The sequence below is a fragment of the Cervus canadensis genome, chromosome 18 (genome assembly GCF_019320065.1).
Source record: "Cervus canadensis isolate Bull #8, Minnesota chromosome 18, ASM1932006v1, whole genome shotgun sequence".
NCBI lineage: Eukaryota > Metazoa > Chordata > Mammalia > Artiodactyla > Cervidae > Cervus > Cervus canadensis.
In genome coordinates this window covers 18,549,672-18,620,489 of record NC_057403.1, presented here as the reverse complement: position 1 = coordinate 18,620,489, position 70,818 = coordinate 18,549,672, and the positions used below count along the sequence as shown (strand labels likewise).

General features: G+C 48.7%; 4 protein-coding genes and 1 non-coding gene across 5 annotated transcripts; 2 read left to right on the top strand and 3 right to left on the bottom strand.

The window, feature by feature from the left end:
- The first annotated feature begins 5,981 nt into the window (after nucleotides 1-5,981).
- On the top strand, nucleotides 5,982-6,053 carry TRNAA-AGC. Its single transcript has one exon. It is a non-coding gene; the product is annotated as a tRNA-Ala (tRNA).
- Nucleotides 6,054-24,866: 18,813 nt separating this feature from the next.
- On the top strand, nucleotides 24,867-27,216 carry PNMA8B (PNMA family member 8B). Its single transcript, XM_043437127.1, is given in 11 exon segments — nucleotides 24,867-25,023; nucleotides 25,261-25,587; nucleotides 25,590-25,690; nucleotides 25,692-26,050; nucleotides 26,197-26,388; nucleotides 26,390-26,458; nucleotides 26,460-26,619; nucleotides 26,622-26,699; nucleotides 26,701-26,913; nucleotides 26,915-27,116; nucleotides 27,119-27,216. Coding segments are annotated over 11 exon segments (1,944 nt in total). The 3' UTR covers nucleotides 27,205-27,216.
- Nucleotides 27,217-28,217: 1,001 nt separating this feature from the next.
- Nucleotides 28,218-48,611, bottom strand: PNMA8C (PNMA family member 8C). Its single transcript, XM_043436216.1, is given in 4 exon segments — nucleotides 28,218-28,548; nucleotides 47,504-47,713; nucleotides 47,716-47,955; nucleotides 47,958-48,611. Coding segments are annotated over 3 exon segments (672 nt in total). The 5' UTR covers nucleotides 48,181-48,611; the 3' UTR covers nucleotides 28,218-28,548; nucleotide 47,504.
- Nucleotides 30,147-33,239, bottom strand: CCDC8 (coiled-coil domain containing 8). Its single transcript, XM_043436215.1, has one exon. It carries the CDS (start codon nucleotides 32,284-32,286, stop codon nucleotides 30,730-30,732), a length of 1,557 nt encoding a protein of 518 aa, XP_043292150.1. The 5' UTR covers nucleotides 32,287-33,239; the 3' UTR covers nucleotides 30,147-30,729.
- A 4,687-nt stretch (nucleotides 48,612-53,298) lies between the features above and the next one.
- Nucleotides 53,299-53,835, bottom strand: LOC122421212 (actin-related protein 2/3 complex subunit 3-like). Its single transcript, XM_043437083.1, has one exon. It carries the CDS (start codon nucleotides 53,833-53,835, stop codon nucleotides 53,299-53,301), a length of 537 nt encoding a protein of 178 aa, XP_043293018.1.
- Nucleotides 53,836-70,818: the final 16,983 nt, after the last annotated feature.

Sequence of the window (70,818 nt, the reverse complement as noted above, 5' to 3'; positions counted from 1 at the left end):
TATGCAGAGAGCCAATGACATCTGCAGGTTGACTGCTGCCTGACTAACATTTGTTGAAGAGGAGGTTTCCATTCAGACAGGTTATAATGAGCAACTGAGAATCAGTATTATTCACAGATACATTTATGTACATATTTTCTGGATCATTTGATAATAAGCTGCAGACCTCATGTCAGATTACCTCTAGATGCTTAAATGTGAATTTCCTAAGAACAAAGACATTTGCTTATGCAATCATAGTTTGTATGTGTTAGTTGCTTAGTCGTGTCCGACTTTACAACCCCATAGACTGCAGCCCACCAGGCCCCTCCGTCCATGGGATTCTCCAGGCAAGAACACTGGAGTGGTTTGCCATTTCCTTCTCCAAAAGGAACTATAGAAAGAAAAAAAGTGAAGTTGCTCAGTTGTGTCCAACGCTTTGCGACCCCATGGACTGCAGCCTACCAGGCTCCTCCATCCATGGGATTTTCCAGGCAAGAGTACTGGAGTGGGTTGCCATTTCCTTCTCCACCAGGGATACATAGATAGTGGCAAAGCTTGGGTTTGGACATGGCCTGCCTGGCCCCAAAGGCTGGGATCTTGTTGTTGTTCAGCCACTAAGTCATGTCCGACTCTTTGAGACCCCATGGGCTGCAGCACACCAAGCTTCCCTGTCCCTCACCATCTCCCTGAGTTTGCTCAAACTCAGGTCCATTGAGTCAGTGATGCCATCCAACCATCTCATCCTCTGTTGCCCCTTTCTCCTCTTGCCCTCAATCTTTCCCAGCATCAGGGTCTTTTCCAGGATCTTGACCTTGGTGCTATTCTGCCTCTGGAATTATCCATGGAGTTATCTGGAGGTCTTTGATAAACTATTGAATAAAAGGCAGATCCAGCCCATGAATCCTTAAATATTCTCCCAAAGAGATACCCTCTCCCCAAATGACACCTTTTGTCCTCAAAACAATTTTTAAGTTATTGGATTCTTAGGGTTTCAAGACCAAGGCTAGGCAGAATCTTCAGCCTCCCATCTTCCCCCCAGTAAAATGTCCCCTCCTCCTAGAGAGGGAGCAAGGAGAGATGCAGGGGGAGATTTCACTCTGCCCTAGGCTGCCTTCAAGAGTATGGCAGATCTTCTTTTCTGGAAATGGCTGCAAAAACCATCTATGGCTGCAACAAGGCTTCTAGAACCTTGTTACTCCTGCATCAAGAGTGGAGTCTGTGTCTGCTTCCTCGGGAACTGAGAGAGCCTTGGTGACTGCCTTGACTAATAAAGTGGAAGTGATGTTATGTAATTCCAAAGCTAGCTCACTTCCGAGTTGTTCTCTTGGGACACTTGCTCTTGGACTCCAACTGCCATACTGTAAGGAAGCTCAAGTAGCCAGAGGAAGAGGAGCAAATGAAGCCTCAAGCCCTCAGTTCCAGCTGAACTTCTCACATGAGTGTGAGGACACACTCATGTGAGTGTGCCATTTTTTTTTTTAATTTTGGCCATGCTACACAGCATGTGGGATCTTAGTTCCCCAACCAGGGATCTAACCTGTATCCCCTACATTGCAAGTGCAATCTTAACCGCTGGATGGCCAGGGAAGTCCCCCAAAGTGTGCCATCCTGAAAGCAGGTGATGCCGTGTGGAGCAGAGTACTGTCATTACCTTCCCTGAATTGCAGTTTTGTGAGCAAAATGAATAGCTATTGTTTTAAGCCAGCAGGTATTGGGGGTGATTTGTTATGCAGCAATAGATAACTGTGACACACACACAAAACCAAGTAGCTACCAGTTGTCTCTCCGTCTCCACAAGGGATTGGTTCCAGGATCTTGCCCCCGACTCTCCCATTAGATGCCAAAATCCTGAGATGCTCAAGTCCCTTACATAACATGGAATAGTATGTGTGTATAGGCCATGGATGTTCTCACATTGACTTTAAATCATCTCTAGATTACTTATAATGCCTAATACAGTGTATTTGCTATGTACATAGTTGTTGGAGCAACTATTTACAAACTCAAGCTTTGCCTTTTGGAGCATTCTGGAATTCTTTCAAATATTTTTGATCTGAGGTTGGTTGAAGCCATGGGTAGGGAACCCATGGATACAGAGGGGCTGTAATCAGAAAATGGCATAGCTGTCGCCTAGGTCCAGAAAACACTTTTTGCATCAAGTCAGGGCCACGCTCTCATCCAAATCCTTCAGAAGAGCAGAACCCTTGGAGTCGGGCAGACACGAGTTATCAATCAGGAGAATTTAGTAAGATTATGTATCTCAAGTGCTTAGCCAAGAATATAGCATGTAACAGGTGCTCAATAACTGTTAGTCACAATTTACTAGGACTGTTCTATGGATGGATGTTGAAAGTCTCTTGCTGGATATTCTCTCTCAAAGGTAAACTGGGAGGCTTCTGAATCCCACCACACTTCCTTTGGGCTGAATTTCTCTGCCTAGAGTCAGAGAGCTTGCATGCTCACTCAGTCATGGCCGACTCTGTGAAACCATGGACTGCACCCCGCGGACTGTAATGGAATTTTCCAGGCAAGAATAGTGGAGTGGGTTTCCATTTGCTACTCCAGGGGATCTTCTAGACCCGGGAATCGAACCTGCGCCTTGTGTGCCTCCTGCATTGGTAGGCGGAGTGTTTGCCACTGAGCCACCTGGGAAGCCCAGAGTCAGAGAGATCTGGGTTTAACTAACTTGTGGCTCCTCCAGTTTCTGGCTGTGTGACTTTGTGCAAGAGACTTAACCTCTCTGTTTTTGAAGTCCACATCTGCAGAAAGTCAAGAGGTCATATTCCCTCCTTAAGGGGTTGCAATGAGATTGGCTAGTGTGGAAGGCTTAACACAATGCCTGGCATACAGTAGGTGTCCATACTGTGTGCTGAGAGACGAGGGGGTATTCCCTCCACCCTCTGCAGACTCTCCAGGGATCTCCGTCCTCGCTCAGTCCTCCACCGCGAGTCTGACCAGGTAGGTGGTGGCGGTGTGAGGTCCAGAAAGGAAAGGAGGGGAGGGGTTCTTCTAGCCGGGTCAGCCCTGTTGTTCTCTCATTTCCCACCAGCAGGCGCTCTGATGAAGTTAGGATTACAGCTCATCGCCATTGCGGTGACCATAGCTAGACCCGTCTGTGCAGATCTGACTGCACGCGGCTGAGTGCATTGGCTGTCTTAAATGAGACACGATTCTCAATGTCTTTCTTAAAATTAAGAAATCTGGCAGAGTCACGGGCTTTTATATTCACTATATTTGTGGAAGAAAAATGCCAACCATCCTCTTCTGATGGAGAGAGAAAACCGACATGTATTTATTCCTTTTAATAATAGAGATGATGTTATCACCATGGCAACAAATGATCAAGGAAGACAACCAATCAGAACTGCAGGTTTCTCCCGGAGGTTATTTTTCTCAAGACATGGCAACAATTTTTAGGAGACTCTCAACGACTCTTTTGTTCAACTTATCCTTCAAGGACAGTCTTAAATGAACAGACCAGGTTGGTGACCTCCAGGTTGCACAGAAAAACCAGATGGGTGTTCTCAGTTTGCTTCCTTATGCGATGGATTCTTTAGATGTTTTATTATGCAAAACAGCATCTCTGTATGTAGCTAGCTGCAGGGAGAAAGAACATCTTTACCTCTTTTTTACGTTTTAAACATTATTTTTATTAAAAATTCCAAATCACTTTTTCACACTCCCTTGGTTAATAGCTGGGGACTTGCATGTTAAAGAGCTGGTTCTGAATCTCTTGGGTTGACATCACAGAAAAAAGCAGCGCCTTATCTTGGACTTCTCAGCCTCCAGAAGTGTGAGAAAATATACGTCCGTTGTTAAAGCCACCCAGCTGGGGTCTTTTGTTATGGAAGCCTAAGCAGACGAAAACATTGAGTTCCCTTCTTCTGCCATGGTCTCAGTGGCCCACAGACTAACACACACCTCTCTTTCCCCTCTGTCCCCTAAGCACTCCTGAACAAGGGGTTTTGTCCCAGATGAGCCTGAGTGGGTAGAGGTTGAGAAAAAGTTCTGTTTTCCTAGAGTTCTTCTCTGGTTGAGGCATTGTCATAACAACCACTCTTCATCTTCCTCCCTTTCCAGCTATGTTGTGTGCACAATAAAAATACAGAAATTGAGCTCTGCAGAGCTGCAGCTTCTCAACAGAAGCTACTCTAAGTATTTTGAGCAGAGAAAATTTAATGCAAGAGATTTACTAGAAAGGTGTCCATAGGATCAGAAAAGCGAGAGCCAGAAAGGATGGTGGGGGCAAAAAGAAGTAGCATGTATCAGTCCTTCGTTCCTTTTTATGGCTGAATAATAGTCCCTTGTAGGGCTTTCCTGGTGGCTCAGTGGTAAAGAATCTGCCTGCAATGCAGGATACAGTCTTGGTGTCATGAAGAGTCGGACACGACTTAGCGACTAAATAACAGCATTCCATTCTATGGATATGCTGTACTTTGGATTTTTTAAAAAATATTTATTTATTTGTGGAGAAGGAAATGGCAACCCACTCCAGAACTCTTGCCTGGAAAATTCCATGGACTGAGGAGCCTTGTAGGCTACAGTCCATGGGGTCACAAAGAATCGGATACAACTGAGCGACTTCACTTCACTCACATGCTGTGTGCTGTTTTGGATCTGTCAGGAATCTTCTGGTCCTTATTAATTCCTGAATGTTCAGGAATTAAGAAGAGAGGCACGCCTTTCCCTGGGCATTTCCTTCGTTAGTTTTTCAATATGGTGATAAGTACCCTCTTCCTTCTTATGAACCATATGGTAAAAAGTGATTGTTCACAACTCTCTCTTTAATAGGGATCACCTTATGTTTTGTGAGTCTGGAATTTTAATCTTTATCTTTGCTGAGAATAACTACCTTGTAAGACAGTATATATGCCCACACCATGTTGATTAAAACACCTTTGCTCCATCAAAAAAAAAATTATTTATTTGGCTGCACCTGGCCTTAGTTGTGGCATATAGGATCTTTTAGCATGTGGGATCTAGTTCCCACATGGATGGAACCATGGGAACCACCAGGGATGGAACCCAGGTCCCCTGCTTTGGGAGCCCAGAGTCTTAGCCACTGGACCACCAGGGAAGTCTCCTGCCATACTTTATTTATTTCATCTGTTGATGGCCATTTGAGCTGTTACTACCTTTTGGCTGTCATGAATAAGGCTATAATGAACATAGATATACACGTTTTTGTTTGAATACTTCAACATTTCTGTTCTCGGGTGATGAAAAATGCTCTAAAATTGATGGTGTTGACGGTTGTGCAGCTCAGGGGATAAACCCCAAGCCACTGACTAGTACACTTTAAAAGGGTGAGTTTTATGGTATGTGAATTATATACCAATTAAGCTCTTACAAAAACCCTGAAAACGCTCAAACTTAATTTGACAATTACCCACATAAATTTATGATGGGAGGCAAAGCACACAAATTCTTCCTTCACAGGTCTGGACCTTTCATCCTCCAGGGCTTTGTCCCAGCAGGATGCCCTGTGTGAGTTCGGTCGTGTCTGACCCTCTGTGACCCCGCGGGCCGTAGCCGGCCAGGCTCCTCTGTCCCTGGGATTTCCTAGGCAAGAACACTCGAGAGGATTGCCATTTTCTTCTCCAGGACGTCTTCCCCACCCAGATTCCCCACTCAGGCTGCATCCTGCATTGCAGGCAGATTCTTGACCACTAGCGCCACCTGGGAAGTTCTTATGGTAGTTGCTTTTCTTACATGGCGGCTCAAGTCTCCAAGAGATCAAGATGGAACTGCTTGTCCTCTGAAAATCTCGGTCCTGGACTGGCATAATGCCACTTCTGTCATATTCTGTTGGTCAAAGCAGCCAGGTATTCTGGCCCAATCAGTCTAAGATTACCAGGAAAGAGTCTGTTGTATTATTCGTTAGGACTACCACAACAGTGTCTACAGCAACTTAAGTAAATTCAATCCTGCTGTTCTCTCACTGACCACCAGATAGCGCACTGGATTTAATATTAATACTTGCCACTGGGGAAATAGGCGGGGGTATAGCTCAGTGGTAGAGCGCATGCTTAGCATGCATGAGGCCCTGGGTTCAATCCCCAGTACCTCCATCTTCATGTTTTGTGCTTCCCTAGTGGCTCAGACGGTAAAGAATCTGCCTGCAATGCGGGAGACCCAGATTTCATTAGATCCCTGGGTTGGGAAGATCCCCTGGAGAAGGGAATGGCTACACACTCCAGTATTCTTGCCTGGAAAATTCCAGGACAGGGAAGCCTGGCGGGTTACAGTCCACTGGGTCGCAGAGTCGGACACGACTGAGCGATTAACACAGCAGGTAGAAGAGCAGACACTGCTAAATGCTTTTGTTAATTTAGTTGAGATGAGACTTCTGATTTCTTTCTTTTAAAAAATTTATTTATTTTTAATATATTTATTTAAATATATTTTTATTTTTAATAAATAATTTAATAAAATAATTTATTAAATTTAAAAATATGTTTATGTCTTTGTATAATTATTATTTAATATATTTAATAATATAATTTATTTATTTAATATAAATTTATTAAATAAATAAATAAATGTATTTATTTTTGGCTGCACTGGGTCTTCATTGCTGTGCTCGGGCTTTCTCTAATTGTGGCGAGACTGCTCTAGAGTGTAAGCTCTGTAGTTGTGGTATGTAGGATCCTTCCAGATCAGGGATGGAACCCATTTCCCCTGCATTGGCCGACTGATTTTTTTTTTTTTTTTCAGTGGGTTTTGTCATACATTGACATGAATCAGCAATAGATTTACACGTATTCCCCATCCCGATCCCCCCTCCCACCTCCCTCTCCACCCGATTCCTCTGGGTCTTCCCAGTGCACCAGGCCCGAGCACTTGTCTCATGCATCCCACCTGGGCTGGTGACCTGTTTCACCATAGATAGTATACATGCTGTTCTTTTGAAACATCCCACCCTCACCTTCTCCCACAGAGTTCAAAAAGTCTGTTCTGTACTTCTGTGTCTCTTTTTCTGTTTTGCATATAGGGTTATCGTTACCATCTTTCTAAATTCCATATATATGTGTTAGTATGCTGTAATGTTCTTTATCTTTCTGGCTTACTTCACTCTGTATAAGGGGCTCCAGTTTCATCCATCTCATTAGGACTGGTTCAAATGAATTCTTTTTAATGGCTGAGTAATATTCCATGGTGTATATGTACCACAGCTTCCTTATCCATTCATCTGCTGATGGGCATCTAGGTTGCTTCCATGTCCTGGCTATTATAAACAGTGCTGCGATGAACATTGGGGTGCACGTGTCTCTTTCAGATCTGGTTTCCTCAGTGTGTATGCCCAGAAGTGGGATTGCTGGGTCATATGGCAGTTCTATTTCCAGTTTTTTAAGAAATCTCCACACTGTTCTCCATAGCGGCTGTACTAGTTTGCATTCCCACCAACAGTGTAAGAGGGTTCCCTTTTCTCCACACCCTCTCCAGCATTTATTGCTTGTAGACTTTTGGATAGCAGCCATCCTGACTGGTGTGTAATGGTACCTCATTGTGGTTTTGATTTGCATTTCTCTGATAATGAGTGATGTTGAGCATCTTTTCATGTGTTTGTTAGCCATCTGTATGTCTTCTTTGGAGAAATGTCTGTTTAGTTCTTTGGCCCATTTTTTGATTGGGTCATTTATTTTTCTGGAATTGAGCTTCAAGAGTTGCTTGTATATTTTTGAGATTAATCCTTTGTCTGTTTCTTCATTTGCTATTATTTTCTCCCAATCTGAGGGCTGGCCAACTGATTCTTAACCACTGGACCACCAGGGAAGTCTGAGTCTTTCCATTTCTTTATCTAAAAGCAAGTCTATAAAAGACTTGGGCCTTTATTTTGTAATGTTTGTGTAAAGATAGAAATAATCTTTTCCTGATTTGATAGAGAAGACCTACAATTATTTATTCTTTAAAAAAAATACACAAAGGCTATTTAGTCTTGCTATCACCATGGCAACAAATAATCAAGGAAGACAGCCAATCAGAAACCTAGGCTTCTTTGAGAGGTTATTTTTCTTTGGAAATTGCAACAATTTCTAAGAGAATCTCCCAGACTCCTGTTCAAAATCTCTTTCCCAGGACAGGCTTCAGTGAACAGAGAACAGAAGAGTTTGGCAACAGAAAAATTCACTCAAGCCTTCTGGTTGTAAAGGAAAATAAGATGGATGTTTTGGGATTATTCTCAGTCTGTCGATTTATCAAAGCTGATTTGATTTATTGATTGATTGATTGTCTTTTGGCTGCTCCAGGTGGCTTGTGGGGATATTGGTTCCATGACCAGTGTCCTTGACAGTGAAAGCACAGAATCCTAACCACTGGACTGCCAGGAGTTCCCTTGTCTGAAGTTGATTCTTTAGAAGGATTTATGATGAAAAATAGAATCCCTCTCATTGAAAGTGCAGGAGAGAAGGGACATCTTTATCCATCTCTCTTTCTTTTACTGTTTAGAAATTATTTTGGCACTGTGCATGAATTCACCTCAGTCATTAATAATGTTGATTGGATAATCTGACAATCACTTCCAACCTCTTCCCATGTATTGTTATGATACTATAATAGGTGATGGACAAGGAGGCCTGGTGTGCTGCAGTCCATGGGGTCGCAGAGTCAGACACAACTGAGCAGCTGAACTGAACTGATAATAGCTAAAAAGGTCAGCTCCACTGTTTTCCAGACCTACTTGCAGCTACCGGTATGTGGTAACCTAGTTCTGGGCAATGAGTGTGCTGGAAGCTTTGGGGAATTATTTTTGCTGCTGGATAAAAGAGGAGAGGCATGAGAGGAAAAGATGCTGTCATCACACCTACCTCCCTGCTTTTTTGCTTGTTGTATGAGAAGGTGATGTCTGGAGCTTGGCAGCCATTTTGTAACCATAAGGCAACAAGGTGGAAGGCAAAAGCCAACAAGCAGAGGAATAGATTCTTGGTTCTCAGTAACATGCTTGATTAATTAAATCCAAAATCCTCTTTCCTCCAAAATTTTAATTAAAAAGCTGAGAAACGTCCTTATTGTTTATGTCTGCTGTCAGTTTGGTTATCTGTAACTTGTAGCCAAGACACACCAGGCTGATCCATGTTCCTTCCCAGATTATGCTAGAGCAGGGCTCCCAAGCTCAAATATCCACAGAGACCAGGTAGCTGATGTGAAAATGAAGCTGTTATAACCTTATTTTCCTTTTATTTGCATAAACTTATAAAAGGAGAAAAAAAGCACACATCCATTTCTTAATGCCAGGAGACTCCCCACTTTCTGGACAAAGTGAGTTAATTATAACAGGATCAGTGATGTTTTCTACAGGGAGTTAAATATTTGCAGCTAGAGCAATGAGCTTTACTTCCTATTTTAAAAACATGCAATGGATAAATAAAATTTCCCACCCCCAACATTTAGAACATACTTTGTAGGAATTATGACTACAGGGTGAAGAGTTACATTCCAGAAGAGATCAACCCCAAACCAGTGGGGTTAAAGTGGCCTCTGATAGGCAATCTTCTCATTCATTCATTCATTTATTCATTCATTCAACTAACCCTTAGCTTCTCCTCTGTGCCACACACAGTTCAAGGCGATGGGGACATAGCAGTGAACAATCGGGCACTGGTTCCTGTTTGTTTGGATCTTACATTCTTGAAACCCAATCGGAACATTCCCCCACCTGTCTGGGAAATATTTGTGTCAACAGTCTCTCCAGGGGACTTCCCTGGTTGTCCGGTGGTTAAGACTCTGTGCTTCCAACACAGGGGGTGTGGGTTCAGTCCCTGGTTGGAGAACTAAGATCCCTTATGCCTCATGGTATGCACCCCCCACCACCAAAAATAAAACCACAACAGTCTCTCCAGGCCCAAGTTTCTTATTGTTATGTGCTGACTTGTGTCATTCCCCAAATTCATATGTTGAAATCCTAACCCCAGCACCTCAGAATGTGACTGTATTTGGAGATAGGATGCTTAGAGAGGCGATTATGTTGAAATGAGCTTAAATTGGATTACCAGGTCCTAATCCGATAGGACTGGTGGTATAAGAACAGGAAATTAGGACACGGACACATACACAGGGCGCAGCTTATGAGGACCAAGGCAAGGCAAGGAGAGCTGCCTCAGAAGAAACCAGCCCCCGTTGACAGCTCGATCTCAGATTCCTGGCCTTCAGAATTGTGAGAAAAATTAATTTCTGTTGTTTCAGCCACTTAGGCTGTGGTGCTTTGTTCTGGCAGCCCAAGCAAATAAATACACCCATCAGCACTTCTAAAAATTTTTTAATTTTAATTTATTTATTTAGTTGCCTTGGGTCTTAATACAGGGTGTAGGCTTACTCGCCTCGAGGCATGTGGAATCTTGGTTTCTGCACCAGTGATCCAACACACGTCCCGCGCATTGGAAGGTGGATTCTTAACCACTGGACCACCAGGTAAGTCCCCCCATCAGCACCTTTGAAACTTGCGGCCAATGGTTTCAATCCTAGTTGTAATCGATTCAGAATCTAAGTACTCGAGACTTATTTTTTTTAATTTCCAGGAATACCCTGACGATCCAGTGGTTAGGATTCTGCACTTCCACTGCAGGGGGCATGGGTTTGATTCCTAGTCGGAGAACTAAAATCCTACATGCTATGGTGCTGTCCAAAAAAAAAAAAAAACACCCTGGATTAAAAAAAATTCCATGAAAAGATGAGTCATTCATCACATGCATAGCACCCAAGTTTTCTGTCGACTGTTCTATGGATTGTCTGAACATGCTTCCTATTTATCCTGAGAAGTCCTTCCCTGAACTGTTCCCAAAAGGCTTCAGATTTGTTCACTTTCCTGGGGGCATAGTAAACCCAAATCACAAATATGTAGTATTTGATTGGGCTTCCCAGGTGGCGCTAAAAGTAAAGAACCCACCTGCCAATGAAGGAGACGGCAGGTTCAATCCCTGGGTCAGGAAGATCCCCTGGAGGGGGGCATGGCAACCCACTCCAATATTCTTGCCTGGAGAATCCCATGGACAGTGGAGTCTGGCAGGCTGCAGTCCATGGGGTTGCAAAGAGTCGCACATGACTGCAGTGACGTAGCACGCGGCAGTATTTGATTCTTTCAGCCATTAGATCTAAATCTTCTGCTACAAGAGATCTGTTCTGGGTGGGATTTTTTACCCTCCATCAAATGGTATAGTGTAGATAAGGGGTGTCCAAACGCTCAGTGCTTCATCTGCGATGGTCAGCTGCAGCATCTGCCCACGACCTCTCCATGTGGCTGAGGCTTCCCAAAACTTAGCAGTGGGTTTTCCAAGACGCTTTCCCAAGAGCGAGTGTTCCAAGAGCAGAAGCTGGCAGCCTCAATGTCACCATCACTTCCTTCTTAATAAACTCCATCTCCAGATGGGGAGGCCACCAGATAAGGAATTTGCACTTACCTTTAGTTCATCACATTAATCTAGTAATTTTATATGCATTAGCTCAATCAGTTCTCAAATAACCTCTTCACCGTGTTGGCATCACCATTCCATCATTTTTAAAGAGGTTCTGAGATGGGGAGTGGTCCCTGGTCTGGGCAGCCCTGCTGTTGTGTCATCATATTCCAGCAGAGGGCGCTCCACACAGAGTCCCCATCCTATTCCTCTGGCTCCTAACAGCCACAAAGCCAAGGCTTATGTTTACCTCCTGCCTGTGAAAAAGTGAAAGTGTCAGTCACTCAGTCGCGTCCGACTCTTTGCCCACCAGTCTCCTCTGTCCATGGAATACTTCGCACCTGGGGCTGTACCAGATATTTTTCTTGAACGATCACAGCTAAACTTCGTAAGAACATCTGAGGTTGAATTTTACAGATGAGGACGTTGAGGCTCAAGGAGATAAGGGCCAAGGCCCATAGTCAGTGGCAGTTGAGGGGCTCAGCTGAGGACAGCCCGATCCCCAAACTTGCTGTCCCAGGAAGGTTCAGCCAGAGGGGTCCCATCTCCCAGCACGACCCAAACAGCAACTCCCAAGTTGGCTTCTGTCCCTGGGTATCCAAGGAGGGGCTCGGACAGTCCAGCTGGGCTGTGGGGACACACCCAGGCCTTTGTGCCTCCCTCAAGATATGCAGGGGTGGGGGCTGCCTCCTGACCTCCTGGGGATGGGGTCTTGGTCACAGATACACAGATGGCTCCAGGACGAGAGGACCTGGAAGAGCAGAGATGGAGATGGTGATTCAGGGAAAACATTGCTCTGGGCAGTGGGGGCTGGTGCCTATGTCACTACAGGGATGCTTCTTCCAACCCAGAAGCATCTGCACTTGAGACAGTGTGTGCTGGTGCTCTGCAGAGCCAGGCCGGGTTACCTGGGTGGACTCTAGGGCCAGGCTGCGACTCCCTCCTGGGGACATTTCCTCCTCTCCTAAAGACGGGCCCTGGGGCAGCTTCAACACTGGCCCAGAACCAGCCTCAGCCCCTCACAAGTCCCTGCTAAGGGTCCCTTCTGGCATTTAATTCACCCAGATGCTGAACTGGGGAAACCTATCACCTTAAATTGTCATCTTAAGTCAGGGGCTACAAGATCAGTGCTGGGGGTGGTGGTGCAGTGGACAGCCAGCCGAGGGACCCACAGACCTGTGGGAAGGGTGATGCCCATCATTGCTACTGAGAAAACCTGGAAATCTTGATTTTCTGTGAACTGCTCTGAATTGAAAATCTTTGCAAATAATTAGGATTTCTGTTAAACACTAGGCAGGTCGAGTCTCAGATTCAGCCTGTGGACACCAGCAGGAGGCCTTGGCCCTGAGAAGCTGGTGCGTTTGTACCAGCTGCACTTCAGTTGGGCAGGGTCTTTCCCTCTCCTCCTTCTCCTTCTTCCCTGCTCCTGGTCCCCTGGTCCCCACCCCTCCCTTCCCCTCCCCCCTCCCCCACCTCTTCTCCCCTCCCCCAGGAGCACACCCCCCTGCCTCTCAGGCTTCTCTTCCTGGAATCCTCTCCTCCCCCAGCAGGAGGTTCAGCCTCCTGGCTCAGCTGCACCCTGACACCCCCCTCGCCCGGCTGGAACCTCCATCACACAGGCCAGCCCCCATCAGACTGGGGTGGCGGACGCTGGCCAGAAGCGTGAGTCTGGAACGAACCAGGACTCCAGGGAGATATGGAAGAACGCCCCGGCACTGCTGGCCTCCCCCGGTGCCCGGTGTCCGCGGACACACTCGCCCCTGTGCTGAGCCGGGAGACCCAAAGCCAAGCCGCCTGGGTGGGCCCTGAGACCGTCCCGTCACCTGGGGCTGCTGCCTCCGCGGGCGCTCATTACACGTTACATTCTTCTTGCATCAGCATCGCTCGCGCCGCCTGCAAAGCAGGGACTGAAAGCACCAGAGAGCGAGCGGGGGGCGGCGCGCAGAGAAGAGCCGGGAGCGCACGGTTCGACCGCAGTCGCCTCCGCGGCGAGGAGGGCGCGGGGCGCGCGGAGCTGGGGCCGCACCGGCAGCTGCAGCCTCGCCCCCTCGGGGCGGCCCTAGCTGCACATGGGGTGCAGCCTCCTGCCCCAACCCGTCTTCTTCCCACGCGCCGACTTGGAGCCCGCGGGCGGCTGAGCCCTGGGCCGGCCTCGGCCTGCGTCCCGGCTCCCGCGCGCTCCTTCCTGCTCTTGCTTCCCGCCGCTTCCTCCTGGGTTTTCGTCTCGGGAGGGCGCCCCTCCAGCCTCGGCCGCCGCTCCCCTCCTCTCGGGCTTTGCGGGTCCCTGACGGGGCGGGAGCTGACGCCGCCTGCTCGACCCAGGGCCCTGCAGGCCGTGCGGGCCCGCTTGGGCCAGGGGCTTCCTGGCCGCCGGGTCCTCGGACTAGGACTCCTCGCTCTCCACGCCCTCCGACGCCTCCTCCGAGCCTGTGTCCTAAGCCCCCTCCGACGCCTCCTCCGACTACCGGTTCCCGCGGGCGGCCTGCAGCGCCAAGACCTCCCCCAGGTGGCCTTTGGAGAATATCAACCTCCTGCCCTCCCAGGCCTTTTCCTTTTTTCCCCTCCATCACCTCAGCCACGTCCTAGGTCTCCGGGAGAGCCGCGAGCTCCAGGAGCCCCTCCCCCATCTTCCTCCTCATCCCCCCAGCTCCCCAGCGGGCCCCAGGGAGCCTTCTTGCCCTTGGAGGAGGTCTGGGGCTCAGCCCTGGTGGAAGTGCCTTCCAGCAGGGTTCCCTAACATTTCAGGCATTCCTCAGGACCACGGAGGCCACCTGGCGGCCTGCCTCCTCCACCTTCATGCGATTCCGAGGTGTCCTCGGCCATGAGGACAGGACCTGGAGCAGGACCTCTTGTCTTCCTTGTCCTTCAGCCCAGCGACTCCATCACAGAAACCATTTTCAACATCTCCCTGCGAGTTTTGGTGTCTGATGAAATCCCATGGGCCAAGATGGCTAGAGCTTGGGGTCCTCCACATCCTTCTGGGTGACCTGGCCGTCTCACTTCTAGGACCAACCTCCAGAAGAGTCACTGCCCTCGAGCAGCTCATCAGGTGTGTCCCTCTTGACCACAAGAACCACCAGGTCAGGATGTCGCTCTTGGCTCCTCTGACGGACAGGCTCATCAAACCAAAGGGCTCTTTCTCTGTCACCTCCTTCTTGGTTTTGTCCAAAAGAGTCACATGGCCAAGAACTCCATGGGGACCCTCTGCCTCATTCATGTCTCTGCAGGCCTTCCTTGCAGCCCGTCTGGAGTGTTGTGTGCGGCACAACACTCGGGGACTGTCCTTGTCATTTGTCCCCACCCAAGTCTTCCTCTTCCACCTCTGCCATCCTGATGCAGGCTCTGAGGGAAGAAGGGTCCTTTGAATCACTTTCTGCAGAGGTACATGGCTGCCCTCCATGGCCCCTTTTTTGGCCTCTGGCTCTATTTCTGTGACCCTCAGCTTACTACCGTGCTAGCCTTGCTGGCTGCTCCAGAAAGGGGGACCGGGTCTCCTAATTAGGAGGGGTGTCCCCAGGGGCTCTGGCCTCTGTAGCTTGTGGGGCCTTCCAACCAGCAGCTATCGTTTCATCTGCCTCAGGGCACTCATGTCCTCGGAGCGATCCTTGTACAGAATCCTCCAGATGCCGTCCTTGTCCGGAATCTCCTTGGGAGGGGTGTGGTTAATGTCCTCCACAAGCTCTACCAGGGCGCCCTTGGGCTTCTTGTCCCTCGCGGCTCTCATGTTCTGGGCAGGAAGACCAGCTGCAGGACAGCTTTGATAGCTGCCTGCTCCAGGTCCTCTCGGGGGCCCCCTGCACTAGTTGGGGCCTCCTGGATGACGAACTACAACTCTCCCTCCTGCTCCAGCCAAGTGTGACCCACGCAGCCCCTCCCAATCCTGCTAGTTTCTTTGGTCAGCATCAGAACTGGCAGCAGGCTTTGGCTCCCGGGGCCCTGGCACCCCCCTCCTCCCATTGGCTACCTCCGGTTCCATGGCAACCGCTTTTAGGCTGTTGCCAGCGTCTGAGCATTTGTTTTGAGAAACCCAGTGAAAATGGGAACGTGTGTTTTGTTGGTTCACTGGACGGGTCTCACACCGAGAACTCCATTCCACTTACTCGGAGACCAAGTCTGTGGGGACCCAGCCTTAATGTGGGGAGGTGATCAGTCCTCACTCGGGATAATCTGGGTCTGGAGTGAGTTTAATGGTGAGGGCCAGGAGGCGGGGTGTGGACTGAAGCCGAGGCTGGGGTGGGCATGCAAGTGGGAAGTCTGGGTCCCGGCAGGACTAAGGGCCCTGAAGGTGGCCGGGTGAGACGGAGGCTGAGTCGGGGTCTAGCAGCGGCCCGGGCTTGGGGCAGAGGTACGGTTGCTGTCCGGGTTTTACAGCCCTCTGGGCTGGGGTGGGACCTTCTCTGTAGAGCGGAGCAGGTGGGGGGCGGGGCCTCAGGCCAGCCCAGATCATCTTATGATAGTGACCCTCAGGAGGCTGCTTAATGATATATCAATATCTGCCCCACTGACACCCCAAGGGCTCCCCAGTATGATCGAGACTGCACCCCATGACACCTCCGAACTGCCCCTTCAAACCCTAGGGCCTGCCGTCCCTCCTCCCCTCCCCACACTGCGGTGGTGACCCAGGCCCCAGGCTTCAGGATGGGCCCCAGGTAACGACATTCATCCCCTCCTTCCATCTGGGCAGAATATTAGAGATAAAATCAGCGATTCCTTTCTCCCCAGCCCAGCTGGTGGCCAAACTGTAGGTGTGCGCAAGTGCGTTCCCACCTGCAAGCCCAGACGGAGAACTTTCTTGCCACTGGTTCTGCTTGGGGGCAGCAAGACGGCCTTTCCTGCCGCCCTGTTGGCATGAGACCTGGGTCCCCAGGAATGAGGGGCAAGAAGCCTCAGGAACCTACGGCAAGTGAGAGTACCGGGTCTGAGAAATCAGGAAGACCCTTTCCGAGTCCCCTCAAGTCCTGCCCCAGCCCTTGGAGCAGAGGTAATGGCTGGCAGGGCCCTGAGAGGCCCCTATGCCCCGTCCTCTTGGGACGCTTGGAGAATGCTGTAGGGAAGCTGATGACACAAAACACTGGGTTTCAAGTAAAGAAACCAAATATGTCCTGGGATATGCTGAAAAGGGACTTCAGTGGCTCATGTCACTACAAAGTCCAGGCTGAATTAGCTTCACGTCTGGCTGGTTCCAGGGCCTCTACTTGCATTTATTCAGCAGAAGACTCATGACCAGCTCCCATTGGATCGGCCGGGCCACGTGCCTGCCTCTGCACCAATCGCAGTGACTGGAGAGGGACTGGGAGCTTTGATTGGCCAGGTTTCAGTGAATGACGGTTCGTGATCCCCACAGGAACCACCTGGATCACTCCAGGTGAGGGAGAGGATGCCACAAAGAGAAATGGACATGAATCACTTAGGAGATGGGGGTTGGGGGTGTTAGGGCGATGTGTTTGGACACTGGGCTGGAAAGCAGGAGATTCTGTCCCAGTGGGATGAGGGGCAGTAGTGAGACTCAGTACCTGGATTGGGGAGGGCCTGAAAGGGAGTACGGGATCTTTTCTTTGGCTGTGGGTATTTGTTGGAGAATCTCTGGAGTCCTGATGGGGAGAAGAGCATTCACCCATTTAGCTGCTCACTGATCATTCCCGCCTGGAGACTTCATTCATTCATTCAGCGTTCCTCTAGTGTCTCTTCTAGGACCCACCTGTACAGGTCACTGGGAACAGTGATGATTAAGATGGTCTCTGTCTCCTGGAGCTCAGAGCCTCCGTGGTCACATACGGAAGTGAGTGCTAGAAACGAAAAGGCTGGATCCTCAGGGGAGAAGGGTCGAAATAGCTGGAGCTGATCCTGGATCGGGACCCACTTCCCAAAATAGGTGACATTGACCTGAGTCTGAAGGGAGGAGGTGACCCTCTGTGAAGTAGGGACAGGGAAACAGTGCTTTTGAAGGGGTTGGTGTACAAAAACCTCGGCGGCAGCATGAGAACAGGAAACCGGAAGAGCTGATGGAGTGAGGTGTGACTGAGTGGGGAAAGCTGCAAGGCCAAGTCCACCGGGAATTGTGAGCTGATTATGCCAGGGATGTGACCAAGGAGCTGTTGGGTCACCAGGACCAGAGCTGGAAGTTTCTCTGCAGTTTAGGCGCTGTGTGACGCTGGGAGAGTTAAACAACATCTCTGGGCCACACTTTCCTCCTTTGTGGGATACTTTGAGCTAATGTGTTGAGTTAGGCACGTATAGGGCTTCGCACACGTCCTGGGGTGCAGTAGGGCTTTACGTGGCGGATATTGGTATTAATCCTCCTCCTTCTCCTCAGTACTGTCCTAAATCCCTTTTTGTCTGGAGAGATGAGACAATGCTTTAGGGATTTGCTGCGTCAGACCGCCCTCTGGTGGGCACAGGGAGACATGGCTTACAGAAGAAAGAAGGACCAGAGGTTTCTATCTTAAAGACCTTTCTTCCCTCTCTCCCTCCCTCCTTCCGATCTCCCTGTCGTCTTTCCTTCCTTTCACATACATTCCCGCAGGACCCTAACTGGAGACCCAGCGGGGGTCCTGGTTTAAGGCAGGCGTTCCCCCCCCCCCACCTCAGCTTGGAGTCGTCCCCAGTCTGGGAGTCTTAGGGCGCGCGGGGTGGGCGCGGGGGTGCTGGGTGGGGCTCCCTGACACGCGCCTACGGACCTGACCGAATCTCCAGCCCAGTGTCCCCACACACAGCTCCGGTTGGTGGTGGCGCCCCTTCAGCCCACGGGGTCCGAGCTCCCTGCGCCCCAGGGCAGGTCCGGGCTGAACCTGGTGAGCCCGAAGGATAACCTAGCGGGGCCCTCGGGGAGGGCTCTGTGCGTCCATGGGCAGGCGCGACCCTCCCAGCTCCTACGGGGTGGGGGGGTTGAAAGTGGGCGAGGGGCGGGGGTCGCTGGGTCAGGGGACCCTGCATGGAGGTCTCCCTGTGGATTTGATTTTGTTCACGTGCTTATAGTTGCGGATGTGGGTGTTTCTCTTTGGGGCTGAGGCGTCTGTAGTTTATCTGTGTGTTTCACTTGTGAGGACTGGGTGCGTCTCTCCGTGGGTGTAGGTGGGGCGAGTCTCGGGGTGTGTGCACAGTGTGTGTGTGTGAGCGCGCGCGTGTGTGGCTATGTGTGTAGGCTCAGTCCAAGTGCGTATCAGTGTTAGTTTGTGTGACGCAAGTGTGAGTGTGTGAGCCAGTGTGTAAGTGTTTTGTGAGTGTGTGATCGTGCGATTGTGGCACGGGCTGACCTGAGCCTGGTGTCACACCTTGAATCGAGCAAACCTCCAACACCAGCCCCTTCAGTCTGGAGGGAGGGGCGGGGAGATAGATCTAATGTCCGAACCTGAAGTCGCAAGTGTCCGGCCTGGGACCCCCTCCCTCGACAGTCTCCCCACCTCTCAGGGATGTTCCATGTGGTAGAACCGCGGAGAGGGAATAGTGGAGGCTCTGGGAGCAGTAGGTGAAGGTCTGACGGTGCCACGTGAGCCGGTTGGAGTGTCTGCAGGAGAGGGCTGTGGCTCCCGCATTGACCACCAGGCGGCGCTGCAAGACTGCTACTTGACGCACCTGCGAAGGCTCTTTCCCAGAGCTCAAGAGCGTGAGCGAAATAACGTGCTCAAATAGATTCAGCTCCGATGTAGGGGGCTGGGGTCACACTAACAGCAAGAACGATGCTGTTTATAGATGTCAATACATGCGCGCTGATTATTTAAACGCAAGTGTAGGCGCTTTTATTGTACACATTTTACAGATGGGAAAACAGATTGAGAGAAGGTAGATGACTTGCTCAGAGTCACCCAGAGCTGGAATATGAACCCAGGCGGTCTGGTTTGACTCAAGTCAAGTCCGTGTGACTCCAGAGTGCCTGGCTGGACCCGTTCCTTGCTGTGTCCCCAAACTCCGGAGGGAGAGGAGAGGGGAAAACTGGACGCGGAGGAGTGAGGGCTGGGGAAGTGGCCAGGATGACGTGGTGCAGAATGTTAGGGACCCGAGGTGCTGGAATGGGGACTCGGTATTGGGACTCGCAGTGGTCTCTGCGTAAGCTGCCCCCATTGCGATCACGGTAAGGTGTGGGTGATCTGGAAGCGACTGGCTGCTGATTCATAACCTCAGTAAGATTTGCTGAGGGCTGCTGGCGGGGGGAGGGGGTTACTGGGCACCAGCATGCCACAACCTCTCCTATCTTCCTGATGATGGCAAGAGAACCTGATCCCCATTTTCAGGGACATGAATGGAGGATGGAGAAACACCAGCCCAAAGTAGTAAGGATGGGACAGGTGCGTGCTGGCTACTTTTTGCTGCATAACCAACCACCCCAGGGTTTCCCTGGTCGTTCAGGGAGTAAAGAATCTGCCTGCAATGTGCGAGACCAGGTTCAATCCCTGGGTCAGGAAGATTCCTTGAAAAAGGGAATGGCAACCCACTCCAGTTTTCTTGCCTGGAGAATCCCTTGGACAGAGAAACCTGGCAGGCTACAGTCCCTGGTGTCACAAAGAGTTGGACATGGCTGAGCCACTACACACACTCACATACACAAACCACACCACAGTGTCATAAACGCAAAATATTTTATTATGTTCATGGAGTCTGTAGGTCAGCATAATGAAAAGGCACACTGGGGATGGAGTTTTTCAGTTTTGCAATGTCTGGTGCCTCAGCTGGGGTGGCTCTGATGACTAAGGTCTGGAATCAGCCAGAAGCTTCATCAGTCATGTCTGGTACCCCATCTGGGATGAACTGAAGACTGCGCTTAGCTGGAGATATTGACTTGAACACATACATTGGTCTCTCTATGTGAGTTGGGCTTCCTCACAGCATGGCGTTTATGCTTCAAGCGGGAATGTCCTGGGAAGGAGGTTTCAAGAGCAAATATTCCAAGAGAACTGGGCAAAAGCCTTATATCTGGCCTTGGGAGACACAGCATCATTTTTGCCGTACCTATTGAGGCAGTCACAAGCTTGTCCAGGGTCAGATTCAGGAAAAGGGAATGTGAACAACCCCACTCCTAGATGAGGATCAAAGAACTTGTTGCCTTGCTTTAAAACTGTCATCAGTGTCTCTTCTTGGAGGAGTGGACAGGAAAAAGGTAAAATGTGATGAACGACCATCTTGCAGCCCTGCTCAGCAGGTAAAATTACAGATAAGATACGTAACAGGTATTGCTCTAAGACACTTTACCAACAGTGATTAGAAAGTGGGTAACATTAGGGAGCTTTGGATTGACCTGTAGACACTGTTATATTTAAATTGGATAACTGGGACTTCCCTGGTGGCCCAATGGTTAAGACCCAGAGCTTCCATTGCAGGGGGTGCAGGTTCAATTTCCGGTCTGGGAACTAAGATTCCACATGCCACGTAGCATGGCAAAAATACAATAAAATAGATAACCACTACTGTATAACACAGGGAACTCTGCTCAATATTATGTAACAACCTAAATGGGAAAAGAATTTGAAAAAGAATATATATGAATCACTTTGCTGTACATCTGAAACTATCACATTGTTAGTCAACCATACTCCAGAACAAAATTAAAAATTTAAAAACATGAGAAATGAATGGAGATGGATACCATACAAGGAATCGTGCAAGTGCATCATAAATACCCCCAACCAGCAATGCACAGTTTGCAAGAACACATGGAAATAAAGGGACAGACATGAAAATGTACAAAACAAAGTTGTCCAGGGTGATAGAGGAATGGGAGAAGGGGGTGAGGATCAGATGTCATTTTAAAGACACGGAGGCAGGTGGAGTTGACAGTTCCTTGGATCTAGATGTCCTGAAAGGCATGCCACCGGCCACTGAGACTCAGACACAAGGCAGTGAAATGAATTTTGCTTTGAGGATCTGCTGTTGTTTCCCTGGTAACCACTGGAGGGAGAGATTGAAGAAAGAGGAGCAGAAAGACTACAGAGTGGGGACAGACAAGCAGTGAACTTCATTCCCATGAATCATTTATAACCTGCAGGAGAAACACCCCCAATCACCTTTTTCTTATCTGAGGTCCCTAGGGTACCTTTTGTTGTAATCTCCAACTCAGTGGTTCTGGAATTGCTTGGTCTCAAGACATCTTACATTATTAAAAAATTCAAGGACCCCAAAGAGCTTTTGTTCCTGTGGGTTCAATCTGTCAATATTTACCATTGGAAGAATGTCAACTGAGCAATTAGAAGTATTTACTTATGAACTTGTTTAAAAATAGCACTAGCAAACATATGTTACGTGTTCACCCAAATAACATATGTATAGCTGTATTTTCCAAAACAAAAACAAATTGAGAAGAGTGGCATTGTTTTTATCTTTTGGGAAATCTCTTTACTGTCTGACTCCACAGAAACTGGTTTCCCATACCTGCTTCTGCATTTGTTCAGCTGCCATATCTCATGTGCTGTTGCCTCTGAAAAATTCCACTGAACACTTGTGAGAGAATGTGAGTGAAAAAGACAGATAATGTTTGAGCAGGATTATGAAAATGGTGTTGGTCTCATGGACCCCCCTGAAAGGTCCTTGCGGAATCCTTAGGGGTCCCATGACCACACTTTGAGACCCTCTGCTCCAATAGTGCTGCTATTGTTGTTCAGCGGCTGATTTATACCCGACTCTTTGAGACCCCAGGGACTGCAGCACTCCAGCCTTCCCTGTCCTCCCATCTCCCGGAGTTTGCTCAAACTCATGTCCACTGAGTTGGTGATGCTATCTAACCATCGCATCCTCTGCATCCGCTAGTATCCTTCTTAACAAGCAGGCTCAGTGTTTGTCCTCAAACACAGGGAGTGGGAAGAATTTTGCAGAACATTTGATAAGCTCTCTCTCTCTCCTTTTCTTTATTTCCAGCTTGGAGGCAGTGGCTAGGCCAGTCATGGGTCCCATCTCTGTCCAACAGAGCACCCTAATTCCAGGACAGATATCCAGAGAGGGGCTAGGCAGGACATTGGGGTTCCCAATGCCCTGCCTGGCTGGCCCTTGCTCTCTAATTTTCTACTCGGCTTCTGGGACCATGTTCCCGCTCAGCTCTGGCTCACTTTGATCAGGAGAGAAATGAGGGAGAATTCCTTCTGCGGAACAGTGCGGCCAGAAAATGGAACAAAGATCCATTGCACCTGTCTTTCGTGAATAAATGTGGGCTTAAGTACGAAGAGAAATTGAAATTATGCAAGAAGGATGCCGGGGGCCCTAGAATAGAAGCTGCCACAGTCAGTGGTGATGAAAACCACTTTTAAAACGATGCTGTGTGTTTGTATGTTACATGGAGTTAGGTTCTGAGCTGAGATCACTGTGAATTGATTTTTTTTTAATAGGTGAGAATGCCTGGTGGGATCCCCAAAAGTAGGGAAAGAGGTGGATCAGTTCAAAGTTCATGACTGTTCCTGACAGCCTACACACAGGCTTCCCAGATGGGGTGCCAAACACTTCAGGTGCCCAGATCATGTTTGCAAACTGCCCTCCGGAAGTCAAACTGCTGTTAATAGAAACTCCTGAAATATACTTCAGGGACTTGCCTCTGAATCTTAATTTCTAGTTCTTCGCGACTACCACCACCACCTGACAACCGTTGGTTTGTTTTCTGTATCTATAACTGTTTCTGTTTTGTTATGTTTGTTCATTTGTTTGTTTGTTTTAAGATTCCACATATAAGTAAAATAATATAGTATTTGTTTTCCTCTGACTTATTTTGCTCAGCACAATACCATCTAGGTCCATCAGTGTTATCCCAAATGTCAAGATTTTTTACTTTTTAAAATGGATCTTTAAATAATAAATTCCATTATATTTAGTGGAATATTACTCAACCATATATATGTACATATATAAAATCTTCTTTATATATAAATACATGTGTAAATACTATATATAATATACAATAAAGATGAAGGAATCTTGTTTATCTATTTTATCCATTCATCTGTTAATGGACACTTAAGTCGCTCCCACATTTGGCTATTGTAAATAAAGAATAATGTAAATAAATGAAAATCTATTCCTAAAATTCATTTCCCCTGGTTTTTATGTATTGAAGGTAGCTGTTAGCAAACTTACATATTACACATGTGGCTTGCCTTGGGGGCTCGCATTATATTTCTTTCAGACCACTGCTCTAGAGAGAAAAGTGACATCCATTTGGTGGAAAGGAAAGAAAAAGGGAGAAGCAGGGAAAATGAAAGCTGGGGGGTAGGTAGGAGAGTGAGTAAGCAGTTTGGTTTGCCCTAGGACCAGTTGCCATGGTAACCTTGCAATAAACTCTCTTCCTACATTAAAAACAACAAAAACAAAGTGTTTTGGTTTCTTTTTTTAAAATTTCCTTCTTTATTTATATATTTATTTGACAATTAAATGTATATATTTATATTAAATGATTGTATAAAGGGTCAAGAAAGAATGAATTCCAATTGCCATCTTTCAGGGAGCACCAGCTCTGGGCCAACCTCTGTTCCAAGGGCTTTCGGGGATCATCCCATTTAATCCCCATAAGGATCCTATGAAAGTGAAAAGTGAAAGTGTTAGTCACTCAGTCGCGTCTGACTCTTTGCCACCCTATGGAGTGTAGCCCGCCAGGTTCCTCTGTCCATGGGATTTCCCAGGCAAGAAGACTGGAATGGGTTGCCATTCCATTCTCCAGGGGGTCTTTCCAACCCAGGGATCAAACCCGGCTCTCCTGTGTGGCAGGCAGATTCTTTAACATCTGAGCCACCAGAGAAGCCCAAGGATCCTATGAGTAGGGTTAATGGTTATGGCCATTTCACAGAGGGGCAAACTGAGGTGTAGAGAAGCCCAGGAAACTTCCCAGAGTCATAGCGAGGGCAGCAGCAGAAGCCCAATGGCTGGGCCACAGCGCGTAATTTACGTAGAGTTGGGGTGAGGGTTAGCAAGGATGATGAAGGGGAAGTGTGTTCAGGGTAGCTATGACATTCACCCATGCCAGCCTGTGGATCAAGTCAGGATCAAGGTCTTTTCCGGAAGTGTTGTCTAATCTCACTGCTGATCACACCCACACATGAACCATATGCAAAAACACACAGTTAATAGTAGGTATACCGGCTCCAGAAACATCCGTAAGAGCGAGGCCTCACTGAGCGAGGCCGGACCCCATCAGTGAGGGTTGTGGACCCTAAAGGGTGCCAGCACCTCGCAGCTGAGGCCTGTGTATCCTTACTGAAGCCGATTCCCACCGAGTGAGGCCCGAAAACTCTGAGCGTGGCTTGCACCCCAAGAGTGAGTCCTCGTTCCACCGTGGGCGGCCAGAGGCCCTTGATCTAGGTCTCTGCAGCCTGAACGCCACCTGTACTCGGTGGAGGGCTAGCAGCGTCTACCTCTGAAGGAGATCGCGGGTCTCCCTAACTGCTGTCTCGCCCCCTGTGAATATGGCCTTTGGGGGGGCTCATCACTGATGGTGATCCCAACCCCCAGAGTCTTCCTTTGCTTGGGCTGGTCTAGAGCTGGATCCCTTCAGACCCCAGCAACTGCGACCCAGGCTGCAGCCCTGGCGTTGCCATGGTGACGCGGCCCAGCTGGGAGCAGGGCAAGCCTGTGTGCGCAGGCGCAGGGCCGAGCAGCCGCCTCCCCGCAGAACTGCAGACTGAGCGAAGGGCGCACGGCCACACGTGGCCGCGGCTGGGCGAAGGGGACGCGCCTTTCCCAGCCGCTCTAGGTGCCAACCGCGCCGCCCTCCCCAGCACCTGACCCGGGCGCCGCCGTGTCACCCCGCCTCGGTCAGGCACAAAAGGCGGAGCGGAGGGGCCGGTGGCACCCCTGGATTTGCCACGCAAACTCCCTGTGGGTGCTAGGACCCCCATGAGGAGAGAGCCTCGGGAAGGGCCGCCGGGTCAGCCGCCCGGGAGCAGCAGGAGCCCGAACCTGGCCACGTTCACCTGAACCTGAACTCCAGGCCCTGCGGCGCTGTTCCAGGGTGGCATTTGCCCAGGGCCCCGCAGCCCATGTGCGCCTCGGGCTCCCTCCTGCCCCGCGATCAGCGCCAGAGGCGGCACCGTGGCCACGGGCCCTCCGGGGGGACTGATGCAGGGGGCTGGCCCTGGACGTGCACGGGGCCTCCCAGAGAACGTGGAGCCGGCGGCCATCCAAGCCGTCCTGCAGCCGGTCTTCCTGCCCCAGGGCACGTTCGGGCTGAGGAGCGCCAGGGCCATGAGGGTCGAGAAGGCCAAGGCCACCGTGATGGAGTTTGTGGAGAAAATTAATCATGGCGCCATCCCCAGGCAGATCCGGGCAGGGACGGCGTCTGGAGGGTTCTGTGCAAGGAAAGCGCGTCGGACACGAGGGTCCTGAGGCAGATGAGACGGTGGCTGCTATATGAACTTCTCCCCTCCCCGCGAGGCGGCAGTGGCCAGGGTCTCCGGAGACAGGTCCACCCCTCCCGCTTTGGAGACCCAGGCCCGCGGATAGGAGCCGGCGGTCAGGCAGGCTGACCTCGCTCCTGGTGCAGCCAAAGATGCTAGAACATCCGGTCATCGAGATCGCTGAAACGGAACCAGAGGCAGCAGATGGACCCAGAAGGGCAAGAAGAGGGACTGTGGAGGGCGGCCATCCACAGCGGGGAAGCGGGAGTCCGAAGACTCTTCTGAGGAGAGCCTGGGGCTCGTGATTCAGGAGATGGACGGGGAGGGCCTAAGCGGGGATGAGGGTCATAGCATGCTGCAGGCCGCTGAGGAGGAGTTACTTAGGTAGTGGGCCCTCTAGAGCCAAGGAGATGAGGGGCAAGGTCCTCCGTGAGTTCTTGGCCCTGGCAACGGTGACGGACAAAGCCAAGAAGAGGAAAGATTTCCCCTCACCCCCACTCCCCACCCCACACCCAGGGAGGGGTCGACTGATCGGCCATACTTGCAGTGGGAGACCAGTCGGATGAGGAGACCACGGACAAGGACGCCGCCCAAAGCGAGTCCCAGGAAAACGGGGATCAAGAAAAAGAGAGGGTGGACAATCCTGAGTTTGTGGCCATTGGGGCTTACACAGACCCCTCTGCCCAGGATGAGGTGTTGAAAATCGCTTCAGCGATGGAGTCGCTGGGCTGAAGGACAAGGAAGACAAGAGACCCTGCTCCAGGTCCTGTCTGTCATGGCCGAGGACACCTCCGAACCGCGTGAAGGTGCAGGAGGCAGGCCGCCAGGTGGCCACCGAGGTCCTGAGGAAGGCCAACGACAGCACCTGCTGGAATGAGTGCGTCTCCACCAAGACTGAGCCCCAGACCCCCTCCAAGGGCAAGAAGGCTCCCCGAGGCCCCCTGGGGAGCTGGGGGGGATGAGGAGGAAGATGGGGGAGGGGCTCCTGGAGCTCGCGGCGCTCCCGGAGACCTAGGACGTGGCTGAGGTGATGGAGGGGAAAAAAGGAAAAGGCCTGGGAGGGCAGGAGGTTGATATTCTCCAAAGGCCACCTGGGGGAGGTCTTGGCGCTGCAGGCCGCCCGCGGGAACCGGTAGTCGGAGGAGGCGTCGGAGGGGGCTTAGGACACAGGCTCGGAGGAGGCGTCGGAGGGCGCGGAGAGCGAGGAGTCCTAGTCCGAGGACCCGGCGGCCAGGAAGCCCCTGGCCCAAGCGGGCCCGCACGGCCTGCAGGGCCCTGGGTCGAGCAGGCGGCGTCAGCTCCCGCCCCGTCAGGGACCCGCAAAGCCCGAGAGGAGGGGAGCGGCGGCCGAGGCTGGAGGGGCGCCCTCCCGAGACGAAAACCCAGGAGGAAGCGGCGGGAAGCAAGAGCAGGAAGAGGCGCGCGGGAGCCGGGACGCAGGCCGAGGCCGGCCCAGGGCTCAGCCGCCCGCGGGCTCCAAGTCGGCGCGTGGGAAGAAGACGGGTTGGGGCAGGAGGCTGCACCCCATGTGCAGCTAGGGCCGCCCCGAGGGGGCGAGGCTGCAGCTGCCGGTGCGGCCCCAGCTCCGCGCGCCCCGCGCCCTCCTCGCCGCGGAGGCGACTGCGGTCGAACCGTGCGCTCCCGGCTCTTCTCTGCGCGCCGCCCTCCGCTCGCTCTCTGGTGCTTTCAGTCCCTGCTTTGCAGGCGGCGCGAGCGATGCTGATGCAAGAAGAATGTAACGTGTAATGAGCGCCCGCGGAGGCAGCAGCCCCAGGTGACGGGACGGTCTCAGGGCCCACCCAGGCGGCTTGGCTTTGGGTCTCCCGGCTTAGCACAGGGGCGAGTGTGTCCGCGGACACCGGGCACCGGGGGAGGCCAGCAGTGCCGGGGCATTCTTTCTTGTTCTCCGTGGACCCCCGATCCCTTCCAGACTCATGCTTCTGGCCAGCGTCTGTGAGCCTCTGTTCCTCATCCCAATCTGATGGGGGCTGGCCTGTGTGATGGAGGTTCCAGCCGAACAAGGAGAGTGTCAGGGTGCAGCTGAGCCAGGAGGCTGAACCTCCTGCTGGGGGAGGAGAGGATTCCAGGAAGAGAAGCCTGAGAGGCAGGGGGGTGTGCTCCTGGGGGAGGGGAGAAGAGCTGGGGGAGGGGAAGGGAGGGGTGGGGACCAGGGGACCAGGAGCAGGGGAGGAGGAGAAGGAGGAGAGGGAAAGACTCTGCCCAGCTGAAGTGCAGCTGGTACAAACGCACCATTTTCTCAGCGCCAAGGCCTCCTGCTGGTGTCCACAGGCTGAATCTGTCACTCGATCTGCAGTGTTTTCAAACAATGGGACTTCTTTGCCACACTTTCAATTTGGGACAATTCACATACGGTGTGTTGGCTTTTCTCTGCAGTACCAAGCAGTGCAACTCCCACAGGTCTGTGGCTCCCCCTAGATGTCCCACCAGCTCTCCCCTACCCACCTCCCGTGGGGTGACAGTCCCCTGGGCGTTTGAGGGAAGGGGTGAGGCGGGAGGATGCCCGGTGGAAGCGCACTCAGGAGGCAGAACATCCTGTGCAAAAGCCCCAAGCCACGGTGGAGATTGGGGTTTATTTATGTGTAACCCTTGAGGCCTCGGGGGCCAGGATTCCCTGCTGGGCATAGGGGAGACCACGTCTCCAAACAGGCCACCTGCCTTCACAGGGTTGGCAGTCTATTACATTCCACGTGACTGGAGTTGATTGTGAACTCTGCCGAGGTCCTTGGAGTCGGAGCGTGCAGACATGCTGGGAGCGTGTCCCCTTCTCGGTCCTGGGACCACTAGGAGGAAGCTGTCCCGCCCCTCGGTTGGCTCAAACGGAGAGAGGGACGTCCTGAGATTCTCGGGAATGTCTTCTGGTCCTGGAACGGCCCGGAGGGAGAAGCCAGAAAGCGATAAGCCTTTCCCACTGTTAAGTTCCCTAAGACCCGGAGCCCACGAAGCCCCGCCCCACACAGCACGCTCCGCCCCCCTGAGAACTAGGCCTGCGGAGGGAGCGTCAACCCAGGCGAGCGCGGCCGTGGTCTATTTATCCACTAGGAGGCGCTCTAAGACCAATGGCTTAAATCATGCGCACAAGGAGCCTTCTTGGGGTCCACCGCTTTGAAGTTCCTCCTGTTTTCTCAACGCCAGGCAGCCCAAAACCGACTTTCCAGTAAAGCTGCAAAGTAAGGTCCTGAGATAAACTGCATCCACATCTCCTGGGAACTTCTTAGCAATACATATTCTCAGGCCCACCCCAGACTTACAGTCAGTTCAGTGGCTCAGTCGTGTCTGACTCTCTGTGACCCCATGAATCACACGCCAGGCCTCCCTGTCCATCACCAACTCCTGGAGTTTACTCAAACTCATGTCCATCGAGTCAGTGATGCCATCCAGCCATCTCATCCTCTGTCGTCCCCTTCTCCTCCTGCCTCCAATCCCTCCCAGCATCAGGGTCTTTTCCAATGAGTCAACTCTTCACATGAGGTGGCCAAAGTATTGGAGTTTCAGCTTTAGCATCAGTCCTTCCAATGAACACCCAGGACTGATCTCCTTTAGGATGGACTGGTTGGATCTCCTTGCAGTCCAAGGGACTCTCAAGTCTTCTCCAACACCACAGTTCAAAAGCATCAATTTTTCGGCGCTCAGCTTTCTTCACAGTCCAACTCTCACATTCATACATGACCACTGGAAAAACCATAGCCCTAACTAGAAGGACCTTTGTTGGCAAACTAATGGCTCTGTTTTTTAATATGCTATCTAGGTTGGTCATAACTTTCCTTCCAAGGAGTAAGCGTCTTTTAATTTCATGGCTGCTATCACCATCCCCAGACCTACAGACCTACTGAATTATGTCTAAGAAGGTCAGGCCAGGACTGCAGCGTCAGGAGGACCCAGCTGGGCTTTAAACCTACCTCCAAGAATTTCCCTTTATCCCACCTCTATTGAGGCTGGGGCATGGTTATTTGCTGTCTGCTTTCCCCGGGGTTAGGATGGGTTAGGGGACACAAGACAATACAGAGAGAAGTCCCCCAGCTCCCAGGGTTTGTAGCAACCCGATTATAAGTTCACTGTAGTAACTTGATACACTGCTCACTACCACACCACAATCCACTTCTTTGGCCTGTTCCTATTGCAATGATTTTTCTTGAATATATCCAGTGACCAAGCTGCCCCAGATTCTTGGCACGCACAGCCTGCTCTAGCAATCCACAGCTCTTGATGTGAAGGGCCCCTGAACCCACACTTTGGACATGTTTCCCAAATTATTCTTCTGTACATGGTAACCAAGAAGGGATGAAGCCTGTGAACTGCAGGACCTGGACCCACCAAGCCTGCAGAACCCAGGGGTGTGGGCATGGCAGGAAAAGTGACTTAAACACAGGTCAGCATCACGGAGGGTGGGAGTAAAGGGGACACAAGGCTATGACAAAATCACCCCGGAGCATTTTTCAGTTGCCAAGCCAGAGCCAAGAAATAAGTTGGTAAATATTTTTATTTGCATGTTGACCTGCGCCCTCTTTTCCAGTTCCAGGAGGCAGTGAGTGAAAGTGTGCGGGCAAAAGGGGGAAGAAAAGGGGGAAGAGGAAGGGATTTCTCCTTTGCTTCGCTCCCTTTTCCAGCTGAGCACCTCGAGTTGCATTTGAGGAAGTTAAAATCATGGGGGATGCAACTCCATTGTATGGGTTTCTTTCATTACATTCCTTGGGTTACTATAAAGAGTCTATATTTTTAAAAAAATCAATGCGTAGGGAATTCCCCGGCAGTCCAGTGGTTAGGACACAGTGCTTTCACCACTGGGGAGACCTGGGTTCAATCCCTGGTCAGGAAACTAAGATCCCACAAGCCATGTGGGAAAAAAGAAAAAGAAAGATAGGAAAAAAAAAAAATCAATGCATAGAAAATACAATTTTAATAAAAAAGGGCATTCGGTAGAGACCTGAGAGGCACTGCCGGGCCCTCACTCTACCTCCGTTTTCAGGCGTGGAGAGTCAGAGACGGGCCGTGAGTGACCCACACTGTGGCCGGCTGGGGTCCTCCGCGGCCCCCCTGCCCTCTCCTCACAGCTGATCCTCTTGCTCTTCAGGGTCTGCCCCTGCTCTGGCCTCGGCCCGCAGGACCCTGAGGCTCCTGGCCTCGCCTGCCCTGGGGACTCTCTTGGGTAGCGTGGGCAACCGGGGAGTGTGCCAGAAGGCTCTCTGGCGCTTCCGAAACCATGAAAAACGTCCGGGGGTCTGGAACCTCACTGTCTTGACCGGTTTCCGGGTTCGAGCTCCTGCGGTGGCCCCTGTGGCCCTTCCGGCAGCTGAGGATTCAGCCTCCTGGACAGCCGGGGTCTCGGCCCTCTGATTACAGGCAGCTTCTGCCCTCTGGACCGATCCAGCTTCTACCCCATCAGGTCCGGCCTCTGCTCCCTGGACAACCGGGACCTCTGCCCTCGGATCCTCTGCAGCTTCTGCCCTCTGGTCAGCCGGGGCCTCTGCCCTCTGATTGTCCAGGGCCTCTACCCCTTGGACAGGTATGGCCTCTGCTCCCGGGACAGCCAGGGCATCTGCTCTCTGATTATCCACAGCCTCTGCCTCCTGGACAGCTATGGGCCCTGCTCTCTGATTATCTACTGCCTCCCCCCTCTGATTACCTACAGCCTCCACCCTCTGATTATCTATAGCCTCCACCCTCTGATTATCTATGGCTTCTCCCCTCTGATTATTTACAGCCTCCACCCTCTGCTCATCTGCAGCCTCTCCCCCCTGAGCTCTGGATGCTGTTTCCTCCCTCCTGCGACGTCTGAAGGAAGCCCAGTTGATCTGGGGCCTCCATCGCCTTGGGGGGGTCTCAGGCACCCGCCCATTTCGTGCATTTCCCACGTTACACCCCAGGCTGGCGCTGCCTGGCACCGATGCGCTGTCCCTCTCCACCCTAGTAGAGGCCTGCCTGGCCTCGCCCACCCCGGGGCTGGACTTCGGTGCCCAGCCCTTCACCCTCCGCTTCAGCTTCCCCCAGGACACCTGGCTGACACACTCCCGCCACCTGTCCGCTTTGGACTGCTGGGGCCCCGGGCTGTCGTCAAACATGGGCACGGGCAGGTTCACCCGTCGGCGGGGAGGCGGCGCGCTGGCTTTCTTCTCCCCTCGCCGGAGGAAGGCCTCCACCAGTTCCTCATCATCCTCGCTCTCCAGGTCGCTCCCGAGGAACTTGCTGCCCAGGTAACTGACGGGCATTTTGCGCACCTTTCTGCCACTGCCGGCGCCTTTGCGGCCCTTGTCAGCCTTGTTCCTGGAAGTCTCGAAGTCGCTGAACTCGCTGTCGCTGGCGTTACTGCTGTCGTACGTGCCCACGACCAGCCGCGGGGGTGGGGTCACCATCTGCTGGACTCTCCTCCTCACTCGGGGCTCCTTAGGCTTTCTGGGGGGCTGGGGTGGATGCGGGGTGCTCTTCTCGATGATGCGGGCCACGTCCTCCAGGGTGCGGCCTTCTTCTTCCAGAAACTGGATCAGCCGTTCCCGAAATTCCGCCTCCTTGGTGGCCGGCTTGGAGATGACCCTCCAGACGCCTCCGGCCAGCCGGACCTCGCGGGGGATGAGCAGATAGTCCACGTCTTCCCCAATCTGCAGCATCCCCACCGTGGAGTCCTCCTCCCGGCGGAACACCTTGCCGATTTTCTTAAAGGTCCCCACGGGCTTCAAGGCTTCCACGAGGACGTCCAGATCCACGTCTTTGCAGACGTCCGGGACGCTCCAAAGGATGAGGCAGTCGGGGGACGGGAGGAAGCCCCAGGGGAACCAGCCCCCCACATGGCTTTTCTCGAGCGTCTTTAAGATCTCCAGGGTGAAATCTGGGCTGGGGGCAATGAGCCCAAACTACTCGTAGCCTCGAGTCTTGGGCGGGGGCAGGGCGTGGGGGTGGGGGGTAGGTTGCTCTCCCTGCAGCGCTGCCCGGAGAGTCTCACCTCCCACTTTTCTCTACAAGTCCGGTCTCGATCCGCTCCCCGCTAAGGATTAGTGAGAATCAATTTCCAGGATCCTTACGTGAGCCGGGGTGAGGTCAGTTCTGAGGCTCCCAGCCCACTGCAAGCTGCAGACGCGGTGTCCCGGTTCCAACTGCGGGCGCACAGGGCTGTCCGGTGGTTCTTCCTGTTCCACGGATGCGCCTGGAACTTGAGAGAGGACTTCGCAGACAAAGGCGGCTCAGCCTTGGCTATTCAATATGGCTGAGGCGCTCGGAGGCCGCGGCGCAGCTCCCCAGGAGGGTCTCCCACTCCTAGACAGGCTGCCGCCCCAGGCCAGGCTGACCTTGCCGCGCCTCCCGCCTCCCAGCCGAGGAGCTAGCGCGCGGGCAGGAAGTTCCTCCTCGCCGGCCCCCAGGATGGGGCCCACCTTCCCCCTTCTCATCTTACACTCCGGGACTCGGGAAGACTGACAGGGGGGCCGTCCACTCCCTTCGGGACGCCCTCATTCCCCTCCCCCACAGGGGTGTGGCCGCGCCCCGGGCCTCTCTGGGGCCCCGACTTCCTAGCAGATCGCCCCGCGCCGAAGCGACGCCCACGTCAGCAGCTTTCCCCGGGAAAGGCGGCCGTTCCCAAACCTGCCATCCCAAACGTGCGGGTTCCAGCCACTCCCGGAAGGTGGGCGTGCAAATGGGGCAATCCCTCTGAAAGCCGTTGGCACTGTGTATTACTATTTTAAAATCACGTGGCTTTTGGTATCAGCAGTTCCTACCTATAGACCCAGACGGGCAGGTAGAGAACTTGGTATCAGCTCCAGGATGGAAATTGGCACACAGTAGGTACTCTAGAATACTTTTGAGTGAATGAATGAATGGTTGGATGGGATCACAAGCTTCACTGGACAAGAGACTGAGCAAACTCCCAGAGATAGTGAAGGACAGGGAAGCCTGGCCATGCCTGCAGTCCATGGGGTCGCAAAGAGTTGGACACGATTCCCTGGTGGCTCAGACGGTAAAGCGTCTGCCTGTATTGTGGGAGACCCGGGTTCGATCCCTGGGTTGGGAAGATCCCCTGGAGAAGGAAATGGCAACCCACTCCAGTACTCTTGCCTGAAAAATTCCATGGACTGAGGAGCCTGTAGGCTACAGTCCATGGGGTCACAAAGACTCGGTCACGACTGAGTGATTTCACTTCACTTAGCCACCAAACAACAACCACCTGATCATCAGTAGAAACTCTGTTCTTACAGTAAAATATTAAGCAGCTATGAAAAAAAAAAAAAGTGACTGAGGATAGTCACCTTTTATGGAGCACTGCTGCTGCTGCTGCTGCTAAGTCGCTTCAGTCGTGTCCGACTCTGTGCGACCCCATAGACGGCAGCCCACCAGACTCCCCCGTCCCTGGGATTCTCCAGGCAAGAACACTGGAGTGGGTTGCCATTTCCTTCCCCAATGCATGAAAGTGAAAAGTGAAAGTGAAGTCGCCCAATCGTGTCCGACTCATTGCCTTCTTTGTTACCGAGCACTAGCTATGTATTAATCACTCTATTAATACAAATTAACTCATGAAATCATCACCAAAGCATTATGAGACAGGTAATACGATGCTCACCCCCATTTTATAGCTGAGAAAATAAAATCATTTGCTCAAGGTCACATGGCCAGGAAGGATGGGAACCTGGATTTGAATCTGAAATAGTCTGAGTGGGACTCAGTGTGGGAGTGTGTGTGGGGGGGGGGGAGCGGGAGGCATGTTCACATGCATAGGCCAAATGGCATAGACGGGAGCATGTTCTGTTTGGATGTATGACTGAGTGAGTGAAAGTCACTCAGTCATGTCCAACTCTTTGCGACCCCATGGGCTATACAGCCCATGGAATTCTCCAGGCCAGAATACTGGAGTGGGTAGCCGTCCCTTCTGCAGGGGATCTTCCAAACCCAGGGACTGAACACAGGTCTCCCGTATTACAGGTGGATTCTTTACCAGCTTAGCCACGAGGGAAGCCCAAGAATGTTGGGGTGGGTAGCCTATCCCTTCTCCTGCAGATCTTCCCGACCCAGAAATCAAATCAGAGTCTCCTGCATTGCAGGTGGATTCTTTACCAATTGAGCTATCAGGGAAGCTTTGGATGTATGCTGCTGCTGCCGCCAAGTCATTTCAGTCGCGTCCGACTCTGTGCGACCCCATGGACTGCAGCCTACCAGGCTCCCCCATCCATGGGAGTTTTCAGGCAAGAGTACTGGAGTGGGTTGCCTTTGCCTTCTCTGATGTATAAACATTGCCAAAAGTGGCTGTGTATGGGGAGAGGGGAGGGGGACAGGGGACCCCCAGAAGTGGCAGACATATGTACTTTTCTCTCTATATTCTGTTAGATGGCTTAGATTTTTTTTAGCGATCGAAAATGTTCATTAAAATAAGATAAATTAGGACTTCCCTGGTGGCTCAATTGGTGTGCTTCCAATGCTGGGGGCACAAGTTCGATCCTTGGTTAGGGAAGTTCCACGTGCCCTGCAGGTCAGCCAAAATAAATAAGTAGTTACACTTTTGAGGATGTCAAGTTTGTTTGTTTTTTAAGTTAAATTAAATAGAAGGTCCTCTGATGTGGCCACAGACCTATAGTCAGAATCCCTGGGACTTGGGGACCAGGATTTGCAAAGCTTCCCAGGTAATTTTGAGGCCCACAAAGTCTTATCATACCTGCCTCCTCACTGTTCATTCAACAAACAGGCTCATTGCCACCTCAGGGCCTTTGCACAGGCTGTTCCCCAAGTCCAGAAAGTTGTGTTTCCCCCTCCTCTTGGCAATCTCCCTCTGCTCAAAGGTCATCATTTTACAGAATTCATACTGCACTGCCCTCCCCGTCAAACTATTGGGTGACCTCTACCCTCTCCAGTGCCTTCTAGCCCAAGAGTCCTTAACCCGTTCTGTGCCATGGACCCTTTTCAAGATACTGTTTCAGTGCGTAGGATTGCGTCCATGAGATTACAAAGGAGACTGATTATAACGAAATAGAATTGTTAAAGAAAAATCTCAGCAACAACAAAATCTGTAAACTAACCACGTTAACATAAAAATGAACACGTGTAATTTTAAGTCACCACGTGTGATTTTATTTCACTCTTGAAGGAAACACGCAGATGTTTAGGGAAAGTGGGAAGGGAGCGAAAAGAAAGGGAAGGGAGAGAGGGAAAGAAGGAAGAAAGATGCTTGGGGGGGCGGCGCCGGTGGGGGGGGGGCGGACGGTTAAGGTCTCAGCGAGGCCTTTGCACAGTTATTGGGTCATTCCGCTTGTTTTTGTTTTTGCAGAGCCAGGTCGTTAGGCTTCGCTGGGTTTTCTCCTCCTCCTCCTCACAAACTCCATCCCAGTCGCCGCCCGGGCTCAGCCCGGGTCGAGCCTCCCTTTTGCACAATTTCTCGCCTCGCCGCCCAGCGGTCTCCATGGCAACGAGGTGCGCTCCTCCCCTCGGGTAGGCTCTAAGGAGGTGGGCGGAGGGAGGGGCGGGGCAGCCCCTCTTCTCAGCTAATTACTTCCCTAGACTTTATTCCCCGAATCGGCTTCCCTGAGAAGCTGTCTTGTGGAAGCTGGAAACTAAAAATTTCTAGGACACCTCTGGTTGAGGAAAGCTGGTTTAAGAATCCAACTCTGAGGAGTCAAGCCTTCCGCGTGAGAATGACCTCGCAGATTAGGCGCCGGGTTTTGTAACCGGTAGAAATCCTGTGAGATGGGGGAAGGGGTGGAGGATTATCCTAGAAATAAAACCCTCACATGTTCAACATTCTTAACAAAAATTGCCAACCCCTGAGCCGTCCCGCTGTTGGGTGTTTTAGACTGCCTTCATCTCTGTCAGGCGAGATTCTTCAGCCGCCCCAGAAAAAAATGATAATTATAGCTCCCACTTTTATACTTGTTTAAAAGAAATGAAAAAAATCCAAAGAGGATGGAGGAAGAAAACAAAACGTGGCTCAGATTTCTCTACCCAGCTATACTTGGTTGCCACTTAAAAAAAACAACAATAAAAGTGACACATTTAAGAAAACGCTGAAGTTACAGAAAGGTGTAAAATGAAAAATGTCTCTCTCTCCCAGCCCCAAGCCTCCAGTCTCTCTTCACAAAGTAACCACAGTTAAATGCCTCTGTACTTTTCCAGAAAACAAACAAACAAACAAACAAAATTGCTTGCATGGGTAGAATTTATTTACCCCATGAGGATTTTTAATATCCTGAATTATTTTCATCACATCAGTTACTTCCTCCTGGTATCTTCTTATTCATTTATTAAGGGAACGGCTACCCACTGCAGTATTCTGAGAGAATTCTCAGTATTCTGGAGAATTCCATGGACTGTATGGACCATGGGGTCACATAGAGTCAGACACGACTGAGTGACTTTCACTTTCACATGAAAATACTAGCCCCGTGAGAGCAGGGATATTTGTCTGCTTTGTTCAGTGCTGAATTCACAGAATCTAGAACAGTGCTGATGGGAGCTCGAAATATTTGTTGAATGAATGAATGAGCGGATTGGGCTGGACCTAGTGTTATAAAACTTGCTTTTTTCACTTAATAGCATGTCTTGAACTCTTTCCATATCAAGCAGATCCATCTCAACTTTTATCAACAGCTTCCCTCTTGTGTAAGCCCTCAAGCCTGGAATGTAACAATACTGATAATAATTCATTTTTTTCGAGAACCTGTTTTGCCCCCGACCCTGTGTATTTTCTCTTCGAATCCTGCAACCCCTCCGAAACAGGTATTATTCCCATTTTCCAGATGAGGAAAACTGAGGCTAAAGGCAGTCAGACAGCCAGGAAGTGGCAGAGCTTTGAATTACTCAGGTTTCTGAGGTTCTAGCCCCGTACTGTTTTATTATTATTATTTTTTGCCACACTGGGTTTTCATTGCAGCCTGCAGGCTTCCCTCTCTTGTTGGGGCCCACAGGCTTCTTAGTGCGTGGGCTCTCTAGTTGTGGAGGGCAGGCTTAGTTTCTGGGGAGCATGTGGGATCTTAGTTCCCTGAGCAGGGATCCAACCAGCATCAGCTGCATTGCAAGGTGGCTTCTTAACCACGACACCACCAGGAAAGTCCCCTGCCCTACACTCTTAAGCTCCTTTATTTGTCCTGTTGCCTGTGGAGGGTTGGGGGTGGGGAGCAAGGTTGACAGGCAATCTCCAAAGACTTTTCTCCCAGGTGACATATGTAACCTTGACATAGTCACTCAGTTCAGTTCAGTTGCTCAGTCACGTCCGACTCTTTGTGACCCCGTAGACTGCAGCACGCCAGGCTTCCCTGTCCATCACCAACTCCCAGAGCTTGCTCAAGCTCATGTCCATTGAATCAGTGATGCCATCCAACCATCTCATCCTCTGTCATCTCCTGCTCCTCCTGCCTTCAATCTTTCCCAGCATCAGGGTCTTTTCCAATGAGTCAGTTCTTTGCATGGGGTGGCCAAAGTATTGTAGTCTCAGCTTCAGCATCAGTCCTTCCAATGAATATTCAGGAATGATTTCCTTTAGGATTGACTGGTTTGTTCTCCTTGCTGTCTAAGGGACTCTTGCCACAGTCCCCATAGGAACACAGTCCAAGGGACTCTTGGCACTAAATTTGTTCTAAATGCACATAAATCAGATCCCTGTCTAGAATGAATAGGATATAAATTATCCACACTTTTGAACCAGATACCACTGGGTTAACTGGCAGCACATAGTAGGTCCTCAACAAATATAGCAGGAAGTAGCCTTGTGGTCCACACTCCGCCCACATAATCGGGTCACTCCCACCTCCCACCTCCCCCCCCCAATCCCAAATCTAAAGGCTTTTGGTGAGTACAGAAGCAAAGCTGGCCATTAGAGCAACCATATAGTTAAAGAAAGATTCATTCATTCATGTGGTGTTTTTCTCTAAAGTAGTGATTCTCAAATCTGGTTGCACACTATAATCGCTGGGAAGAGTTTTAGAAATCCCAGTTTCCTGAGTCTAACCTATTGGATCAGAAGGTCCAGTCAGAAGCGGATAGGGTACTGCATTAAAAAATCTTTCCAGGGACTTCCCTGGTGGTCCAGTGACTTTGCATTCCCAATGCAGGGGACCTGTGTATGATCCCTGGTAAGGGAACTGGATCCCACATGCTGCAACTAAGACCTGGCACAGTCAAATAAATAATAAATATATATATTTTAAAAGTCTATTTTTTAAAAAGTCTTCCCAAATGACTCTGATAGAGGTGATGGCTGGTGGGGCTGGGCAGAGGTAGGAGAGGAACTGAATGTCCCCATAGGAACTTGACCGGCTGCAAGTACCACAGTACCAGCAAAAAGCCAGATTGGAAATTAGGGTTTGTCCAATGTTAGCAATGGAGACAAGCGCTTTAGAGTGGTGGAGCTGGGGAAGCCTCTCAAGTTGAAAAATATCTACCCAAAGATTTTACATCCTAATCCCCGGAATTTGACAATGTTGCTTTATTTGGAAAAAGGGTCTTTGCAGATGTCAATAAGGATTTGAGATGAGATTGCCATGGGTGCATCTGGGTGGACCCTACCTGCCATCTGGAATGTCCTTATAAGAGAGAAGCAGGACTTCCTTAGTGGTTCAGTGGTTAAGAATCTGCCTGCCAGTGCAGGGGACATGGGTTCGATCCCTGGGCCAGGAAGATTCCACATGCCACGGGGCAACTAAGCCCGTGTACCACGACTACTGAGCCCATGTACTATATACAACTACTGAAGCCTGCATGCTAGACGCCATGCTCGGAAACAAGAGAAGCCATCAAAACGAGAAGCCTGAGCACTGCAGCTGGAGAGTAGCCCCTACTCGCTGTAGCTAGAGAAAGCCTGCACACAGCAATGAAGACCTAACACGGCCCAAAAACAGAAAATAAAAGAAAGAAGCACAGGAAGATGATGCAGACATAGGAAAGAGGCACAGAATCAGAGGAGGCGATATGAAGATGGAGGCAGAGACCAGAGTGATGGGGCCCCAGCCCAAGAACCCCTGGGGTCACCAGAAGCTGGAAGAAGTAAGGAAGTCTCCTTTGTAGAGCCTCTGGAGAGCGCTCAGCTTTGCAGACACCTTGATTTTGGACTTCTGGCTGGCAGGACTGTGAGAGAATAAATCACAGTTGTTCTGAGGCTGCTGGTCTGTGGTCATTTGTTACAGCAGCCACAGGACAGGACCCCAGACCCCCTAGTGTAGCTACTAATTCCTTAGACTCCAATGGAGAAAACTTTAAATTAAAGCCTTCAACTTTTACTCTTTGACCTTGTCTCTGCAGAATAATTATTGCTGAAGTGAAAGAATTCTTGAGCTGTGTCCTGACGCCCAGCAGCCTGTTTTGGGTGACGGGAACCTTGGAAATGTTTTAAAATGCCTCCCATCCCGGCCTGCAGAATTTCTGTCTGCTGCCTGCCCCTGGTTGCCAGCCTCATACCAGGGCGATCCAGTGGTTAGACCTCCCTTCTCTAAGGAGTCAATTAAACCTTTGGCATTTATATATCTTTCACTGAACTTTCTCACAAAGTCATCTCCCCCTTACTGACCACTTGATCTTACAGACAACATCTTTTTGAGTCTTCATGACCACCCTCAGCAATAGGTACTATTATTATCAACCCATTTCACAGATGGGAAAAATTGAGGCATGGAAATGAAGTACTGCGGCCCACCTCCAGACCACCCCACTGTTTATTTCATTGTCAGCTTTACTGAAAGTATACTTTACATCTTATACAACATATTCTTTTAAAAATGTCCCCTGTGGTAAGTTTTAGAGTCATGATCACCACCATCAAGATACAGAACCCTAAAAAAATCAACCACCCCAAAATATATAGAACCCCCCAAAACTTCCTTGTGCTTTTTGTGGCAGTCCCCTTTTGCCTACCCCCCGACCACTGATCTGATTTCTGTCTTTCAAGTGCTGCTTTTGCTAGAATTTTATATCAAAAGAATCATATAGCATGTGCCCTTTTTGTCTGGCTTCTTTCACTTAACATTGTGATTTTGAGATTCATTTGTGTTGCTGTGTGTATCTGTAGTTCATTTTTTTTTGTTAGTATGTGTGATTACTCCACAGTTTATCTGTTCATTGTCAGTGGCGATCTGGGTCCTAGCAGTTTTATGATTAAAGTGTGTTAGTCTCTCTGTTGTGTTTGACTCTTTGCGACCCCCTGGACTGTACCCCACCAGGCTCCTCCGTCCATGAGATTCTCCAGGCAGGAATACTGGAGTGGGTTGCCATTTCCTACTCCAGGGTTTATGATTAAAGCTGCTATGACTATTTCAGAGCCTCTGTTTTTCACTGCAGGTTGTATAATCTCTGGTTGCAAATAATCTATAGCATGGGTACCATTAGCCCCACTTTACAGATGAAGAAACTGAGGCCCAGAGCAGTGAAGTCAGCTCCCTGAAGGCACACAGCTAAACAGGTGGCAGAGTCAAGAATTGAACCCAGGCCTGTGTAGCTCCAAATCCTTTGCCTCTCCCTCTATTGTGTGCTCTGTTGATGCCAGCCACAGTTGGGTACTATCTCTTGAAGGTCAGAACCTTGGTGGATTCACCAGCCTGCCCCTTGGCACCCCACATTCCCAAGGAGCCTTTTGTCAGCACACAGAGTATTGTCTCCTGAGGAAGCTGGGTACATATTTATCAAGTTCTGGAACCAGAGATCTAATACCAGGTTGACGTGTTCTTTATCAACACAAAACGTCAACTGTCACTGGACCCAGAATCCCAATGGCCCACACTGAACAGCTTCCCCCTGTTGGTCACTGCTAAATCACTTACAGGTCTGAACAAATTTACTCCTCCCATAAACCTGGTGAAATAGGTTACTATTATCCCCATTTTACAGATAAGCAAGCTGAGTCACCGGGGCGTTAAGTGGCTTGTCCAGGCTCACGCTCTGCAAAGTGGAGGAGCCAGGACTTGAATCTAGGCCATCTGTTCAACACTCCTCGTCACCTCCAAACCTCCACACACCAGACTTGCTCCTTTAACTGGCAGGCTGCCTAGTGAGGAAACCAATTAGGAATTTCAGAGTTAGTTCCACTATGCACTTGCAGAGATATTTATCTTGTGTTGTGTCAAGGTTTTGGATCAGGAGATGTGGACCTGTAAGTCCCATAGCTCAAGGGATGAGAGGATATAACGAATTAATGAGGATGAAGGACTCTCCCCAGTGCCTGCCAACACAGGATAGCTGTTACTGTTTTTATTCAAGAGAAATTTTTTCACCTTTCCCAGCAGCCACTGAAAGCCCACGAGATAGGAGAAAGCTTTGTGTTTTGTGTTCTGTTGGCCATGAGATCTGATAACACCCATTTTCAAAACAGTGCGGGGACTTCCTTGGAGGCTCAGTGGTAAAGAATCCACCTGCCAATGCAGGAGACACAGGTTCAATCCCTGGTCTGGGCCAGATTCCACATACCAGGAACAGCTAAGCCCCTGCACAACTGTAGGGCCTGTGCTGTAGGTCCCAGGAGCCGAACCTACTGAGCCCATGTGCCCTACAGCCCGTGCTCCACAACAAGAGAAGCCACCGCAGTGAGAAGCCTGTGCACCGCAACTAGAGAGCAGCCCCCGATCGCCCCCCCTAGAGAAAAGCCAACACAGCAACGAAGACCCAGCACAGCCAAAAATAAATAACATTAAAGATAAAAACAATGCAGCCCTGGAAAACTTCAGGCACCCCACAGAAGCAGTTTTCAAAGCATTTTTTTTTAGCAGTCAGATTGCTTCTCCAAATTAAATCTACCTTGGATCCCCCAACACATCAAAGAATGGGCTATGATTGCATTGGATGCTTTTGCTCAGTCCCTAAGTTGTGTCTGACTCTTTGCAATCCCAAGAACTGTAGCCCAGCAGGCTCCTCTGTCCATGGGATTTCCCCCAGGCAAGAATACTGGAGTGGGTTGCCATTTCCTTCTCCAGGGGATCTTCCCGACCCAGGGATTGAACCCATGTCTGTTTTGTCTCCTGCATTGGCTGGCAGATTCTTTACCACTGAGCCACCTGGGAAGCCATTTATTTTATAAGTTCATATTCGTATGATATAGCGTCAACCACAAAGAACAATGATTTTTAACTGAACCCACATTTGAAAACAGGGGTTCACAAAGGCCAGTTGCAACCTTCCATCAGCTAGCACATCTAATTTACTTAGGGTTTGAGGTGTGTCAGCCGTGTCTGGACCCACACAGATAAGTAGCTTCAAATGGTAACCATTTTATGCAACAGTTTGCATACTATCTCAGGATACTCTTCAACTGGTCTAGAAAAACTCAAAAGAGAAGTGGTAGGAGTTTGGGGTTTTATGAGCAGCCTTGAACAATCACTCTTGTAGTGTCTACAGACATGAATGTTATATGGGAAACACCCCAAACCCACAAGAAGCACAAATGCAGTCTTAATACTGCAATATGATGAGAAGAAATGTCACACTGGCCTTTGTTGCTATACAATGAATGTGCCTTGATGGGAGATAATGCACCACAAATGAATGTGCCTGACGGTTGTGTAGCCTTTATTTTGTAGACTATGAGGAAACAGGAGACAAAATAGTACAATATTCTGTGAGTGAGTATGCACAGGTTGGCAATTTACAAGGAATACAAAGATCAGTTGTTCAATCAAGTCTTGTCTGACTCTTTGCAACCCTATGAGCTGCAGCACACCAGGCTTCCCTGTCCTTCACCACCTCCAGGAGTTTGCTCAAACTCATGTCCATTGACTAGGTGATTCCTTGGTGGCTCAGATGGTAAAGAATCTGCCTGCAATGCAGGAGACCTTGGTTCAGTTCCTGAGTCAGGAAGATCGCGTAGAGAAGGGAATGGCAACCCACTCCAGTATTCTGGCCTGGAGAATCCCATGGACAGAGGAGCCTGGTGGGTTACAGTCCATGGGGTGGCAGAGTCGGACACAATTGAGCGACAAAGATCGATAGAGAGCTACAAACTTTTAGACCATGGATGCTCTTGCAAGTTGTTCAAATATACTTGTGAGGATGGCAGGAATGGCTTTATTCCAATCATTGCCCAAAACAAATGCTTCTGAGGCTGATGGTAGATAGCCAGCCTGCGGAACGGACAGAAATCAGAGTCTTGCAGGCTTTAGATCATGTCAAAGCAAGTGAACTCTGAAACTTCCTCTGTCTTGACAGCTGCTGTAAATGCAAGGTCTTAACAGGAGTTTCTGACTACCTGAGGGTGGGTGGCTTGCCTGCATCCTGGCTGCCAAGGTCGGGGCATGGGGAAAGGACTTCCACCTCTTGGTTCTGGGAAGGGGCAAAATGGAGGTAGCCTTGCAGAAATAAGAAAGGGGATTGGGTGCTGGAATTCACAGACATGACTGACACCCACCATCATGGTACATTGAGTGGCAGGGGAGGCGGGTGGTCTCCACTATTAGAATTTGGCAGGTAAGGATCTGAGTCTGTCTCTGTAAATTGCATTTTAAAAATTATTTATTTGTTTGTGGCTGTGCTGGGTCTTTGTTGCTGCATGGGCTTTTCTCTAGTTGCAGAGAGGGGGGCTACTCCCTAGCTGCAGTGTGAGGGCCTCTCATTTAGTGGTGGCTTCTCTTGCTGTGGAGCATGGGCTCTCAGGCACTAGGACTTCAGTAGCTGCGGCACACGGGCTCAGCAGTTGCGGCTCCAGGGCTCTAGCGGACAGGCTCACTCAATACTCTGGCCCAGAGCACACAGGCCCAGCTGCTCTGCGTGGCATGCAGGATCTTCCCAGACCAGGGATCGAACCTGTGTCTCCTGCACTGGCAGGCAGATTCCCCAGCTACATTTTTTTTCCCCCAGCTACATTTTAAAAAAGAAATTCAGCTCACATCTTTGCAGACCCTTGAACTAATGGAAGTTTACAAACTTCCAAGTCAGATGTCCTGACAGGAGGTCTGTCTATCCACAGACACTTGCCTTTTACTTGATTGTTTTTCATTGTGGTTTTCCCTCACCATTACGGGGGACTCAGCTTATAGACTTGGGGACTATCCATTAATGTTGTAATTGTTTTTTGTGTTTTTTTTTGCCATGCAGGCATGTGCGATCTTAGTTCCCCAACCAGGGATCGAGCCCATGCCCCCTGTAATGGGAGGGTGGAGCCTTAACCACTGAACCACCAGGGAAGACTGTAAATTGATCATTCTTGAAGGTAACCTCTTAATTATTACTGGTTTTGGACCATTCCCTGGAAGCCTTGTCTTTTGTTCTTTAGAGAGTGGAGCACAAGTAGAGCTTCTGAGATTTAATTTGGGGAGAACCATATCCTCACCCTGGATTTCCCAGGTGGCGCTAGTGGTAAAGAACCCACCTGCCAATGCAGGAGACTAAGAGACGTGGGTTCGATCCCTGGGTGGGGAAGACCCCCTGGAGATGGGCACGGCAATCCACTTCAGTATTCTTGCCTGGAGAATCCCATGGATGCAGGAGTCTGGCGGGCTACAGTCCAAGGGGTCGCAGAGTCGGACAGGACTGAGGAACTTAAGCACATGCACATACCCTCACCCCAAGTGCCACTCAGAGCAGAAAGGTCCCACCGCTGACCAATCCTGTAAGGGAGACCCAGCCTGCAGAAGACAGTGACAGCTTTTTTCCAGTCACACACAGAGCAGTGAGGTTTCCATACCTGGTAAGGAGACAGCTCACATTCTCTGCCATGGTATCTGCGTGCCTTGTGCAAAAGAGTGGCCCATTGTGGACAAGCTTGCACCAGATGTATATTAGAAGTGAGAGTGAAAGTCGCTCAGTCGTGTCCAACTCCTTGCAACCCCATGGACTGTACAGCAGGCTCTGTATTGGAGTGGGTAGCCTTTCCCTTCTCCAGGGGATCTTCCCAACCCAGGGATTGAACCCAGGTCTCCCGCATTGCAGGCAGATTCTTCACCAACTGAGCTATCAGGGAAGCCCAGTTCTTATAAAAGACAAAACCAAACCAAACCAATGGCTCTAGACTTTGCAATGGGCGGATTTCCAGCAGAGTCCAAAGCTGAAGGGGTCTGGGCCTCCTCCCCGCAATACCCACCCAGCAAGAGGGTTTGTCCCCAACATCAGGCCGCTATGAATGGCAAAGGGGATCGTGGCCTTGCTCCCGAGCATGGATCTCCCTGAAACATTCTTCCTGCTTGGCTATTCCTCAACTCTGGTAAGAGACCTTCTGCAAAACCCTGGAATTCCACACCCTATTTCCTCTTCCACTTTTCAAAAACACCTGTTTACACAGGCACCAGAAGCAGCCCATAGTCTCAACATAGCAACCCTGTGACCGGCTGCTAGGTTCCAACTGTGACTGCGCAGTTGGTACCCTGGCATCTCTGGGTTGTTACACTCTGTGGATCTCTGGGACTCACCCTCACTCAGAAGTTACCCTCACCCCACTCAAATAATACCCACATGGGTATTCAGGTATCACTCCCACAGCTATTCCCTTTTCCAGATCTTTCAGACCCAGGGGATGAACTCAGGTCTCTTGCATTTGCAGGCAGATTCTTTACCTTCTGAGCCACCAGGGAAGCCCCAAATGTTGTGCACAACTACTCAAATATTACCCATTCGAGTTTGTATACTCACTCACACTCGAGATGCTACCCACACACTCAAGTGACCCATGCTCACTCATATGTATTCAAGTATTCAAGCAACTCAGACAGTTACCCACATGTACTCAAATATCTAATATGAATGCGGCGAGGGCAAGAGGGCCAGGTTTGGGTCTCTTTTGTTCCCTGATGTATCCACAGTGCCTGGAATAGTGCCTAGTGGTGCTTTCAAACTGTGGTGCTGGAGAAGACTCTTGAGAGTCCATTGGACAGCAAGAATTTCAAACCAGTCATTCCTAAAGGAAATCACCCTGAATATTCATTGGAAGGACTGATGCTGAAGCTGAAGCTCTAATACTTTGGCCACCTGATGTGAAGAGTCGACTCACTGGAAAAGACCCTGATGCTGGGAAGGATTGAGGACAGGAGGAGAAGGGGGCGACAGAGGATGAGATGGTTGGATGGCATCATCAACTCAATAGACATGAGTTTAAGCAAACTCTGGGAAATAGTGAAGGAGAGGGAAGCCTGGTGTACTACCATCCATGGGGCTGCAAAGACTCGGACACAACTTAGCAACTGAACAACAACACTGTAGGTGTCCGGGAAACATTTGTTGAGTGAATGAATGATCCATACTCAACCAGATGTTATCCACATTGGTTCGCATGGTACCCACACCCACTCAGATGCTTCCAAGTAACTCAAATGTTAACCACTCACTAGGACAGGGGGAGCGTGGTAGGTTGCAGTCCATGGGGTCACTAAGAGTCCGACACAACTGAGCGACTTCACTTTCACTTTTCACTTTCACACATTGGAGAAGGAAATGGCAACCCACTCCAGTGTTCTTGCCTGGAGAATCTGAGGGACGGGGGAGCCTGGTGGGCTGCTGTCTGTGGGATCACACAGAGTCAGACACGACTGAAGTGACTTAGTAGCAGCAGCAGCAGGAGGGGTAGAACCTTGTGTTGGATATGCTCAGTTCTGTATCCCCAGCTTCTAGAACAGTTCCTGGGACATGGTAGGTGTGCAATACACACCTGTAGAGTGAATGAATGAATGGACCAGTGATCCCCACTCAACTAGCTGTTAACCGCACCCACTCAGATGTCACCCACAAGTTCACTCAGATAAAAATATCCACCTCCACTCACACTAGTCAAATGTTGCCCATTCTTACTCAAAAGTTACCCACTCTCTTGAATGATACCCATCCTCACCGCATCATCCACACTACTCACATGCCCCAAATTTACTTAGAGGGCACCTGCCTTCCCAAGTCACTACCCACACTCACTAAGCTAATGCCCAACCTCACTCAGCCACCCCCATGCCCACCCCAGGTCACCTCACAGCTCCTTGTTAGATGCGTGATGCTGTCGACGGTTTTTCTTGTGCTTCCCCTTGCCTTTCTTGCCATCTCCAGCCTTGCTCTCCTTCTCTGGGGAGTCCAGAGGTGGCACTTCGACCACCCAGTCGGTGGCCCCAGCCCCCGGCTTCTTCCCTGGCCCCTACACATAGCACTTCCTGGCAGGAAGCTCTCTGGGGCCATCACCGTTGGACGCAGTTCCTGTCTCAAGACCCCGGACACATCCTCCACCGTCCCGCCCTCGCTCTGCAGGAAGAGGGTCAGCTTGGTCAGGAACTGCTTCCGGGGCATGTAGACCACGCTCCAAGTTCTGCCCTTGCCCTTGATTTCCCCGGGGATCACGGCGTAATTGATGCCCTCAGGCAGCCTAAAGGTGGCTGCCCTAGAGCTCTCTTCTTCCACAAAGGCCTTCCCAGCCACTTCAAAGTTTTAGGGGGCAGGGGGCTTATGATCTCTTCAAACTTCTCATGATTGCAGTCTTCCGGGATACCCCGGATCATCAAGGACTTGTAACTGTTCACCTCAAGGGCCTGGCATCCATGCTCCAACAGTGCAATGTCCTTGCCGCCAAACAACATCTTGCCCAGCTCTCTGAGGGGAAAGTATGCCTGCTGGGGCACACCTGAGCTGCCTCGGGAATCCAAAAAGTTATCCATGATGCCACGCTCAAAGGTGAAAGGAGAGGCCTCAGAGGGCCCAGTTTGTCCACCTTGGTCAGAGATGCCCTTGGCCCTGCCCACAGGGCTGCACGCGTCCAGCCTTCTGTAATCTTCCTCCGAGGGGGCGCTTGGGAATTCCTAGGGACTTAAACAGTGTGATGCAGGTGGTGGGTGTCTGCCAGCCGTCTGGGGGATCCTGAGTCCCAGGCCAGGCTGCACCGTGAAGGGTCTGGAGATGCTGCTCCCTCCTTCTTGGCGGTGGTCTTCAAATGTCTTGCAGGCTCTGGCATTCTTAGCAGATCTGGGACTGCTGATCATTCCGGGGCTGCTGCCACTGGGGTATCGTGGGTGGGTGTCCAGCAGGTAGGAAGGCTCATTCTTTGCCACTGGCCCAAAGGCTACCCTAACCGCCCTGTGGCCTGGCGGAGACATGGATGCGGCGGCTCACTGCACTAGCTCCCGCAGTGACGTCACCGCCTGCTGCTCCGAGGCCCAGCGGTCTCCATGGCAACCGTTAGAGCATTACCTCCGCGGTTCACTCTGCCCAGTCTTGTAGAAATCAGAGTCCGAGGGGCTCATTCAGGGCTGAGAGGGTCAGCCTCCTGCCTTCAGAAGTACACTCTTTTCTCCCTTGAGAAAATGACTGATTCAAGGAGTTGTGGGACAGGGAATATACAAGATGATTTTGGAACATTTTGGGGGTCAGAAAGTAAGGAAATACTAAAAAAATGATGAGAACAGGTGGAAGGGCACAGAGCCAGCTTGAAGGGCTCCCACGGGTCAAATCTGGACGTTTTGAGCATCAGCGTTAGAAATGAGGGCAACAGATCATAGCCCCTTGAATAAAACAAGGATCCATGAATCTGTGTGGATATAAATAAATAGATAAATGGAAAGTTGGGTGGAAGAATGTGGGCTGTTACTTTTCCTTGTACAAAACATGAATCAAGAAGAACAAAAATACCTTTTTTTTCTTTTTCCCTCCTGGGCCACAGTGGCATGTGCCATCCCAAATGGGATTGAACCTGTGCTCTCTGCCATGGGAACACGGAGTCTTAACCACAGGCCCACTGGACCACCAGGAAGTCCAGGAACAGGTGTGTTCAACTAAAAAGATCCTGCATGTCACAGTGAAGATCTTTCATTTGCAACGAAGATCCTGCCTGCCCCAACTAAGACTCAGTGCTGCCAAATAAATAAATAATTTTTTTAAAAAAGAATTCTAAGAGTTCTCAACACAAGGAGAGAAATTTTTTTTTTCCTTTTTCTTTTCCTTCTTTTCTTTTTATTGAGAAGAGGTGGATATTGGCTGAAATTACTGTGGTAATCATTTCACAATACAGGTAAATATTTCACAATACACCTTCAACTTATTCAGTGTGTGTTAGTCGCTCAGTCGTGTCCAACTGTTTGTGACCCCATGGACTGTAGGCCACCAGGCTCCTCTGTCCATGGAATTCTCTAGGCAAGAATACTGGAGTGGGTTGCCATGCCCTCCTCCAGAGGATCTTCCCGACCCAGGGATCAAACCAAGGTCTCCTAATTGCAGGCAGATTCTTTACCATCTGAGTCACAAGGGAAGTCCAGAACTTACACAATGATGTATGTCAATTATTTTTCAATAAAACTGGGGGGAAAAGAGACTTGTAACAAAGATACTTCTAATAAACTCCTTGCAAAAAACTTTGTTTGCCATGAGTTTATGAATCCTTGGGGCACCATTGCATATCTCTGGGTTTACGCACATTCCAAGTTGAGAGGGAGGGGACAGAATGGTTCATTTATTGGATCCACCAATATTGCCTGAGAAGTCTCCCTGTTCCCGTCTCCAGGCGACGTGTTGGGCATACTTGAGTGAATCAAACAAGCTCTGCTTTTAGGAGCTTAATCCAGTGGTTATGACTGGCCAGGCCAGCCTGTTTACAGCCAAGGAGAGAAATACTATAATTATCATGAATATAATATTCTGATCCTTGGTGTGGGGTGTAGAATACAGAGTATAATAATTGGGACATGTTTTGCTGAGGTTTAAAGAAAGAACTAAATAAAATATTCTGGGGAAATCTGAGCAACTGATCCTATCTGGACTCACCCAGGAAGGCTTCCTGGAGGAGGTGACACTGGAAGGGATCTTGAAGGACACATATAATAACCACAACAACAATGTTGTTTTTATTTTTTTTAACAATATTGTTTTTAAAAGGCATCATTGCCGTCACTTACATAGGGTATGCGCCATGCCAGACAACATTCTAAGCCCTGCATCTGTCATTTAATTTTTTCAACCACTTAAAACAAAATTGAAATATAGTTTATTTACAATGTTGTATGGTATAGCCATAAAACGGAATATTATTCAGCCAAAGGAAGGAATGGAATTGTATACATGCTTTAACATCGATAAACCTTGAAGACAGTATGCTAAGTCAAAGAAGCCACACACAAAACACCACATGTGTATGATTCCATTTATATAAAATCTCCAGGACTTCCGTGGTGGTCCAGTGGTTAAGACTCTGTGCTCCCAATGTGGGGTCATGGGTTCAGTTCTTGGTCAGAGAAGATCCTGCATGCCGTGCAGTAAAAAAAAAAAAAAAAAAAAAAAAAAAAAAATCTCCAAAATAAGTAAAGGTAGAGATAAATAAATAAAGTAAGAGATAAGTAAATAAGTAAAGCTGTAGAGATATAAAATTGATTAACAGGTGCCAGGGATTGAGGGAGGGGGAATGAGGAGTGACTGCTTAATCAGCATCAGATTTCCTTTGGGGGTGATGACAATTCTTGGACTCGATAGAGGTGATGTTTGCACAGCATTGTGACGGTACTAAATGCCACTCATGTACACTTTAAAATGGTTACTTTTAAGGCTTCCCTAGTAGCTCAGTGGTGAAGAGTCCTCTGCCAGTGCAGGAGAGGCAGGTTTGCTCCCTGGTCCAGGAGGATGCCACATGCCCCAAAGCAACGAAGCCCTTGTCCACAACCACTAAGCCTGTGCTCTGGAGCCCAGAACCATGATTACTGAAGCCCTAACGCCCTTGCTCTGCAACAAGAGCAGCAACTGCAATGAGAAACCCACACACGACATGAAGAACAGTCCCTGCTTGCTGCAACTAGAGAGAAGTCCTAGAAGCAACGAAGACTCAGCGCAGCAAAAAAATAAATAAATAATTAAAAGTATTTTAAAAATAAATACAAGTAATATATGTAATAAATATAATAAATAAATAAATAAAAATAAATACAAGTAATGAAAGTGATAGGGCTTCTCTGGTGGCTCAGATGATAAAGTATTCGCCTGCAACGCAGGAGACCCAGGTTCAATCTCTGGGTCGGGAAGATCCCCTGGAGAAGGGCATGGCAACCCACTCCACTATTCTTGCCTGGAGAATCCCATGGACAGAGTAGCCTGGTGGACTACAGTCCATGGGGTTGCAAAGAGTCGGACACGACTGAGCAACTAACACTTCCACACTTTATTCCTGCTTAAAAATGGTTAACTTTATATTACATGAATCGTACCTCAATTTAAAAAAATTTGAATAACTATCTTTGGCTCAAATGTTTAGAATGTTGGTGGGTCTATTCACTACGATGGGGAAACTCTGGGGAGAAATGAGCTATGAGGTCAGGAATTCCTTTTGGGTGGGTTCTTAAATTTGATATGCCTCGCAGACATCCAAACAGAGTTAGACATACAAGCCTGGAGTGGAGGGAGGAGATGGGGCGGGGATATAAATTTAGAAGTCATTGGCACATGGGAGGAATTTTAAGCTGAGAAGCAGGGTGAGATCATCTAGAGAGAGAGCGTGGAGAAAGGAGAGAAAATAGTGGATCAATGTCAGGCAGAAGGGGAGAAATTAAGAGGAAGGATTAAGGATTGTGCCAGAAGGGAAGGGGCAGGAGAACCCCAAGAGTGTGTATCTGAAGAACAAAGAAAGGAGTAGCAAAAGACTGGAACTAGCCCAAATATCCATTTACAAGGGCTTCCCTGGTGGCTTAGTCGGTAAAAAAAAAAATCTGTTTGCAATGCAGAAGACCCAGGTTCCACCCCTGGGTTGGGAAGATCTCCTGGAGAAGGGCATGGCAACCCACTCCCGTATTCTTGCCTGGAGAATTCCATGGACAGAGAAGCCTGGTGGGCTACAGTTCTTGGAGTCGCAAGAGTTGACTTAGAGACTAAACCACCACCACCATCCATTCATAGACTGTTTAGCAAATCATGGTACATCCATATAATGGGAGCCACACACATGAAAAAAAAAAGCGGGAAAGAGTTCTCTTTGCTGGTATGGCTAGATTCCCTTTCTAGGAAACAATGTACTGAAATCCTCAAGATGTACTGCTTACATAATAAAGCAAGGTGTGTGCGTTTAAAGCTAAGGGGGCAGTTACAAAGAGAAAAGTAATGATTCATGCCAGAGCAACCTAGCAGATTCCACTTTAATCCAGTAATCAAAGCGAACATCCCCAGTGGTAGAATATACTGAAATCAGGTGCCCTTGCAATGACAGAGCAAGGAGGACACACCCAGGGAATCACTTCCGGGGAATTCCTGCCAAAAACACATCTGATCCCCAGGAGACACCAGACAAACCCACACGCAGGGTCATTGCACAAAAGAGGCCTGCTCTCTTCAAAGTGTCAGGGTCACAAACATCCAGGAAAGATGGGAAGGGCTCCAGAGTGAAGGAGCTCAGAAAGAGACGGCTGAGTCCAACTTCCGGTCTCTCATGCCATCTCAGGCTGGAAAAATACAGTTTCTGGAAAGGATATGACTAGGGCGATTGACGAGACTGAATATGGACTTTGGATTGGATAAGCATGTGGTGCTAATGTTGAACTTCCTGAATTTTTAAAAAGTAATTTTTTTCTTTATCATTATTTATTAAGCACTAGCTTAATACTGCAGACATTTCAAATCACCAGTCAACAACTCATTCTCCCCCACCCATCCCACCCCAAATTCTTGATAGAGAGCTCTTCAAGTAAAGACACATGCTCTTCTCTCCTCTGTATAAAGCTTTAAAACTTTAGGAAATAAAGGCAAAGAACTGTGTACATTTTTCTGTAAATGCTGCCCATAGCTATGGAGACAGTGCCTGCCCAAGGCTGTCCTTATTGTCCAGGTCCTGAAAGACTCTTGTTCATGAATTGTCCCTTCACAAAGCAAGTCCACCACTTGCTGGGTTTATCATTCTGAGAGTCAAAAACTTTCTCACAAAATCTCAGTCCAGTCTCTTGCCTCAGCTCTTGTAAGTAGGCCTTCATCACTGCATTTTCCTGTTTGTTTGCAGGTTTAGCGTAAATGGTATTAAGTGGAAAACCAGGCTCCCCCGGAATGGGAAAATTAATGATTCCCAGTGTATACATTTCTTTCTCGCCTTGGCTTTTAGAATTGCACTTTTGGAGTTTCTTTAGACACTCAGAAATGTAGAGAGTTATATATATCAAGGTCCTATCGGCTTCATTCTTAATTTCATAGTTTTTGAAGAAGACATTGGCCTTAAAGTAATAAATAGCTTCATCCACAATATCTGCCTCTTTTGTGTCTCTAGGGGCAGGTCCTATGAAGTGACTTCTGATGGGCAACAGTGCCCTGTTTCCAATGAGTTTGGTGTCAGGGTCCATGAGGGAAGAGTGGTAAGCTGGCATCTTGGAAGCTCCCGGGTCTCAACCCCGATGAAGAGAATCTGGTTAGAGCTTGGTGGTTCCGCTCTGGTCAAAAAAATAGTTTTTAATTTAGGTTTTACTCTATTTCATTTATTTTTATTTTTAGTCTCTGCCGAGTGGCATGTGAGATCTTAGCGCCCGGACCAAGGATGGAACTTGTAGCCCCTGCACTGGGAGTGTGAAATCTTAACCACCGGACCACCAGGGAAGTCCTGAATTTCCTGATTTTTGATAACTCCCATGGTTGTGTGAGAAAAAGTCCCTCTTAGTTTTAGGGAAGGAACACTGACATATTGAGAGGTAAAGAAGCATGATGTATGCAACTTATTCTCAAAAGGTTCTGAAAAAAAAAATACTATATACAGAGAAAAGGATGGGGAATGGAGTGTGTCAGTTTCCTAGGGCTGCCATATCAAAATGCCACAATCAGGATAGCGTAAAACAACAGAAATATATTCATTCACTTTTCTGAGACCGAAAGTCTGAAATCGATAGGGTCATGCTTCCGCAACTTCTAGGGGAAGTCATTCTTGCCTCCTTACCTCTTTCGAGCTTTTGGTGATTTTTTAATTTATATATTTTTATTTTATTATTTATTTAGGCTGCACTGAGTCTTTGTCAAGGCGCATCAGATTTCTCGAGCTGGGGCGCTCCAGGGCTTCTCTAGTTGCGGTAACATCAGTTCAAATTCTGGATCGGGAAGATCCCCTGGAGGAGAACATGGCAACCCCCTCCAGGATTCCTGCCTGGAGAACCCCATGGACAGAGGAGCTTGGTGGGCTACAGTCCAAAGAGTCACAAAGAGTCAGACATGACTGACATGACTTAACATGCACGCTGCCGGCCAGTGGATCTTAGTTCCCCAACCAAGGACTGAACCTGCAGCCCCTGCATTGGGAGGCAGACTCTTAACCACCGGACCACCAGGGAAGTCTGCTGACAAGCCTTGGCTTTCTTTGGCTTACAGCTGCACAACTCCCCTTTCTCCCTCTGTCACGTGTGCCTTGGTCTTGGTGCACGTGACTGTCTTCTTCCAGGACACCAGTCACATGGGATTCGGAGTCCGTTCTACTCCAGTTAAGACTTCATCTCAACTGATTCTGTCTGCAACCACTGTTTCCAAATAAGTTCACATTCTGAGCGACTGGGGATTATGACTTCAAGACTTCAATATATCATTTTGAGGGGAGGGACACATCTCCTAAAAGGAAGAAAAAGGGAGGGCTGGGGAGAAAGAGCGAGAGAGGGAATGATGATTTATACATGGCAGAAAATTACAGGGATGCAGTTCTTAGTCCCGGTTTGCACCTCAACTGTAAGCTTGAAATTATTTCAAAGTAAGAATTTAACCAGCACAGAGCAGAGAGGATTTTGGGGACGGGGAGGACAGCCAGATAAGGGCAGAGAAGCAGCTGTTTTGTTGACTTTACACAATGGAAGCCCTTGCACCTTGGTAAGAGTTACCCCGTTTGAGAAGTGGGGACAGGAATCAGATACAGAGGATTGGAAGAGTGAACGAAAGGTGTATTTGTCCAAACCCAAGGATGGCGGTTCTTTGAAGGTGTTTAAAACAGGGGAGGGACTTCCTGGAAGTCCAGTGGCTAAGACACTGCACTTACACTTTGAGGGGAGCAGGTTCAATCCTTGGTCAGGCAGCTAAGATCTCACATGTTTCCGGGCATGCCAATTTTTTTTTTTTTTTTTTTTAAGGAAAGGAGAAGTGGTAGCTGGAGGTGGGGGTCAGGAAGGGAGTCTAAAAAAACAAGAAATGATGCAAGAGAGATTGTTAAACAGGTTAGCACGAGATGGAACCTTCCCCGAGTAGGGGAGACGGGGACCCCATTGCAGAGAAGGGACTGGCTTTTGGTGGAAGTGTGGCCATTTCCTCCAAGAACAGAAGAGAAAGGCAAGTATATGTTGGGAAAGGTGAATTTCAAGCTGAGAATCTAAAGAAGCAAATTTTAATTTAATTTTATTTTTAAATAAAAATTTATATAGTGCTCACACAGCAGACCCTGTCCTAAGCATTGCAAATATGACTCATTTTATTTGCAGAAAAAATCCTCAGAGAAAGATATGGTTATAATTTCATCCCCATCTTGCAGACAAGAACACTGAGGCCCAAAGAGGGGAAGTGTCTTCCCCCGGGTCACACAGCTGGTAAGAGGCAAGTCTTCCCAGAGTTGGGCAGTTAGGCTGCAGAATCCCGACTCAAACCCTACCCCATAATACCTCTGCCTGTCTCGCCTCTGTTCTTAATAAAGGAAGATGCGCGCTCAGCAGCTGGGGATTCGGGCTCGGTGGGGGCACTTGGAGGTTCGAGGACAGCGGAGAATCACCAGCCACAGTCTTGGAGAGGAAAACTTTCTAGAAAAACAGGAGGGTTATGCATCTGAGGTTTGTGGTCCCGGGTTTTCTGTGAAATTGGGGAAGCTGGCTGTGGGAGCTCTCTCCCTGCCTCGTGGCAGGCCATGGCATTTGGACAAGGAGTAGGCTCAGGGGTGGGGGGCCCCAGGCCCCAGCCCATCTGCAAATCCTCCCTGCGCTCTGGGCCTTGGAACCTGGCGCCGTCTGGCTTGTTGCTCCTTCCAACCCGCCCACCTGGTGCCGTTGGAAAGGAGCTCTGAACCAGCACGTCCCCAGGCCGAGGGCGAGGGAAGGGCCTGGAAGGGTGTCCACAGGCCGAGGTCCAAAGGAAACAAGTTCCGCTCCAGGAGCAGAGCCCACTGGCTGGGGGTGGGGAGCTGTGGGGATGGAGGGAATGGAGGGAACGCGGGGCCCAGAATTTGGAAGCTTCACTTTGAACCCCCAAGACTGGGTAGGGGTCGGGATGGGGGGGGGGACAGGAGTGGGGTTGGGGCTGTGATGGGTCCCGCCCACGGTTCTGGCGAGTAAGATAGGCCCGGGACTCTGGAGTCAGCCAGATGGGAGTTTGAATATCAGCGCTGCAAATTACATCCAAGTTTCTGGATGTAACTTGAGGCTCTGCGGAGGGCTGAATAATGTCCCCCAATGCCAGTTGCTCTGCTGATCCTGCAAGCGTGTCACTTCCTGTGGCAAAGGACTTCATAGATGTGACCAAGTTAAGGATCTTGAGATGGAGAGAGGAACCTGGATTATTCAGGTGGATACCCAACAGAATCGAGAAGATTCCTTGTAAAGAAAAGAGCGAGGCAGGAGGGTCAGAGGCAGAGAAGGAGGGAAGCCAAGTTCCAAGTGATGCAAGAAAGCGCCTGGGCCAAGGAGTGAAGGCGGCCCCGAACACTAGAAAAGGCAGGAAAGTGATTGGTGCCCAGAGCTCCATAAGGAACGCGGCCCTGCTGACCTGCACAGACTTCTCACCTCCAGGACTTAAGACAATGAATGTGTGCTGTGTTAAGCTGCTGAGATTGTGGTGATTTATTGTTATTGTTGTTGTTCAGTGGCTACTTGGTGTCCGACTCTTTGCTACCCCATGGACTATAGGATGCCAGGATCCTCTGTCCTCTACTGACTCCTGGAGTTTGCTCAAATTCATGTCCATTGACTTGTTGATGCTGCCTAACCATCTCATTCTCTGCCACCTTCTTCCTTCTCCTTTCGCCTTCAATCTTTGCCAGCATCAGGGTCTTTTCCAATGAGCCGGCTCTTTGCATCAGGTGGCCAAAGTATTGGAGCTTTAGCTTCAGCATCAGTCCTTTGAATGAATTTACAGTAATTTACTACCATAGCAGAAATTTGGTAGAGCAAGTTTCTTTGTCTCCTAGGACCTCAATTTCTCAGTCTGTAAATTGGGGATAACTGAGTCATCACAGCATTGTAATGAAGGGTTTTTTTTAAATAAACATTTAAGTATATATGTGTGTGTGTGTGTGTGTGTGTGTGTGTGTGTGTGTGCTAAGGTGCTTCAGTTGTGTCCAACTCTTGGCGACCATATGGACTGTAGCCCACCAGGCTCCTCTGTCCATGGGATTCTCCAGGCAACAATACTAGAGTGGGTAGCCATTCTCTTTTCCAGGGGATCTTCCTGACCCAGGGATCAAACCCAGGTCTCCTGCATTGCAGGCGGGTTCTTTACCGTCTGAGCCACCAGGGAAGCCTTTATATGTTTATTCAGGTGCACCAGGTCTTAGTTGCAACACACAGGATCTTTGTTGCTGCATGCAGGGTTTTTAGTCATGACCCCTGGTCCCCTTGCATTGGGAACGTGGAATCTTAGCCACTGGACCATCAGGGACCACCTCCATTCTAGAGAAGGAGAAAAAACAAAAGAAATGAATAAACTCTATGGGCGATAAGATGGTGGTAAGGGCCGGTTAGCTAACAAATCAAGAAAGGGGCTTGACAGAGCTGGAGACTGGGTCAGGGAAACTTTGTGGAGAAAGGGACATTTCAGTAGAGACCTGAAAGAGGTGAGAGAACAAGTCTTGTGGAAATCAGGAAAGAATCTTGGCAGAAGGTTTTAGCAAGTACAAAGGCCCTGGGGTAAGAGCATGCCTGGAATTTTCAAGAGAAAAAAGCAACAAGGCCAGTGTGGCTGGCAGTGAGAAGTAGGGGGAAATAGGATCAGAGAGATGGCAGGTGGAGGAAAAGCAGATCGTCTGAGGCTTTGGGTCCAAGGCAAGGTCTCTAGCTTTAAAAAAATCTTTTGGCTGTGGCATATGGGATCTTAGTTCCCCAACCAGGGATCAAACCTATGTCCCCTGCATTGGAAGCACAAAGTCTTAACCACTGGACCACCAGGGAGGCCCCAAGGATTCTGGCTTTTATTGGGAGTGAGCTAAAGAGAGACATAATCTGACTTCAGTTTTAAAGATTCCTTCTGGCTGCTGAGTGGGGAACACACTGCGAGGAATAAGAGTAAATCTGTGATCCCAGTCAAGCTACAATCACAGGAATAATAATAGGGTTTGTTGGAGCAATAAAAGAGGCTGTGTTTGTAGAGCAGCTGCCTGGCACATATGTTAGATCTAATTATTACTGTTCCATTATTATTGTTGTTGCTGCTATTTCTCCCTTGTCACAGAAGATTTCAGAGTCACAGCTTACCATGGATTGTCCCCCAGGCTGTAAGTCCTGGTCCCCAGAGAGAAGAATCATCCTTACCCCTCACAGAACCTTCGGTTTCCTTCTCTCACACTACCTTATTCATCACAGTCATGACACTGGACTCCAGTGGTTACTATGGTAACCCAACAATTGTTCCATTCCCCTTTCTTCACTACCCACCTCTGGTTTTGAGGCTGAAAGTCAGGGACTCATTTTTCCAGCATTCTTGACTTCTACTCACAGTCACTGACACCATTATGGCCAAAGAGATGAAAACAGAAGTCAGCTGGGAAGCTTCTGGTAAACTTTTGTGTCCCTGATAACAAGGATCTTCCTACCTTGACTGTAGATGTGATGGTCAGAGTTGTGGCAGCCATCCTGTGGTCATGAGGCAAGAGTCATGACCATGAAAATCAACACTCTAAGGAATGATGAGGCAGAAGGACCAAGAACCTGGGACATCAGATGTCATTGGACCAACACCTGAAACTACCTTCTTCCAGATTTTGTGTTATGTGGGAAAAATAAGTACCTATTTATTGATATCATCATGTCCTAGTATTTGCCATCAAACACATTCTTTACTGAAGAGAAACTGGCCCAGAGAGCCATGGGCTGAAACTCAGCATTACCCAGCCAGTTGTCGGAGGTGCTCAGACAGAAGTACAGGAGGGGGCGGGCTCTCAGACCTTAAGACCAGAGAGAGACAGCCTCAGTTCTTCTTTGGAAAAAAGAATTTGGGGAATGTGAACTTAGAATGTGCCAGGAGCTTCTCCTGAAAAACAAAAATTGGTCTCAGATTCAAAAGATAAAGCCAACAGGCAGAGACATGCAGAAAGGACAGAGTCAGAGACAGAAACACTTACATTCCCAGTTGTCCTAAAAGTGCCAACAAACAAAAAATAAAACCACCCTGCTCTGCCCACCTTGTATTTCCAAGAGCCAATTCAGTTTTTTTAAAAACAGAAGCCTGGGGTGGGAGGGAGATTTAAGAAAGAGGGAAAATAGGTATACTTACAGCTGATTCACTTCGTTGTATGGCAGAAACCAACATAACACTGTAAAGCAATTATCCTCCAATTAAAAATTAAAAAACAGAATCCTAAACTTCTAGACTAAAAGTAAAATAGCCTAATAAATACAGCCTCTTAACTCGGTGCAGTCAATACATAGGGGAACTGTTTGCTATCAGTCTTCCCTGGAAAGAGACTCTATGAATTTTACACCAGAATCTACCTGTGACTTGTAGGTCCAGAGCTGGGAAAGGAATATGTACCTTTCTATGAGGTAGACTTCACCTAGAGAAACCATAAACTTTATTCCTCCTGTTGTATCAGTCAGTAAGGGTAACATTAGCTGCTGTAACAAACAAACCCAAAAATGTCTAATGACTCAAACAATGTTAGGAATTTATTCTTGCTCAGGTAAAGTCATGGTTGTTCTTCACTGCAGGTGATTTTCCTCAAGGTGTTCAAGGAACTCCAAGAACCCGAGTTCCTTTCACCTTTTGGCTCCCCCATGTTCAACATTTGGCTTCTTAGGTTCTGGGGGTCATCTCCATTCCAGCTGGCTCGAAAGAGGAACAGATTTAGAAAATCATAGGTGGGAGGTTTAAATTCCCTTCCATTCATGTCCTGTGGCTTAGAACTCAGTCATGTGGTCACACTTAAATGCAAAGGAGGCTAGGAAAGTGTCTTCCAGAGGTGTGCACAGCAAAAGAAGGAATTGGGTTTGCAGAACTACTAGGAATCTCTGTCATGCTGCACAATCCTAAAACAATAATATAAAACACAATTACAGATAATATAATAATGATGATGATGCAGTGAAATGGGATGTTGGTCTAGCTAGCATCTGTTTTAGAACCACTACCTTCATGTTCCTCAGGAAACCATGCCTCTCGCCATCTCCTCCCTGTTATTCCCACAGCATGAACTCTATATCTGGTCCCAGGGTCAGCACACGACCCACTCAGTTAAGAACAACTCAACCTGGGACTTTTCCTAGAGTGACTCAGAGAGGGGTCTCTTTTTCCTCTTTCCCCTGGATGAATCTGGGAGGACAGAAGCCCAGAGTTGCTTATACTGTGCTGTGAATACAGCCAACACCCAAGAAAACCCTAGAGACAAAGGGAGACCGATTCTCTGAGGCCATTGCTCAGTGCGTGGATTCTGCCGTGCATGAAATCAAACTGTCCTTGAATTATGTTAGCCAAAAAAATCCCTTTCTAGTGAAAGTCACTCGGTCATGTCCAACTGTTTGTGACCCCATGGACTATACAGTCCATGGAATTCTCTAGGCCAGAATATTGGAGTGGGTAGACTTTCCCTTCTCCAGGGGATCTTCCCAACCCAGGTATCCCGAGTTGCAGGTGGATTCTTTACCAGCTGAGCCACGAAGGAAGTCCAAGAATACTGGAGTGGGTAGCCTATCCCTTCCCAACCCAGGAATTGAACCAGGGTCTCCTGCATTTCAGGTGGATTCTTTACCAACTGAGCTATCAGGGAAACCGAAAAGTCCCTTTATAAGACAATTTTATTTTATTTAAGGCAGTTTGAACTGTGGTTCTGTTATTTGCAATGGACTGATGTCCATTTAATTCCCAGGTGGCTCGGCAGTAGAGAATTTGCCTGACAATTCGGGAGACTTGGGTTCCATCCCTGGGTTGGGAAGATCCCCTAGGGAGAAAGAAATGGCAACCCACTCCAGTATTTTTGCCTGGGAAATCCCATGGACGGAGGAGCCTGGTGGGCTACAGTCCATGAGGTCACAAAAAAGTAGGACACGGCTGAGCAATTGAGCAGGCATGCATGCGATAAAACTACCGGCACTCTCAGTATTACTGTAATTATAATAATAAAAAGTTAAAGGGGCTTCCCTGATGGTCCAGTGGTTAAGAATCCACCTTCCAATGCAGGGGACTTGAGTTCATTTCCTGGTCGGGGAACTAAGATCCTACACCTGCGTGCGTGCTAAATCGCTTCAGTCTTGTCCAACTCTGTGCGACCCTATGGACTGTAGCCCGCCAGGCTCCTCTGTCCATGGCATTCTCCGGGCAAGAATACTGGAGTGGGTTGTCATGCCCACCTCCAGGGGATCTTCCCGATGCAGGGATGGAGCCTGAGTCTGTTAATGTCTCTTACATTGGCAGGCGGGTTCTTTACCACTAGCGCCACCTGGGAAGCCCCAAGATCCTACATACCGAGGGACACCTAAGCTGGTACGCCACAACTACAGTCCACATGCCGCAGCTACTGAGCCTGCGTGCTCTGGAGCCTTGGAGTCACAAGGACTCAACACAGCCTAAGTAAACAAGTAAATAAATAAATGTAAAAAAAAAGTAGATGGATTCTGGGTCCACCTGGAAAGTGAAACTGCTAATATTTCTTAAGAGATCCTGTGTGATATATAAGCGTACACGAAGATGGTTGTCTGGCTACTTCTGCTGTTACCACACACACATATACACACACACACACATGTATCACACCAACATCAATGCATACAGTTGAACACACATATGCACACATATACATGTATACATACCCAACCATGTATATGCATATGAATACACATAAATACATATGCATCTATATACACATAAAAACATACATACACTTACACACATGTACATGCGATGTATGGACATAGACACATGTACATACACACCAGCACACAAAGGCACACACATAGAGAGAGAGATGTGCTGAGATATTCATAAGCATTTCTTCTCTTTTAGAAGGAAAAATGAGAATATGTTGTGGTCGTTGGCTTTGGGGTAGGCAGAGGAGAAGGGTGATGGAGTGGGTGCTTTCTAGTTTCAATTTTGCACTGCTTGAATGTCTAACGCTGTGCTTACCTTATTTTTAAATGCCCACAGGGGCTATTTCAGCAGTGGGTTAATGGGTCATTTCTCATTTTCTTCTTTATATGGTTCCTTATTAAATAAAACCAAACCACCACAACCTAAAAATAAAATGTGTTGGAAGCCAAGACCATGTTATTGGCAGCAGCCACAGTGATCCTCTTTTCTTTTCTTTTTTTTTCCCCTCTTCCTTTTTCTGCATCTCTGATTGCTCTTGTAAATCTGTCACTGAATAAAACGGAACAGCCCAGTACCGGCACAACCCGTGCCTGTGAGATTGTTTAATCCAGCAGCTGCCACCTCTCACATTCCTCAGGCTCCAAAAACCGACAAGAGCATCTGCTAAGGATTTATTCAGCCTTGTGACCTAAGAACTTGGTAACAAATGCCTGGGTAACAAGTTTGAGCACAATGGTTTTCTATTCTAGATGGCTTCAGGTTGGCAAGTTCAGAGTATTTCGCTCATGAGTTTCTCATTTGCGGTAAGAAATGACAAGTTTCACAATTCTGCTCAGAAACTAAAACAAAAAGCAAAAGAACTCACCCCACTGCACCACTTTGACTTCTTCTGGATCTGCATTACCAATATTAGAAATGACAAAAGTTTCACAATTTGATCAGAAATTAAAAAAAAAAATTCCCCCACCACACCGCTTTGAATCCTTCTGGATCTGTATAACAGAGATTAGAATGGACAGTTGTTTAAAAATTGTTAACAACAACAAAGAAAATTGTTACCAGAGCTGGGACATTGTTGAAAAGCAAGTTGAGACCAGCTCATTTAACAACCATGAAAATGTTAAAGAAAGAAAGAAAGAAAGAAAGAGAGAAACAACAATGAATAAGTTTTGGAAGTGGAGGAAGGAAGAAAAAACACTTCAATGGAATGATTTCCAATCTATGCATTCAGTCTGTCAGTCAGCTTTTTAGACTTCTTGATTCTTTGATCCTATCCAAGCTTTAAAATTCAAATGTATCAAGTTTGCCCCTCATAGTTTCTGAGTTCTGTTTTTCTGCTTAGAAAGAGATTCCTCCAACTTCTAAGTGTATGTTTGGTTTTGTTTTCTTTTAAGTGCATGTTTTGATTCACCATTTTTTTGTGTGTGTGTGGAGTGCTTGATGGCTTCCTGGTTTGCCTTTCAATTTTGGATCCATCTGGATTTCAGTGAAAGGAACACAGAAATCTAGCTTTTATCCCCTCAGTCTCCAAAGAACGGTTTGGACATGTGTTTTTTATCTTGCCTGCCGAATTGCAACACTGCCTTATTCAAAACTGAAAATCTGGTACTTGTGGGCTCCAAGCGGTTAGGATGATTACCCACTGATGACGCATTTTATTATCTGATAGGGCTTAATCTTGCCTCCGCCATGCATTTTGCTTCTTCAAAACTTATCTGTTACTCTCGTATGGTAACAATTTTCAACAGTTTATCTAGCAAGCATATGTCAATTTTCAGGAGGTGAACAGTGGGGAGCTTTCATTTTAGAGTCAATAAGAATCTCAGCTATTCACACTGCTTAGCCTGAATGTCAAAGTCATGGGGAGGCACCCAGCTCATGTCCCCCACAGCATGCGATCATGATCAGGTGTTACACATTCACTGGCTCTTATAGAATTATTACTCAGGGATTGGAACCTTCTCCAGGACGGCTGTGCCCGAGGTTTACTTGTCATGGAGTTGAGCGTGACAAGGCATGTGCTTTGCAGAAACAGTTGGTGGAGTTTTGCAGGCACGGACCTGCCCAGACCAAAAGTGTTTAAAAACTAACCAGCATCCACAGGCATACACCTTCCAAGACAAAGAGACTTTATAAGAAGTGCAAATATTTGTCCATAAAATGGTAGGAAATGCTGCCAATAACAGCAGAAAAATCTGGTTAACTTAGCAATATCTGTAAATGTGGTTTGGGGATAATTTCACTTTTTTTTTTTTTTTTTTTAAGTACAGTGTTGCCTTTCTCTGAGGAATCACCATGACAGCCGGGACCCTGGACACATACAGTAAGTCCCCTACATATGAACAAGTTCCAATCTGAGATCGAGTTCATAAATCCAACAAAGATGATCCAGGTACCCAACTAACACAATCTACCGTATAGTACTATCATAGGTTTGTTTACAATACTTTCACACAAATAATGCATAAAAAACAAGCACAACAATAAAAACATTTTTAATCTTATGGTATGTAGCTTGAAAAGTACCATAGTACAGGACAACAGCTGGCAAACAGGTTGCTAGCATTGAATGAACAAGCAAGAAGAGTTACTGACTGGAGGAGGGAGGGAAGGAGGGAGATGGTAGAGCTGAAGGGTCCTCAGCAACAGGAGACGGAGGGGAAGATGCAATTTCACACACACTTGATGTTGATGGGACACACGTTGGGACACGCGTCTTTGAAAGTCTGCAACGTGAAGGTTCGTATATAGGGAACTTACTGTATTCTGAAAACCCGATTGCTCAGTACAGTGGGGCTGAGTTTTGTGTGCTCTCCACACCACCCCATTTTGGTCCAACCAACCACACCCCCGAATTTCTCCGTAAACTTCCTGCCCGCAAGGTTCCACCCTTTGAGGGTGTGATGGATTCTGTGTGTTCCAGGTCAGTGCCATTGTCTACTACGTGAAGACGAGGACTTTTCCGGTGGGCAAATGTGTGACGCTGGCGGAACTCACAGTTGTCTACACCCGGTTGCGGCTTTATACACAGGTTCTGGAACCTTCTTTCCACCAGGTCTTCCTTAACACCTGCAGTTTCCTCACCTGCATGAACCAGTCCCAGTTTGAGGCTGTTTTGGGGGAGGTGAAACTCTGTGAGAAAATGACCCAATGTGATGCTTAAAAAGTTTGTAGGAAGTGAAAATGTCAGTCACTCAGTTGTGTGCGACTCTTTGTGACCCCTCGGACTGTAACCCACCAGGCTCCTCTGTCCATGGGACTCCCCAGGCAAGAATACTGGAGTGGGTTTCCATGCCTTCCTCCAGGGGATCTTCCTGACCCAGGGACTGAAGCAAGGTCTCCTGCATTGTAGGTGGATTCTTCCCTGTCTGAGCCACCGGGGAAGCCCCCTTGAAGGAGTTACCACGGGACACATTTAAGACTACGTTGCAGGAGAAAACTGCTAGCAGCAGGTCCCCTGGGACCCCAAACAAAAGTCATTTTGAACATTTGACAGCTATGGCCAAATGGCCTTTAAACCAGTTCACACTCCCAATAACAGTGAGTGACACTGTTTCATCACACCCTGGCCAGCACTGGCTATTACACAACTTTTGAACGTCAGTCAGATACGTGGACAAAGAAATGTCCTGGTTGTTTTCTAGACTCTTGGCTCTATTCCATTGATCTCTCGGGTCATCCTTATCTCAGTCCATTCTTATCTCATGACTGTTTCTTTAGCTGGGCTTCCCAGGTGGCGCAGTGGTAAGCAATCCGCCTGCTACTGCAGGAGACTCAAGAGGCCCAGGTTCCATCCCTGGGTCAGGAAGATCCTCTGGAAGAAGGAACGGCAACCCACTCCAGTACTCTTGCCTAAGAAATCCCATGGACGGAGGAGCCTGGCGGGCTATAGTCCGTGGGGTCGCAAAGAGTCTGACACGACTGATCAAGCATGCGCTCTTTCTTTGAGTGTAATGTTGAGTCTCTTTATGTGTTTACTGTGGACGCTTGTTTATCCGTAAACTTCCAATTAGAGGTTCTTGCCTATTTTTCTCAACTGTTCTTCTTTCTCTTAATGTTTCTTTCTTTAATTTCTTAAAGGTCATTTAATGACCGTTTTGAAAAGGGAAGCATGGAATCTCTATTCTTCCCCAATTTGTCACTACCTTTTCACTTTATGTTACTTTTTTTTTTTTTTTTACTTTTTTCCTCAGGTAGAAACTTTAACTTTTCTGTTAGTCACAGTGGTGAAGAAGCAGGCGTTCTTTGATGGTTTTGGGTTACAGGAGACTGGAGCCCCTCGCTGGGTCTCAGGGGTGCCGGCATTTAAGTAAGATCTTTGCACTTTGCAAGTCCACTCAGCTTTGACAATCTTCCTCCCCTCCAGATAATGTGGAAAAAAGGGAACCCTCCTACGTGGTTCATGGGAATATAAACTGGTGCAGCCACTGTGGAGAGTGGTATGGAGGTTCCTCAGAAAACTTTAAATACAATTACCGTATGACCCAGCAATCCCACTACTGGGCACATATCTGGAGAAAACTCTAATTCTAGAAGATACATGCACCCCAGTGTAAGACCGCCACGGCAAGATGAAGAGAGCACCAGAGTGTTAAGAGGGTTTATTGGGCAATCGCTCCCAGGCAGAGCGCCGAGGGGCGAGGAGGGGGAAAGCCGGAGTCTGCAACCTGCGGGAAGGGGGGGCGACACCTATATACCCTGGCGGATACGGACGTGGCAGGACCTTTCCATATATGGTTAGAATCGGGCTCTAGGGTGCTGATTGGACTTTTCTGTCTCGTGTCAGTTTTTGATTGGCTGGAGTCTTGGCGCCTTCGAGTCCATCAGTCTGCCTGGCAACGGGCTGTTGATTGGTGGATGTCTGTCCCTGGGACTTATCCGGGACTTTCCATCGGGGGCTTCTCCGTCAGCATTTTCCGGCTGGCGCTTTCCCGCCTGCGGTCAGCGTGACCTTTCACCCAGTGTCCACAGCATCACTATTTCCAATAGCCAAGACACAGAATCCACCTAAATGTCCATTGACAGATGAATGGATCAAGAAGACGTACATAATGGAATACTACTCAGCCATAAAAAAAGGATAAAATAATGCCATTTGCAGCAACATGGATGGAAATAGAGATGCTCATACTGAGTGAAATAAGTTGGAAAGAGAAAGACAAATACCATATGATATCACTTTTATGTGGAATCTAAAATATGACAAATTAACCTGTCTATGAAATAGACTCAGACTTGTTATTGCCAGGGGAGAGGGGCCTCTGGGAGGAATGGAGTGGTAGGGTGGGGTTCGAAAACGTAAGCTATTCTTTATGGACTGGATAAACAACAAGGTCCTAGTGTATAGCATAGAGAACTATATTCAATATCCTCTGATAAACCATGATGGAAAAGAACACTAAAAAAGAATATATATAACTGAATGGCTTTACTGTACAGCAGAAATTAACACAACATTGTTAATCAACTCTACTTCATTTAAAAGATTAAAATAAAACAATTTTAAAAAAGGAAAACTTCCTCCCCTTCAAGATGATCAATGATCCAGCCAACTTTCCCTCTGCAACTTTTGCAATTTTATTTTCTACATGTGATCTGTCTGGAATTTATTTTGATATCAGGAGTGAGCTGTTTTTCCCCAGTTACCTATTATCCCAAGACCACTTTCTGCATAGTTCCTCTTTCCCACGCCAGTTTGAAACTCCAACTATACTGCACTCTTTGTAGACTGGGGTCGCTCTGTCTGTTCATTCTGTACTGAACTATTCTAATTACTGCAGGCTCATCATACAGTTTCATATTTATCAGATACATAGTCCTGCAGCCAGGCCTCTTGCACGGCTGACATACCTTTCTGTTTTCTGCGTGTTTATTTTGGATGTCTCCCTCCCTATTTCTACACGTTGACAGTTTTAAAAACAGCCAGCCTGCCCACATAGGAAATGCTTCAGTTAAGGGCGTAGGAATCATGGAAAAACAGTGGGAGGGAAATTTTTGCTTCAGAGATTTGCCCTTGAACGTTCTGTAAGTGCTCACATTTCTTATCAAAGTGTGAAAGTCACAGGGGAAACACCCAGAACAAGCCTGGAGCGTGAGAGCAGGCCTTAATCACTGACATTAGCTACACATTGACCAATGTTCCACACCGTTCCCACTGAGGTGGGGGCCCCACGGCTTTACTTTACTTGAGCGTGACCAGACTTGTACTCTCTGCAAATCCTCTTGCTTTTCCAGTTTTGCAAGAATAGAAGAGCCCAGGCTGGAATTTTAAAAACTGACCCTTGGGAAGCTTTAAAACTTTCCAACTGAAAACACGTTGATGAAAAAAAACTCAAATGCACATCGAAAGAAGACAGCAAAAGCTTTCTTCCAAAATCTGCAGCATGGCTCATTTATGAGGCAGCCAGAGGGCATTTGGCTCCGTGGATTTTTTTAGGGGTTGAGGGGCTTCACCCCGAGGCATATGGGATCTTACTTCCCTGACCAGGGAGGGAACCCCGTGCCCTCTGCATTGGAAGGGTGGAGTCTTAACCACTGGACTGCCAAAGAAGTCCCTTGTGGCTTTTTTAATATAGGGAAAAGTATAAAGGAGAATGTCTATAGTACCACCTCCCCCTGAAAAGGTCCATGATCCAGACTTCTTTTACTACAATTTTTTAAAATAGCATTGAAATTCACATGACATAAAATTAACCATTTTAAAGTGTCCAGTTCAGTGGCATTTAGTACTCACAGTTTGGGGAAACCACCACCTCTATCTAGACCCAGAATATTTTCATTGCCCCAAAAGGAAACCCTGAACTCATTAAGCAGTAGAAGTGTGACAGTCTTAGGGGAAATCCATTGGTCCTCCCTGCAGCCCTGATGACCACTATCTACTTTCTGTCTCTACAGATTTCCCAGTTCTGGACATTAATATAAATAGAATCACATAATATGTGGCCTTTTGTGCCTGACTTCTTTTACTTTCCCTTCTCCAGGGGATCTTCCCAACCCAGGGATTGAACCCAGGTCTCCTACATTGCAGGCAGATTCTTTACCAGCTGAGCCACAAGGGAAGGCCAAGAATACTAGAGTGTAGCCTATCCCTTCTCCGGGGGATTTTCCTGACCCAGGAATCGAACCAAGGTCTCCTGCAGTGAGGTTCAGCCACATGTAGCGTATGTCAGCACTTCACACCATTTTATGACTGAATATTGACTACTTAAAAAAACACCCAATATGGGACTTCCCTGGTAGCCTAGTGGTTAGGACTCCCGAGCTTACACTGCAGTTGGCATGGGTTTGATCCCCGGTTGGGGATCTAAGATCCTGAAAGCTGCAGGTGCAAACAAACAAACAAAACACCCAATATGAGTGCCTGGTTAGAAACTGACAAAGTACAGGCAGCCAAAATAAAGTATGGACAGCTGAAAAGCCCCCCTTATACCCTCTTCACCTGGCCTCCAGCTGGCCTCCACCCAGTCCCAAGCTCTAGGGTGAGCATGCAAGCTTAGTCACTCAGTCGTGTCCGACTCTTTCGATCCTGTGGACTGTAATCCGCCAGGCTCCTCTGTCCATGGAATTTTCCGGGAAAGAATAGTGGAGTGGGTTGCCATTTCCTCCTCCAGGGGATCTTCTCGACCCAGGAGTTGAACCCACGTCTCCTGTGTCCCTTGCATTGCAGGTGGATTCATTACCTGCTGAGGCATTGGGGAAGCCCCACTCCCATTTTAAGGGTAATCACTATAAGATATATATGTACCTGTACCTTCCTAAAACAAGTATATTTCTATGCATTTATTAACATAATAATGTTTGCTTATTCCTTCTTATAAAATATTCAGCAAAAGAGATCCTAATGCATCTTTTTTTGGCAGCATGGTTTGTTCACTGAATAATATGGCTTGGATGAAACTTACTTCTGCAAGGTGGATGGGGAAGGGGATGGGCGGGGGATGGGCAGAGCGCGGAATAGAGTTTGGTGGAGGGAGCCTTAGGCATTTAGGGGGCTGCACAGGTGGGTTCCATTTGTGAAAATGCATCCAGCTGAACACGTATGATACATCTACCTTTCAAAAAAAAGATTTTAAAAATATGGCCTGACAATCAGCGCTCAGAGATCCATTTTATCCTGACAACCACACAGTGTTCTTTTCTATGGTGGTGCATAAATCTTTGGAAAACTATTTCCAGTTTCCACCTCCCTTTTACAAGAGCACTATAATCAGCAGTCCTGGCATCCCTCAGCACAGTTTGATGAGTGTATTTTAAACTTTGATGGCCAGAACCATGTCACTCTCAGGAGGATGTACCGATTTCCATGCCTATTAAGAACACTTGGGTAAAGTCTGCTAAGTTGCAGGTTTTTCCCTTTCAGCACTTTGAAATGCATCGTGCCACTCTCTTAAAAA

What these genes read in the sequence shown, in the direction of transcription:
- LOC122421212 (XM_043437083.1), bottom strand. Translation starts at nt 53,835, where the DNA reads ATGCCAGCTTACCACTCTTCCCTCATGGACCCTGACACCAAACTCATT.
- CCDC8 (XM_043436215.1), bottom strand. Translation starts at nt 32,286, where the DNA reads ATGCTGCAGATTGGGGAAGACGTGGACTATCTGCTCATCCCCCGCGAG.